Source organism: Mugil cephalus, chromosome 12, assembly GCF_022458985.1.
Source record: "Mugil cephalus isolate CIBA_MC_2020 chromosome 12, CIBA_Mcephalus_1.1, whole genome shotgun sequence".
NCBI lineage: Eukaryota > Metazoa > Chordata > Actinopteri > Mugiliformes > Mugilidae > Mugil > Mugil cephalus.
Genome location: NC_061781.1, coordinates 19588443 through 19645111, shown reverse-complemented (window position 1 = coordinate 19645111; position 56669 = coordinate 19588443). Strand labels below are relative to the sequence as shown.

Genomic DNA, 56669 nt, shown 5'->3' with positions numbered 1-56669 from the left:
CTGCAGTGTCTCGGAAATCTGCACCACAAGAACTTAAAATTGTTCAAACTTACGGTTTGTTTGCTTAGGACTGGAAGAATCATTAGTTGTACGCTGACAATTTAAATGTAGACAGAAGATGTGATATTCTTTCCAGTTCAGCTTCTGTGGTGCCATCTTTTTATTTTGGATGAGCACGTTCCAGATATAGTGGCTGATGAGAGAAAGCCCAAAGGGATAACTGGGATGAACGCATATATTTTTTAATATTTAAACAAATTTCCCTCATTTCCAACAGACAAAGAAAGGCCTAAGTGAGTTTTTTTTTTTCCAAAAGTCTAAAAGAGGAAGCAAGGATGACTTTTTTTTCTCACTTTAATTAGCAAAATCTGATTACAAAAGAAAATTTGAATTATTTTGCAGAATATTACCATACAAATAAGTTATTTTAGTACAGAAATTAGGCCTAATCTATAACAGTATTGTAAGACCTATGTTACATTGTTGGATTATTGTTGCTCATCTACTGCTCATCTATAAACAAGTGCTTTAGTGTTAAATATAGATGCCATTTGGCAATTTAATCTGTAACAGCGATTTGTCTTTTATCAGGTGATTAGAGGTTTATCATTTAAATTTTTTGCACTCAAAAAGTTATTATGGCTGTCACATATAATGGAGTAAGATGCATTTGTAATACAGCAGTATTGACTCATTGTCAACATTGTCCTGAACTGTAAATGCTTGAGCGATTGCTTTTAAAATGTTCATTCACCAGCATTTTGCCGCGTCCGGTACTGCAGTTTCCTCTTGTCGCCGCTTGATGGCGCTGCGGTAAAGACATTTCGTTAAAAAAATAAAGAGCCCAACTCTGAAACAGTGAAGTTTGCCTGGAGGCTCAAACTTTTTGACATCTTTGCAGAAAGGAGTCCAGCAGTCCGCAGACTTCTCAACTCTAATTTAATGTCTGGAGGAAATGGAGTGTTTCGTTGCTTGATCAGACAGTGAATCACACTATTTACACGATTTACTGCTCTGGGAGCCGAGACACCTGCGAGCCTACTTTTGCGATAACAGCGAAGTCAAGCTTGTGTTCACCTGGAAGCCGCACTAAGACCCGTGGGCAGTCCCCGGACCTCACTTTGGAGACCCTTTTGGAGGCAAACAGTGAGTCTCCTACCAGACGAGGGGAGCGCCTGTCGACTTTAAAGAGTCGATTGAGCGCTGCGCAAAGGTGGAGTGTGAAAAACACCGAAAAGAAAGCAACCGCAGGTGTGTCGGATGAAAGAACAGGTAAGCAGCAGCAAGGTGAAGCGAAGGGAATGCGTTGCTGTTCCACCTTGCATTCATTCACTGATGATCTGATGGAAAAGAACAATGGGAGGCTAATGTGATGCATGAGATTGCACAGACACCTGTAAGCTCTGCCTGTTCGCCTGACGAGTTTTAAATGCCTCCGTTGTGTTTGCTTCTTTGAACCGGACTTTATGTGGGTTCCCATACAGGCCGGCAACTAGGAACCGACTTGGCTCGCCAGTGAAGCTCGGATAATCACGTTTTTGTGATGGAGTGGCGTGAGCAATCCTCAGTCAGCTGCGATGAAGCGTACTTGGAGGCGCAGAGATGGATCGAGGTGAGTAGAAAGCTATTTCTTTACAGCTTGCTGACACCGCTTGCGCGTCGGGGGATGAGAGGCGAGTTGAAGGGGAAATAAAACTCGGCAATTTATGGAGAAATGTTTTGTGGGGATTGCAGACAATTTTAGTGAAACCTGAGCAGCTCATATGCTCCCAATTTCCAGATTATAGTTGCCTCAATTCACCAAAGTATGGAGGCATGTGTCACCTTTTGACCTCGCCTCTCAGGTAACAGATGAGCTCAATCTTTTCTTTGAGAAACTAGAAACGAGGTGGCTTCTCCCAGCGTTACCCATGCCCTTTAACTTATCTCTTCAGAATTCAGGCACAAGGCTTCAACCCCGTTCATCCTTACTGCTGCGTGTTTTCTCAGATCTTGCCTAGACCTGCTCATCAGTTTGTTTTTCTAATGTTCCTGAGGCTTTGAGGATCAAGTTGCAAGCAGGTAGAGAGTAAATTCAACAAAGCATTTTCAGATTAGTGCTCTGAGATGTTGCGAAATACACCTGCTACAAGCACAGATCATCTCGGGATCATGAAATAAAGCGCAGGCAAATAGTGTGGCATGTGTTTGTGACAAGTTATGGAAAAGTTAATTCCGAACATTTCCTTTTTTATTTGAAAAAAATGTATTTTTGAAACTTGTAACGTTTCCCATTCTTATGGAAGTCATCAAAATTTTGAAATGGCTGCCAGCGCACGCACAAACCGTCCGCCAAAACCTTCGACGGCTGTCCTACTTCATGTCTGAAATGTCATATTATCTGAATTTTCCACCCAACCTGAGGCCAAACTCTGCTACGCCTTTCTCTTCTCCTAACAAGCGGCTGCCATTATGTTTCCTCATCTCGCGAATTCTCTTCCCAGCAGGGTGTCCTGGAGCTGCCACAGGGCTTAACTAAACAAATATTGTTCTAATTTCATGAGGGGTGAATCTGAATGCTTTCGATGTGACATCAGTCTCTCACACTTGCACACTGGTCCATTGTGGTGGCTTGGGCTGAGGCAGGGGCCAGGAAGTTTAGGTGGAGGGAGTGCAAAGCAAATAGGTGAAGTGCCTCAGAGCTGTTGTGTTAACAGAACATGCATACGGAGGGGTTGTGAAACAAAAGAGTGATCAGGGACCAATTTCTGGCGGGGGGGTAACGAGCTTCCCTTCAAAGAGGACGTTTTTGTGACTGTTGGATTGTGCTACTGAATGATTAACAAACTGCTTGGCTTCGCGGCGCTTTAAACGGAGGCATGTGCGCATGGCGAGGTTGGTGGTGTTGTTACAAAAACTAGACTAAATGGTCTGGACCTTGTCACATGGACACATTCTTGCATTAGCTGCCATGGCTGTGAACATAGCCCCCTCAGAGCTGGCTGGCTGTCAGCACACGGCACTGTGTCCTACAACCACAGGACCCACTGGAATAATAGAGGTCCTTGTTAATTGAACAGAAGGGCTTCTAGGGGGACTGTCATCAAGAATAAGTGACAGTTTCTTGCAGGTTGCCGCTCAGGAGATCGTGCACGCGGCTGTCTGCAAAGACAACTCGTCCGTTATGGATATTAACTTAGTGGTTAGTCATGTAATAAGGGTTGAGTAGACTTTGATGAGTCAGGTTGGGTTCACGGTTTTAATAATGGTGTTTTCGGAAACACATGATGCCATATAAATAAATTCTAAGCGCAGCAGCAGTTTTTCCATTTTCGGTTTCTGTTTTTTTGGATCGCGATGGAGTTTCTGCAAAGAGACTGCCCTCTTGCACGGAATATTTAGAATTCCTCTTCAAACAGGTTTGAGGGAGAGTTTCACTGCAGCCACCGGTCTGCGTGAAGGTCGCGTAACAAAGCCAGCCGCTGTAATCTGTATAAGGTTTCAGCTGTTGTGATTTCGCTGCTCCGTGTTTGTTTGTGTCTGGCTGAAAAGCATCATATTGTGTTCCCTTGCCTGGAACAAAGCGGACTTTCAAAGGTAACACAATACTGTGGATCTCTTGAAGTTTTGTTACTTTTTCCCCGTTGTTGCAGTCATGCAACAGCGAACCAAATCCAAGCGTCTTCATGGTTTTGGTGTGTGTTGGGGGAAACAGTGTAATGTGATTCTTTTTGGCAATTGATTTTGTTCGTGGTTGGTTTTAGGCCTGCCACTAACAGTTCCTTACTGCGGAGGCAATAGCAAACATTTCACTCCTTGTTTATTTGGGAGTGAAAAGTGGCTGAACGCTATAGGTCACTGAGTTATGAGTGCAAGTTATGAAAGCAAACTACTGTCATTTTATCATGACTTTGTGAACTCATGTTGCGTGGAAGGAGCTGGTTACCTGACCAGTATTTCCCCTCTGTTAGCTGTTCTTCGGAGGGTTGGAGGCATAATAATTAAATATAATGACATAATAACACAAGGCTGTTAAGTTTGTTAAATAAAAGAACAAGGTGTAGACCGGTTCTATAGGAAAATTAACCCCAAATAATTTGTGTTGGGGCCTGGAACTATTTACCATATGAAATGAAATAAAATTAACTTGATCGCTTCTCAATCACGTTAGAAACGTGCCCGGCCCCCTGCAGCTCTTATTCGTTTTCTCTAACCAACCCACCGTTTTCTTCCTTTACACTTTCGTAGACCTTTGACAAAACTCAGCTTGTGTTTTTTTTACAGCTACAACTTTTTAATGTAAACACTCTCACAGTCTTCACTTTGTTGGTGTCATCAGACCAAGCGTCCGTAAGCTAAAAACAGGAAACAAAGAAACAGAGAAACACTGACGCTGATTCATCGGCTCGCTGTTCCTGACGGTTAACAACTCTTATTGACATATTTCTAAAGGGTTAGTTCTCCTGAATTAGAAACAAAAACATCTCACTTCAAGTGTTTTAACTTCATGGGCATGTTTGCCACGCCACCCTTTCAGAATGGGCGTTTCATGATCAGGGTGCTGAAAACATCTTTTCTTCTCAAAGCTGTGCAGTAACCAACAGATGATGAAGGCTTTTCTTAAGGACTTACTTTGTCTGATATTATTCCCAATTGTGCTTTACAAAGGGGTTTAGAGCAAGAGTAAAAGAGTTTCACTGTACCCAATAACATTGTACTGTGGAGTGATTACCTCATCTAGACATGCATACTGTTGGCGTTGCTTTTGAAGATGATAATAAGAGTTTTTAATCCTGCAGTTCCATCCGGTCTCCTTTTTTTTTCCTTGCCAAGCTGACGGCCTGCAGTCTTTAATTGCCCTCTTTGCCTTTTTGTTATCCCTAACACCAAAATCTGTGTTGGAGGGCCAATCATTAGTTACCTCATTGTAGCGCCACAGTTTTTTTTTAGACTGTTTTGATAGAAAGCAATTAGAACCAAAGCCACGCATTCAGATGTGCTCAAGTGAAACGGGCCCTCTCAAAAGAAGGTGAATGGCTCCTTGTTACATGTTGATCATGTTGATCCAGCTCTGTTATTCTAATATTTTGGTGGTGTCAAAATAAATGGCTTCCACAGTGGTATTGTTTTTTCTTTTTTTTTTTTGATTCCTTAGTCAGAAATATTTGGATAACGTCCCAACCCCGTCCGCTGTAGAACGTACAAAGAATTTTAGGAACAATTCGTGGCGAGGGGGCTGCTTCCGCACCAGACCTTGAATGCAGATTTGCCTCAGTGCCCCGCATGAATAAACAATAGCTGCACCCAGAGACAACCTCTGATCGTTTGTGCTCCACCAAGACACCCGCAGCTGTAATAATAATTAATTTTAACGCGAGTTTCAGAACTCTTTCACGACCCCTCATAGACTCAGGCGACCACATTACTGTGATCTGGCGGAACACATTCTGCGGCGCATTCTTGAGGGGAGCGAAGGTGGGTTTGCAGGAAGCCAAGCTGTTTTTTGGAAATCTCTGCTCCTTCCTCAAGTCTCCTTGTTAAACCAGAGTACCCGTATGTTGTTGCACATCTGAGATGTTATCACATGGCAGGTTCTAATACCTCTAAGGATGACGAAGGAAGAGAAAAATATTCTGTCACACCCAGTGCCAGGGCCGGGGTGGGTCCCACACTGCGCCAAGAAGATGATAACATAATTATACCATTCATTCTGATTGGCTGCAAAGTTGATACGAAAATGTAGGAAGGAAGCGTGAGTTACACCTTTGGGAAGGACTGTTCTGTTTTCCACCAGCATTGTTTGTTCCCATGCACGTGACTCTCGGCTGCTGCTTCCTGCATCTATAGAACAGTAGGGGTCAGGGTTTCATATGCCAACTGCAGCGCCTGGGCTGGTTGCACTGTACCTAAAGGTTTGTTTACTTTCTGTGCCAGAATGTGCGCTCGTCTGTGTGTTTTCACCGTTGCGTCTTGTTATGACTGTAACTTTGTCAATGGGAGTTGGCCAAACTCCTTGCATTTTTCTTGTGAACAAAGGTATTTTTCCAACAAAGGCTTGATCACACTGTTCAGATGCAGAAATACTGCAGACTGCCAGGGTGTGAGAACCTTAATCTTATTCATCTATTATAACATGGTGTAATTCTCCTGGAATGATGGGTATTTGGGCCCTCAGCCATCTTAAGTTACACTGGGTGTGCCCAGAGGTGTAGCATGACTTGTTGGAAAACAATAATAATAATAATAATACCGGTTCCCACTATTATTTGTATTATTTTCTTTAGTCGTTCTGCTTTCTCATGATGACCTGAACCCAGCTATGCTAGTAATTGTCCGAGCTTTATGTCCCTTTCAACAGAAGGTGGGAATGGGACAAAGGGCTTGAAATGATGCACATCTGACCGATCTGGTTGATGAGACCCGTCCAACTTGTTCTGCTTTGTTTGTGAATGTGTGCACACGTGTTTTTGTTCATTCCATATAACAGTTCACTATACGCCCTCATCCTCCAACTTGGTAACATAAACAGATAAAATACTATATGGTCAGTGATGCTTCTCCACCTTTTTGTCATACCTAGCATATTTAGGTACATACCTGCTTTACCTGCTGCACGCTCAATTGTAATATCATCTCCTAAAATAAAGCTATGCATATGATCGCACAGCAACGATTATAGAATTAATTCTGCAACAAATACAGTATATATAAAGCTGGCATGCCAGTAGAGGCATGACCAGTGCCAGAGTGGACAAGTTTTCCTCCCAGTTCAGGGATAACTTAATGGCATGTCTCAAAAAATGAGCTCAGTGAAACGTGTTGGAAAGCTCGGCCATTGGCCAAGAAATAAGTCATTAGTCTTTAGTGGGATTCCAGGTCCAGTATGGTTTAAAAAGTTGTCTAAACTTTGGAAAATAAGACTTTTTTTGTAATTGTAATTAATTACTAGAATCCTAACATTGCATTCAACCATGTATAATTGTCTAAATTGAGCTATTTTGGAGCACATCCAGATGTAGATTAAATAACCACTTAAGAGGAAAAAATGTTCATGTGACCAGTAGATGTATACTCTGTGTCCTCTAGCAGCTTTAGTTCCTGATTGGCCAAGCAGTTGATGGAGAAACATTCTAACAAAGCAGCGCAGGAAGCTGAGTTGAGGAGTGGCCATCGGCATGAAACTGATTTTCCAAAACAAGCCAACAATAGTTTCACAAGAAACCACAAAAATTAAATACAGATTATATTCATGAAAGTCTGGAATTATGGAAACAAATGTATGGACGAGAGCTATGTTTAAAATCGAGGACGTCTGTTTCTGCGCTGTATATATGTGCACGGGCCGAAGTGTATAAGTCTGCACGTCATGCATGCAGTGCGTGTGTTTGCCTACATAATGGCTCTCGGTGTTCCCTGCAGTAGTGGTTTGAGATCATGGGAAAGGCATGAGGCTATAACACGACGCTGTGTTCCTCCAGCGCTCCAGATGCTCCCGTAGCCTTGCGGCTTGGGCAGTCTGGCTCCAGAACAGTTTTAGCTCAGCTTCCCCGTTTGCCCGCAGCTTTTTTAGCATTAAAGTGAGAAGAGCAACACTGCCGAGGAATACCTGAAGAACCGCTCAACTCTGCCCTGCAGAGACACTGTAGGAACTCTGGAGGAAATACCTCCGACTTCCTCTGCTACTGTTGTCAACATCCTACCTTTCTTCTACAGCCTCCCACCCCACTTCTCACACGGTCCCCCCCACCCCCCTCCGCCTCCTCTCCTCACCCAACCCTCCTTGCTGTTTCGCTCACTGTTTTTGTATCGCTTTCTTTTCTCTTTTTTTTTTTCCAGGCAGTAACCAAGAAAAAATTTGGGAGCAACGACTTCCGATCAGCGCTGGAGAATGGCGTTCTGTTTTGTGAGTAAGTACTCCGCCGTTCCCAGGCACCTCTCTTAAGCCTCTCATTCATGAGGAATCCCTCAGCTCTCCTCCAGGTCTGCTGCGCTCCACACGTAAGTGTTACTGATATTTCCCCGACAGACCCCCTGCAGGGACTGTTTGTTTGCTAGCCACACAACTCGAGACAGTGTTTTTTTTTTATAGAGCACAATACAGAGTGTATTATATAATCGTTTGATGTCTTCCTAGTCAGATCTCCCTCCTGCAGGCTTACTTGAGGGTATCAAGACAGGAGTTGCGCTGTCTATTTGCCAGATGTTACGGATCGGTGGATCGGGCAGAGCGCCATCCTCGCTTTAATGAGAGCTGAGAGAAGCCGTGTAGTGACTGGAAAGCCTCCAGCTGAAGCCACAGCGGAGAGAGTCAGGGCATCCTTCTTTCTCATTAACTTGTGTGCATCCGGAGTTTTGATGAGTTAGAGGAACAAATTTATCTGTGCAGAATTGGCTTATGCATTGATTCACATCTAAGAGTTGTGGAATTGTGGCTTTCCTCAGATCTTGGATGTGTGTTTGTGTGTGTGTGTGCATGTGTGTGTGTGTGTGTCACATCCCTTTACGCATGTGTATGCGGGCAGCGCTGCTAGACGGACACAGTGTTGTGATTTGCGCGAATCAGCAGGACGCTGTAATTACCAGCAGGCCATGCAGAATCTTCCAAACCTCTATTGGCTCCGGCTCAGAGAAGAAGTCCTTCATTCTGCTGATTTGAGCCTGACTCCACTGTTTCCTTAATCTCAGGGAGCAGAATCTCAGACACTTCCATTCAGTGAGCTGTCCGTGTTTTCTCAGGGTGAGGAAGAGGAAGACAGATTAAATCACCATCACCTAGGAGCCCAGCCTCCCATTTCTATTGTTGCGGTTATCACCACTTCTGGTTTGGAAAAGAATGTTTAGTGTGGGCCACACTCATAATTATATCCTACTTAGCTTTAAGTGTGTGTTATCTTACCAAGCACTATTGTTTCACTGCTCAAATGACTAACATGAACCCCAGCGCCCTTTGAGTTCTATCTTTACATCTATTGTGAGCCCATGCTAATTCTTACACCCTCCCATCCGCCCCCAGTCTGAAGCTCGGACTAATTATTTTACCTCATGTTTGAACTTTTAAGTTTTTTTTTTTTTTCTACATAACTTGCTGCAGTTGTTCACTTTACACAACACATTAGAAGATGATCACCAAGAAAATACGATGTCAGCATTTCTACATCTGATCCATAGACTGTATTTAAATGGTCAGTGCGCCCTCACTTCTTTGCATTGGCCAAACTCACACTATTTTCAGCAGAGTCGCAAAATTGACCAGACTCACTTGCGTTTTTGTCTAATTAATACTACGCTCCTTTCTAACTCCACTATTTACAATTAACTGCTGGATTATACACTACACCTATTCATTTATTTTTTCCAATGCTGGTGTTCCTGTAGGATTTAATTCGGTCCATCCGCTATCATGGACGGGGTGGAGCTTATGACCTACACTGCAGCCAGTCACTCGCTTTGGCTTTACTTTTGAGGAGCTGTTCCACCACCGTCCATCTTTTACTACGGTTTGATCATTTGAGTTAGAGAATCTGCAATTAGATTTTTGTAAATCGAATATTTCTAAAAATCAAAAATTATTTTTAAATCGTTGAATCATTTTTCAAGGAAGAAAAAAGGGGGTGAATATCCTGCTTCTTCTTGTTATACGTAAGCAGCAGTTTAATTTCTCTGTAAATTCTTCTCTAATTTTTGCACTGTGGCTACTTAAGTGGAAGATCTGATCCCGTTTAATACTTCATTGCACCTTTTAAGGTCACTCTTGTTATTATAGGTCACACGGGACTATAAATCACTTTCAAAGCCCTTTGAATAGCTCCCTCTGTCTAGAACCATCACCGTTTCCCAGCTGATATGTGGTTATTCAAGGTTTGTTTGGGGCTCTTTCAGTAGTGGTGGGCACGGTTTCGGAGCAGAGGGCCCAGTCTGTTTACACCACGGTGCAGCCCTGGCGATTGACTAAACTCAAGCCAGGTGGATACCATTAAACAACGTCGTAAACACACAACACCAGAGATTTTGCAACACGTTTTGTTCATTCCATCGTCGTTAGAGCAGTCTAGCCAGTAGCCAAGTGCTTTCACTTACTTGTCTCCCTTCCCCTGATGTCCACCATCTCTTCCTTTTGTTCTCAGCCTGATCAACAAGATCAAGCCTGGCGTTATCAAGAGGGTTAACAGGCTGCCCACGCCTATTGCCGGACTGGTAAGTCTTCTTCTCTTTTTATTCAGCTGAAATGGGGTTGAAATTTAAAAAGAAAAAAATGAAATAGCATAACACATATTCTCAGCAGCTCATTAGATTTGCTTCAGTTTTTCCATGGTAGGGTAACATCTGTTGAAAGGAGGGAGCTTTAAAGTGTGAGAAGAAGCGGTACGGGTGACTGGTGACAGGTCCAAGGGTTGGCTGTCAATGTGAGGGAAGTGTTCAGTGCCTCAGTGAGTTGTCGCTCTTCATATCCATCCACACTAAGAATTTGAGCGAACGTGGAGCTGCTTCAAAGGCCGCCAGCCGCGTTTGAGCACATCCTAAATATGACATATGCTGCGCCTGAGGCTACGTTCAAGCCAATCATTTAAGACAAGAAATCTTTGTGTTGATATGATAATTAGGTTCCTGATTGAAAAGTCAGAAGGGGCAGAGGTCGGTTTATGTAAAAAACTCTTATCCTATCAGTGTTCCCAGTCTTTTCAATACTTTTTAGCCCCAGCAATGTTTTCACTTTTATTCTCACGGCTGCAGCGGCCGTGAGAATAGATGTTTTGGGAGTGTCTGCAAACAAGTTCATGGGAAGTAGAGGTTTGAAAGGCTACCTTAAACCCATCCCTTACAAAGCTCGCTCTTGTGGGAGTAATTGAGTCCAGCTGTCTGGAGGAATTACACAGAACCCCAGCCTTAACCCAAGTAGCCTGTATGTCTGTGTCAGTGGGCTCTGTAATGACCCGAGAAGTTTGGTAAGACAATGACAAGTTGCCAGTTAAATAAACAGACTGTAATCAGCAGACATAGCATTTACATTACCAAACGACATGCCATTATGTCTTATACCTTCGAGTAAAACTTCTCGCTGGTTTGTTTTGGACTGTTGTATAACCGGCTGAGCACCTGCTGAGGTAATGAGTATCTCTTGCATCAGTAGCACTGGTACGTTATTTCCAAGTCTTGGACTCGATTCCGAAACTGATCATAAATTCTCCAGCAAATGGGAAGGCTTCTGGTTGGCCCCGTTACTGGCAGCCACATGGAGAATAGCGGAAAGCTCACCAAATAAATGTGAGAATGGCATTTTTCCCAAATGATGTCTTCTGCGCCTCTCTATATATAAATAGATTGTTTTCTTAAGGTGTTTGGATTAAACCTCCTCTCAGTATTACATATGATTTGTCATCATGTGTGTTGTCTCTTTACTCTGCACATCGTAGGAGAAGAAAGCACTGGAAAATGCTGTTCTTCTAGAATTCAACATGGAAGAAAAATGCAGTGGAGAAAGAGTAATTGTGATTTTCTTTTGGTTTCTAATGTAGATACAGTTTGACCTTAATCACAGCTGAATGGAAAGGTCTTTTCCAACACGCCTCATTAGCACTCAAATGTGGACATTTTCTACTCTTACCCTCTTAAGTGTTGTTTTAATTTCGCTGTCCGAAAAGACTTTCAGCACCCTAAATCGATACCAGCCTCTAACTCTGGCAGAGCTAGAGGCCGGAGGGGGTGGTGGGGTGTTGGGACGGGAAGGGGAAGGGGGGGGTCTCTGGTTTTGTGGAATATTTAGCAACATTGGCTCCAGACCTGGTTCTATTCTTTGGTTTTTACTTGTGTCCAAGGGAATGTTTCCCATGTCAGTACACTTCTCTGCTCTGCTGCTGAGCACTCAGTGTGCTTGTGGGTTTGGGTCACGGCACCGTAGCTCAGGCTCAGTTCTACTTTTACCAGCGCTGGGCAGGAAAGGCGGCACTTGTGCGGTGGGGCCAGCTACATGAGCTGGGGCTTGGATTTTTTTGGCTCAGTGGGGCAAAGCCGGAGTGGAGGAGTTAAAGCTGATTCCCCCGGCCCCACCGTAAATACATCATAACAGGCATGGCGTTGGATGTCTCTGCATACACCAACTCCTTAGTGAGTTGAGGTAACGTGGGGAGGGGGGGATAAACACACAGTTGGCCCAGAGGACGTCTTTACTCATCTAAATATCTGTGTAATCATCTGTGCAGTGACAGGCATTTCACCATGTTTTGTTACTGTGTTTGTGTTGTACGGGTGCATGTTATGACTGGATATGACTTTCAGGATGGGAGGGCCCTCCATCGAGCTCCTTTGAGGAGAGGTAGCATTTCAAGTATATTCCATCTCCTCTCGGTTTATTGTCCCAGGACTTGAAATTGCGTAGCCTGATATTTTAACCATAGCTTTGCTGCGCTCGCTGTCTGAAGCACTGCCAGGGGTCAGTTGAGGATAATTGTAGAGTGTGCCCATCTCAGACAAAGAATGCAGTGAAAGAAATAGTGAAAGGGAGGCAACAGTGTGACCAGTCGGGATGAAGATATGCAATATTAGATTAGACACCTTAGGAGTCTAATCCTTCCTTCTTTGTCTTTTTTTCTTTCTTTTTTTTGTCTGAAGTGCTTACATCAGGGGGTGCATGAACGAATTAGCAGCTGCTTGATGGGAACAGCATATTTAGCAGGATTATGTGCAGGCACAAGTCAGTGCAACATTCCTCCAGCATCATTATCACTGCATGTCCTGCGACCAACTGCTAGGGGGGAGGGCTTTCAGTAAAATTGGAAGGCTCTTTGTAGTTAAATGACATCTGTGCCTGATGATATTAGCATTAACACATACAGACTCCATAAAGTTAATAATTTTTGTATTGTCTTGTCTAAATAAGAAAGAAGTCATGTGTATTTTTTGACCGTGGGCACTCTGTACCCACCGGATTACGTGGTCATAGTGTACATGTGACCCTTGTTATGTGGCAGTATGTGTGTAATTAACTGAATTGTTAAGTCCTGTTTTCTGTCAGTGCGGACAAACCCATTTTCATGTCTAACACTGAGACTCACGGAAGAGAAACACATCTCAGCTGTGTCGTAATGCACACGGAGCGACACCAGTGCTGTCATGCAGGAGGTGGGGGTTGATTCATGGCCTGCAGGGACTCACGTTGACCTATAGAGCTCAGCAAAGTGCCGCTAAGGGACAAGCAAGGCTGTTAGCAAGTGTTTTATACATTGAGAGGTCAGCCCTCTCCTACAATTTGCTAATAGCATGTTTGACGTTTAAATATAGAAACAGCTACCCCTTTAATTATTCCAGCCCATGCTGAAACCATGTGTGATTACACGAGCAGCGCCGTCCCAATGGGCAGTGCAGACCCACAAACAAGCTAGTTGGGATTACAACTGTAAAAGTCATAACACCAGGAAGGAATGGCGCTTTTGCCGGTCGAGCATTTGTTTGAGCCGTGTGACATGTGTGTGCATTTATAGAGCGAAGCGCATTTTGCACTGCGCTCTCGCACATCTGCGCGAATCATGCTCGCGTGTGTAAACTCAGCGCAATGTGAAAATGAGTGACACAGTGGAGGAGAAGGAGGAGGAGGAGGAAGAGGAGGAAGAGGAGAAACCATCCCTCCACTCCCGAAATCCTCTTGAGTTGCTTCGGGGAAATACTTGTTGGTTTCTGTCACCCGACCTCATGTTTCATAGCAACCAAGTGTCTTCAAAATACTCCACCGCCCCGCGGATTCCACAGGTATTCTCGAGTAGGGCTTGGCACTGAGGGGAGGGGACAGTTTCAGGGTGTGAAAAGAGCATGGCGACAGCAGACAGTGCGTCAGTTTTGCACTCGCATGGCCGGTTGGGTGGGACTTGTGCAAAGCTCTGATGTCATCCTTCCTGGTTTGGCTCTGTCCCCACCCTAACCCGGCCCACAGGTAGCTTTGCCGCTGTCACTCAACTCCTGTCAGGCAGCCTTTCCACCTCCCCACCCCCCAGCTACATGTGTGTTTGTGTGTGTTTTGCACTAGCGCTTTTCTTATTTGCTACACACACGCTCCTCCCTGTCCACTTGTATTCTCTGGCGATATGAACTTTGGAAGCAATCAGTTGAAGGCTGTGTCCGTGCCAGAGAATTCTTCAGTGATTATTCTTTGCCTCTGAAGGTGGACAGCCCTCATCCCTGCTTTGTTCTTTATCCAGGACAACCTAAACGTCTTCCTCAAAGCCTGCGGGAAGCTCGGACTAAAGGAAGCACAGCTCTTTCACCCCGGAGATCTGCAAGACCTGTCCACCAGAGTTACAGTCAAGTAAGTGTCGATCTCGTAAAGCGGTCTCATACACATCCTTCACATTCAAAAACATGAGATCATGTTTTAAACTGAGACAGGCGGGTGTTGTTCCCTTCACCCTTCGCTTCCTCTCAGCGTGTTCGCGCTTGGATTGAGAAGCTGGGAAAAGGATGAAGGTTTAAAAGTAACTTCCACACATCAGAGAGCACATGTCCCCTCATGTGAGGCATGATTCAAGCCGCTGTTTAAAAAAGGTCGGAGCTATTTTCAGTTTGCACGTCTAGTTCAGTTGGTGCACACCTGCTGATGTGATGTGTTCCTTTAAACCGTGACAGTGGGAACGTCCGATGAAAACACACACGCCACCAGAATAAAGAATGTGTAGCTTGTCTGTATAAAAAAAATGTGTGTATATATATATATATATATAATTCAATAATATAATTCAATTTAATTCAATTTAGCTACAAATATGAGTCGTGAACGTGACTGATTGCAGTTTCCCGTCAATGTTTGAGGTTATAGTTTAAAAGAAATATCCGTCTTGACAGTTTTATTAGAAAGAAGTCTTGGTTTATCGCATGTCACTTCAATAGTGTTGATTATGTGAAGTCGTTAACTGTTGTGTCAGTTGCACGCCTGACAGAAATATGTCGTGGTATGTCGAACAACCTGTTCATTTTTTGTACACAGGTGAGCGCGAGACAGAGCCCACTGCATCCTCTGTGACACTTTCTCTGTGCTGTGCAAGCATAAAAAAATGCTTTCACAGCAGTACTTGCAGGTTGTTAAACTTAGTAAATTGGCTTTTAATAATAAACTTTCAGTTGCTAAATGAGTCCATGGAGATATAACAGAGGCGTGAGCAACAAAGCTGAGGCCTGCCTTTTTTCTTTTTTTTTACAAACTGTTGCTTCAGTTCTTTCTCTCAACCGTATCTCACATAATGTTGTCGCATAGTTCCGCAGCTAGACTTATTATTGCTTTGAGATCTTGCCACAACCCCTAAGAGCAATTTTCCCATGATCCACCCAAGCCTGTCAGTCATTCTTTTCACGAACAATGGTATCGAAACCGCACTCGTCACAAAGGCAGAGGCAGATGCGCTGCACATAAACTGGAATATGGACTCTAAACAAATCTGCCTGCCTTTTTTATCAAGACACGCCCTCTTTCACCGCAGCAGGAGATATGCGGAATAAGTTCACTGAGCGGCTGATTCAGTATCGTAAATATAAAGTTAATTGCCTGATCTGCCTTATGCCCTTTTGTATCACAAGCGTTTCCCCTGTTGCGTAACTTTATTGCCGTGAGAGTACATTTCAATATAACATGGAAAATCATGGTCACGTTTCAGCCTTTATGATTAGGCAACATTTTTTGGAGCATATAGTGTAGTCCCACAAGTCCATCTGCAAGTGTCGGGGGTTTGGTTTGCTCACACTGGTCTTGCCGTCCTATTTTTAGCATTTTGGGGTCACTTTGACAAGCGGAGTTGATTGGAATGGGATCAGGACTCACAGTGGAGAGCTTTTAATAGCCACCTCCCCCCCCTCCCCTGCATGCGGCCTCCAGAGTACACCTGTGTGTTTATATGCTTCATGTGAAAGTTTGAGTCTGGCAGTCAGTCATGTTATTGTTGCTAAAGCTTACGCAGGGTGTTCACGGTGGAGAAATAAATCTTATCGCACACAGACGCGGTTCATGTCTTTGTGGTTCAGTCTTGGCTCTGTCGAACACTCAGTCATTTGTTTTCTTAACTTATTCCGAGATTTTACTCAAGACGAGACACGCTCAGCCGCTTGGATCGGTGGGCACAGTTATTTGCAGAAGTCAAACTGAGAGGGATGGCACACAAAGGGCGGCGAGAGGAGCAAATCCCAAATAAGGCTGCAAACAAGCAGGCAATGGCTTTATTGCCGTCGCCACTTATCAGGGCCTAGGCAAATGAGCCACAGAGAGCACAAAGAGAGAGAAAGTTGTCTCTATCAGCTGTCTTTGCCCCTGGTGTTTGTCCAACCTCCACTCCCTTAAACCCAGTCTGACAGGTGCTTCGCTCAGCTTCGCTAGTTGTCTGTTTCAGCAGCGACATGTCGGTGTTTCTGCTGGCGGTTGGCGTTTGTGCATCGCTATCTGGAAGGAATACAGACCCTCATGTGTAGAGCAACAACCTGCCATTTATGTTTAATCCCGTTCTTGTCTTCCAGCTTTGATGTTGTGTTTTTATCACTGTTGTGTGTGCGTTGGGATTGTTTTGTAGCCGCACTGAGCTGTACACCATTAAATGTGTGACTCAGTGTTGTTTGAATTAGGGCTGGAGCTATTATTTGTCAGACAGACAGAGAACATTTTTAAACACTGTCTGATGTTTTGTCATCCAAACAAATTAATTAACCTATTAACCAATAGTGCATGTTTTTAAAAGCAGATTGACTGGTCCTGGGCTTGAAATGTAGTTGTTAACAAGGTGTCTCTCAACATGAAATTGGAGTCAGATATTGACTGAAGCTACATGTGCTGAGAACAGAGTTTAATTCATGCCAGACTCTGTTACGACCGCCATAAAAGCTTATTGAATGTCTGCTCTGACCTTTGAGCTCTGTCATTTTTGTAGTATTGAACTCGCCGCCCCTCACCTCTCTGTATATTGCCTTGCCTTGTGAAACCTTTATCCAGATAAAAGCCTTTATCTGCAACCAACGCATCCAATATCAAAACTGTATTATGGCACAGCAAACTGTTGTGACAGAGATATAGACTGATAAGAAGGTGCCGTGTGCTGCTACGTGATGTCTTATGTAAGATTTCCACACATCGCGCACGTGTTGAATCTCAGCCGAGACCATAACCACCATTACAACACACATGGAACACAGACCGGACTGCATCTGATTCATTGGTGGAGACTGATGAATACATATCCTATTTTAGATTAGCTTTGTTAGTTTCTAGCAGCTGCCTAGGAAATGATGAATGCAGATGAATCATTTTGGGTGGAGTAGGAGTCACAACTACCACTTGGCATGAAGTCTTCGACCTAGGCTGAAATGTACCAGGCTTTCCCAAATAATACTTAATGTCAGTTGATTACGCTTGACCTGTATTAATGATCTTACAAGTGCCATTAATCACAGAGCTGAATTCTAAACAGGACATCTGGTGAAGTATGTCAGGATGCACCTTTCACTGTATTACAATGCACCGTGCTTTTGTATTATAGCTGTGAAAGAATGAGTGTGAACGCTACATTAACCCCAGTCCCACCTTGCTCATACCTTTCTGTCTAACACAGTTTAAGGAGAATGATGCAAATCTGATCTAGCAGTGTAGAGTTTATGTACTTTAGATCAGGAGTCGTCAATGTTTTATCAGGCCAAGGACCCCAAACCGATGAAGAGATTAAGTAGGGACCCCCTACCTACTATATGTGTTCTATATTAAACTCGACCTAGTGCTATTTATAAATATACATTATTATTATCATCGTTTTGCTTTTAATATTAAGCTATCCTTTATCCCGTTACTAAAATATGTTGGTTTCATGTTAATGTGTATTAATTTGTGGAGGAAATATAGAAAAAATATATATATATAAAATGTCTAATCAACCAAAGATTTTGCGACCCCCTTGCAGTACTTCTGCCGATCCCCTGTTGAAGACCTATGCTTTAGATGTAGATGCTCGACGAGCAACGTCATTTACTGCACTTAAGGAAAACTCAATTACACTTAACATGATTATGTTCTATCCTCTCATTGCCCTGCAAAGAACTATCATCTGAATCTGCAGCTCATCTTCTCCTTTTAAATTTGAACTATAGCAGATTTAGCTCTTTATTTAGCCCTCAACTTTCCCACTTTGATTTACTCTCACTGCCTCTCAGAGTCATCTGATCACTACCATGTGACTGATTCACACAATTAAAAGGCTAACCAGTAGAAACAGTGAAGCTTCTCACAGCTAAAACAATGTTGGGAGTGGGTGGAAACCACATAGCTAAAAAAAAAAAAAAACAAACGTGTGCGTTATATTCATTATGTGAATGACAACGTTGCTTTTTAATTTTGTGAACAAATGAACAAGATATATCACAGCTTCGTCTCACTACCTCCTACCTCCTTCAGTTGCAGGATCTTTACCAGACATATGTTGCTTTCCTTTAAATTGCGAGGTGTGGGGCTAGTAGTCCAGCTATTTTTTGCTCTGTGACCTTCAGTAGCTGACAGAACAGATCCCCCACAGAGAGAGGGTCCAAAGTCTGAATCATTTCCGCTGTTTGATAAAGCAAATTATTGACAAGGTCTGACTGCTCTGCAAACCCAAGAAAAGTAAACTACACAAGATTGGCAGGTACATCAAAATTCATTGTTGTTCAAGGAATGTGAATTGTTCCTTTTAAACAATAGATAAGAGGAGCGGCCTTGTGGTGTGATTACAGGATTGGAATTATGCAATGGCATCCTTGGCTACCTATCAAACCAAATGTTTGAACTAGCTGAAAGAATTTGTCGTTTCTCAGCCAAATTTGTTGTCTGCTTAGGTTGTTATCAGAACTGATTCAGCACCAGTTTCCTACTATTCAGGTCATTTAAGATCAACTATGAAAAGTCTTAATGTTCAGAAGGGAGGGAGAAGGAAACAAATGCGGTTCTGTGTGTTAGTATTTCGGGTGTGGTTCACTGGGCTGGCACTGCACGCTCCGGTTTCATAGTTTCAATATATGGCACTGCCATCACTTCTTGTCCCAGTGTTGTGTGAGTTGTGGGGCCGATTGTGAAATCAAATGATGCTGAGCGTCCAATAAAGTTTCTTCATCGTGGACGCGGCTGTAAAAGGGGCAACACAAGGGTTATATTTATGCTCCGTAGTTGACTTGGAGAGAGAAATGCCAGCCTCACCCTGTTTCCTCCGCTCACAGAGGCTGCAGTGTCTCTGACACGTACAACACAATGATGTCCAACCCTGTCTCAGCCACAGCTGATTCCTCTATCCAAACCCCGCTTGTGTCTGAGCTTTTCATTACCGCTGGGATTGTCCGGGTGCTTGTTTAAACCCAAAGATTCTCGCCATAATTAAAGAACGTAGATGAAGGATGTTACATTATGGATTGTGGCGGAGCAAGTGATCTTCGTTGCAGAGGTACGCTTCTGATTGCATACCCATTCATTTACGGCTTTGGTGGTTGTTGCTGATGTCATTGTCTCAAAAGGAACTGAGCTCCTTTCATGTTGTTATTGCCTGTGTGTAGGCTGAGAACACAGTCCGTTTAAGGTCAGTCCATGTGCAGTGTATCTTGCTCACCTGTGGATTTTCTTCATCTTGCTGTACGCCTTAACATACCATTCTGCCTGAATGAGACAGAAGTGATTGAATTAGTCTCTGTTAGCAAGCTATTTGTCTACAATTTGAATAGTGGCTGATGTTTCTTCAGTTCGTGAATATTTCTTTCTGCCTGTTTGCTTCTGGTTTGTGTTGGCAGAACACACTATTCATCTCCTTCAAGCCAAATCAAATCCATTTAAAGTTTGGCAAGCAGGGGTCACGCAATGCGAAACCATTTAGGTGAAACTCACTAGAGCAGATTTGGTTGTGTTGTCCCTGGGTATGTTGATCATCTCTGACTCTGTGACTGAAGAGTATAGGTCTGTGCATGCATGCGTAAGTAATGTAATGGCTAGTGGAAACGATAAGATGAATTTGTCAAGCTGGACGATTTCCTGCAACAGCTCTGTTTACCTGGTGTATATCACATGCACCATATTGCATAATCGGTCATTTTATGAGCCCTGAGATATCCCATTGTACTTCCTTCTCTTTTTTTTTCTAACATGTGAAATAAGGAAACATCAAACTAAGAAGGACATGCAACTACATATTACAAAAGACATTACACATGGGGAAATACATAAAACAGTCACACTGGTTATTTAAACTTAGAATACTACTTCAGAGAATTCGTTCCTAGCTTCCGATCATATGAGTGCTCAGCTGATTCTGAGAGGCTACAGCAAAGTCCCGAGGCTGTGAAAGCCTTAAAACACCCCGTTTTATCTTCTCCTCTGTTCAGCCATTAACGCCAGCCATAAATGAGCATTATGAGAAGTAGCACGCTAGTAGTTGGTATAGAACTCCCTTTTTCTCTGTAGCTGACTAACGTTATATAATGTTAGGCCTTGTGACTGTGTTCCAAGCCACACAAGGGAGTGCATTTGTTTTCTCCCGCCTCTTTTATTGGACCCATAAATTCGTACAGTGCCAAACTGGTAAATGTCCATTTGAGTTTTCAGCTTTGATGAGTTATCGCGTTGGACACCCCTGGTGTGCGATGACGCATCCGGGTGGGAAAGCTGATCTGCTTCCCATCCACTTAATCGGCTGTGGAAGAAGTGTTTACATCTTTTGCATAGGTATGCTATAAATATCAGTATTTTTGTTTTATAATACAGTATATCAGATCAGTTCATTATTTAGCCGTCGTGTGCGTTGCGGTTTTGGTTCGCTCTTGCTGTTCTTACAGCATGTTTCCAGCCACAGCAGCCAGTGATTTTCTACCAACAAAGCTCTGAAAAGCCACTGAACAGTATCTACTTAGGACCAAACAGTTACACGTGCCAAGGCAGCACAGGGAGAATACTGGATTATGTTTACCAGATGGCCACAAAACATGACTCTAAATGAGTTATGTTACTCGTCCGCTGCTGTGTGTGTTAAGCAAAATGTACTGATTTACAAGTTTTCTCCTTTTATTCCCAGACAGAAAAAACAGCTTTAGTTCTGCTATACACGGTTCAATTGAATTCAGTCTTTAATTTTATGGCTCACTGAACCATTTCTTTGGTCCTCACACTGTTATTTTAATGAAAATCTCTCAAATCTCATACCTTTAGAAGAAAAGTAACTCTCATAGATGTGAGACATATGTTATAACCTACATAGGAGGCCCGAGAATTTACGTTTGTGTCCCTGTTGTGTGGCGGCGTCGTTCTGTAGCTGCAGCCCATGTTGGCGCTGGAGCTAATAAATGCTCCACTGAAATCCCTGCCACTGTAGATGATGCATGTCCGTCGAACTGACCACGGCAGAGGGAATTTCTTGTGTTTTTCCAGCCACTCAAGAGACATAAACAAGAAAATACTTTTATGACCACTTCACCGTGATGTGTAGTTATGTGGGGAAGTGCATGTCCGGACCGTGATGTACAGTGTGTCCAATGCAGTAAATCTAGCTTTAATCTTATAAACAATCACAGTGCTCAGATAAATCTATTAAACACAATAAACTCTCTCTGAAATGTAGCAGACTAGTAACATAAAATTGTCCCAAGCATCGACCCTGTTCTTAAAGAGGTACAATTGTGCTTTCCTTGCTTTGTTTCCACCCCCAAAACACTTGAACATGTCTGACTGATAGGAAGTCATCTGAGGCGCCTCGGCATACATGCACCACAGTCCCAGCAGGTTTATTGCTTACATTGCTCGCAGAGAACGAGCCTGTTGGTAAACCAAGAAGTGCTCGTGGGCATGAGGCGAGAGAAAGGCATGTGTGGCTATTGTGTTACCACACGATAGCAGGAATGTGTAGCATGCTCAGGGGATGTAAAGCGGACTGTAAATCTTCCCTCCGTCACCATTAAGGTTACTCAATGCACTGTGTCGCTGTTTACTGACATCTATAGATAGGCATTAGGGCCCTCTGAGGTGACGAGAACACAATGTACATATCAAAAAAAAAACGATAACATTACCCTCGCAGGTCGACTCAGGAGGTTCACAGGAGCTGACATTTTCCTGGAAAAGTGATTTAACGACCGTCAGGTCAGCTTTCAACTCCCAGAAACATGACTGTAATTCTCCGCGACCTTTGGTAGCTGTGTGGAGCTTTGTTTCTGCCACAGCAGAGCCTTGTCCGCTGCTAAATTAGCAGTTATTACATGTATCGTTATTTTAAATCAAAGAATAAGAACCACTTTGTGTCCTTAAAGTGGCTCAAAATGTTCTCGCATTTGAGCTCTTTCTTGATTGTGGGATTTGTTCAAAATTAGGCACGCAGATGTGTTTAAAATCACAGCACTTTTCTTTATGGCTTTCAGTTTGTTTTCCTCTTTTGTGTTGTTGTTTGAGAGTGAGTGAAGGGCTGGCAGTAGTCTGGATTGTGCTCTCAGTTTCCAGCTCTTTCACTGCCCAACGCGCAGACCCAACAGCGATGCCCTCTGTTCTTTTATTGTTATTTTTCTCTCATACACACACACCTCTGTTCTCTGCTCCTTTTCGCGCAGGCATCAAGAGACCAACAGGAGGCTGAAAAATGTGAGTGTCCTCTGAAAGATAAGATTTGTTGGCCTGTGATTCAGTAATAATTTTAAAAGCATGGGTAATAAAGTTAATCAGTAAATTAGCAATGCTTTTATTTTGCTTTAGTCTTGCTAAACTTTTTGCGTATCACATGGTAGCTAATGTGACGTGAAATGATATTCACCTTTATTCCAGGTATTTTATTCATTTTGTGGAAATGTGTTTCTAAATTAAATGTGCTGGTAAAAGAGTACAGTGCAGAAATGGAGACACAGGTTCACACTGTGAAACGTAGTCAACATTTTAAGTCCCAGACTGATCTAATAGTTCACATAAAAGTGCTGCAATGTATTTGCATCTGCAAAAAAAATAATACTAACACAATGTCTTAGTCATTTTAGTGACTGCTTTTGTCACATTTTTCATAAATTGGTTTTAGTTAAACAAATACTTTTTAAATACAGTCACATTAAAGTAGGTATTGATGGTGCAATCCTGGTAGATTCCCGGCTGGGTGCACGCTATCACACATAGAACAGTTAAAATTCTTTTCTGCCATAAAACCAAAGCGCTGGCATGTAGGAATTTGATGTTGTGATGTTTAGTGCGTTATCTTTATCTGTGCAAGCTAATAATGCACACACACACCTCTAAAGAGGGGAGTATTCTGGATGAGCCTGGAAACAAGAGCATGGCACTGGATGATAAGAGCCAGTCAGAGCAGGGCTACAACTATCACCTGCTGTAACACTGCTCAGAACATTTATCACTGGGGGTAAAGGTAGAGAGATAACCTGATGTATTGTGTCTAGTTTTAATGCCTTTTACAGGCAGGTACGGGATGTGTATACTGTAGTTACGTTTCTTCTTTTTTTTTTCTTCTCTCCAGGTGTTGATCACCATTTTTTGGCTGGGTAGAAGAGCTCAGTGTGAACGTTTCTATGATGGACCTTACTTAAATTTCAAAGCATTTGAAGGATTATTGGGCACAGCGCTATACAAGGTAAATTCCTGCGACTGGGTAATCATCCCATTAGGCCGTCTTACTCGTGCTGTCGTGAAACAAATTTTCTTGAAGGAGCCGAGAAAAGGCCCGACCGAAATCCTCTTTTACAGCCAATGCACAGCACATTTCTGTATCCTCCCCGGTATGTAGACTATGTGGCGAAGAATGACTGCGATAGGCCGAGGGGCCGGCCACTAAAACCAAAGCTACGTTAAGTCATAAATGACCTGATCCCTCGACTCAGCTATTTTAATCTTGTTTACAGCGCTATGCATAGTTTGTACGTGAAAATAGCTTCTTCCTTCCCTGAAGAAACTTTGATTTATAGGTGGTGTGCAAGGCCTCTATAGTTCTGAAACTGGCTACACAGATCTTCTGCATTACGTTTTGAACGTTAAGCCATAATAATCTGAGCTCAGTGATGCAGGGTTAGTGTTTGCGGACTGGTATTGTCTGGAGGGATTCAGAAGATTACAGATGTGAAAATCATCTTCTTTTTTTAAAGTGGCTGGCAAGTTTTCTCTTGTTTACAGCCAGTTTGGTTGAAGTGGGTTTTTCTCGTGTGCTTTTAAAGCCGTTGTTTTCACGCGCTACACACGGTCATCGAGCGTGTGTGGATCATGGCAGTTTGACAAAGAAGAAAGCAGAGAGAATGAGGCTATTCCTTTTAAATTACGCCAATGCGTCAGCACTTACAGATGCTATAGGAGCGTAATGTTTACAGTAAGTCTACGGTGAATGGGAGACCCGATGACTTCACAATCTACCTGGGAGATCTCACCGCACACGCACAGCCGAGATAAATGTTGTAATCAGTGCCCTATTATCTCAATGTGTTACTCTGCGTGTTTGTGTGTGAAAAGACTCTCCAGGAATCATCCAGCCAGAGAGGTAGCAACGTCAGAGACAGCGGTTTCGGAGATAGCTGGTACTCGGAGCGAGAGGACTTCTACCATCTGAGCGGCGGCGGAGGAGGAGAAGAAGGAGGAGGACACAGGAGGGACGACTCCTTGGACAGCTTGGACTCTTTGGGCTCCCGACCCCACAGCATCTCATCTGAAGCCACACTCAAAGGCAGCAGCGAGGGTGAACTCTACTTTCACATACGCTCTCACGCCATTTCTACACCATTTGAGATCCCACAGCGTATTAATTCACGTTGTGAATATTTTGTATGTTATTTCAGGAGGCCTCTCACACTTATGAGTATGGTATCGTTGGTTTGTGTAGACTTTCTCAAATTGTGTCTGTGCATAAATATTTATAATCCACATCATCTCTTCAGAACTTCAAATATTTAAGGAGGGATTGCACGTTGCTTTGGAGCCTGATAGTTAACTCCCATGTGTGAAAACAAACACTTGTTGCCATCTAGTGGCGTTCTTTTGAAGGTGAATATTTTCAGTAAAAACACTCCGAGAAAGGAGAGACGTATCAGTGTTACAGCCCATCTCTGGTTGTGTAGTATTAGAGGGGGAGAAGTGTTGGCCAGTGATGTCTTGCCAGTTCTTCCCTCCAACACGGCGGTCAGTGTTACATTCCTCAGCCGTCCGCACCAGCTTGTAAATGAGGAGGCCTTCTTTTCCCATCCTGCAGCCCTCTGTTTTTTCCTCTACAGAACAAAAGACACACTTACTCTCTTCTCCGTTGTCACTTGCCTCCATCGTTTTCGTCCTTTAAACCTTCACGCTCTCCCCTGTGCTCTTTCACCGTCCAGGTTGTTCCAGTGACACCGAGGCCGACTCCGTCTTCAGGATGTCTGACAACAAGGATTCTCTCTCTTACCGCCGGTCGGCAGTCATCACTCCCAAATCCAGCACCCAGTTTAACCAGTTCCTGCCCACTAAAGACAAACCTTCAGGGTATGTGCCTGCTCCGCTGAGGAAGAAACGGGCCGAGCGCAACGAGGACGGCCGGCGCAGCTGGGCCAACCCCACCTACGAGGACGAAAGCGTACTCACCAGGTACCGTAACACGTGAGTTTGAATGTGCTGTGTCTCGTCTCAGCTACTTGTTGAAGAGGATTATTCCTCTTATATGATGTAGAAGTGCACGGTTTAGTACCTAAATTCCCGGGTTTGTGCAGCAAGTGACGTTTACGTGGTGGCTGTTTTTGCATTTCTCCCCTCTCATCACTGTGTTTGTCTGCGACTGGTCAACGGTGTTGTGTCTCATTTTTGCCACGGATTGACAACCTCAGTGAAACAAGGATTTCCCCCGACTGCTACGGCATCAGTCAAGTTTCCCAGAGTGCCTTGCCTGCTGCGGCCTCTCAACAGTGGGCCTATGAGTATGAAAGCGGCAGCGACTCTGACGCAGACAGACCTGACCCAGATCTGGTTCTGGACGACCTGGCCAGCAGACGCTTCCACAGCCCCTCTCCAGCTCCTCCCACCAATTTCGCTGTACCCATTAGCCCCGTGGCGGGGGGACGGGAGGCTGGGGGAGGAGGAGGCGGCTCTTGGCCTAAGATCCCTATGACTGCCAATGTTGCCCCTCGGCAAAACGTGACCTGCCACAGGTCAGATAACACGAAGCTACAGTGTGCTACTTTGATGTGCCTGCCTGATGAGAGCAAACGAGAATGCTTCTTTTTTACCCTGAGTTTGCATGGTTGGTCGTAACCACGAGCAATATCTTTTGTCGACGTCCGCTGCCTCTAACACTGCTTCAGGCTCTTCAGTTGGTTGATTCTTGTTTGAGTTGCTTTGAGATATCCTTTGCAGCACGTCTTCATTTGCTCGTTTTGAATTCTGTGTGATTTGAGTTGCCAATACAACTCTTCAGGTCATTTTTTTATACAGTTTGGTTTTGGGTTTGCGTTGGTTTGCTAATCCTTGTGTGGTCTTGTTTGAGGTTGTTGTGGAATATGGAATATGCTCGTTTCCGTGCGTGACTGGTGTGCTTCACTGCTGCTGGAAAACAAAAAAAGTCCTTTTGACACGTGTGGTTGGCTGTCTTCCTTGAGCAGCAGCGACGTCGTCAGCGCGGCGATGCTGCCTGCGCAGCAGAGCTCCACGAGGGCCGACCACCGCCCGCTCGTGTCCACTGGCAGCCTGTTCAGGGAGACGTATGACGACTCCGAGGACGAGGACGATGAGGTGGGCTATGCCGACCCCGTCCAAGACGATCTCTATGCCCGCAAGATGGGCCTCAAACCCCAGCCTGCAAGTAACGTAGCTTACAACAAGTTCTTACCCAAGTTCTGGACGCCGGAGGAAGACGTTCACATACAGAAAATCAAACTGGGTTCTCAAAGGAGACCCTGGTACAAGAAGATGCAAGGCTTCAGGTTTGTGAGGACAACGCTTGAGATCAAACACATACACATGTCCCTCTACAAAGCCCTTCCACACATTTGTTTCACCTTGACTCTGCTATCCTTATACAACTGCATGCCAATCTAACCTAAAGTTCGATGAATTGTCTGTATATTTCAAATTCCTCCCACTTATATTTCTTTCTCTTTTCCTGCCACTGCTTCCTTTTCCCTCTCGCCTTCCTGTCTCCCTCCACCCATCCTGCTGCGTTCGGCTGTAGCCACAAGAAGTCGGGCTCTTCGTCAGATGACTCAGACTGTGACATCAGTCCTTGGCTCTCCTCTGCCCCCTCTCCCTCCGGCCCGTCTCCCTCTCACTCCCGCACACACGAGGCCTCGGCTCATGCTACCCTTGTTGTGGGGAAAAGGTCGATACAGCTGCACGATTGTGACGATGCAGGATTGTTTTAAAGCTTACGGGTCGAGTGGGGGAAATTATAATTGGCTCCTCTTGGGGCTTCTTATAAGCTGCTTTCTAATATATTCACGATTAAATACGTCGTCGAGCTGCTGGAGCTGCCCTAACGTGGACCATAAAGCAGTTTGCTTGCATTGACCTTAGTGGGAAATAGGCTGTGTCAGTGTTATCCTAATTTTATTACAGCCTATTCAAGGCTTTGCTTTACCCTTTTATAACAACTAGCATCCCAGTTTCATTTCACTGTAGCAGAGTGATTAAGAAATCCACATTTGATCGACATCTGTCTGCATCCAATGTCACCCCACGGCTGTCTGTTGTATCTTTTCCTCCTTTCTTGCTCTTTCAACCAGTTCGCATGCATGCACTCATCACTTCTCTGTCCTTTTCTCTCCCTTTGCCCACCCTGCAGTCCTCATGTCCTACCACACTCACCTCCCCCACAGCTTCCCAAGATACAGCTCCCTCTGTTTGAGACCCCCCCACTGGTGTTTGCCCCCGTGGACCCCGCCTCAGGTCCCAGACTGGTCAAATGTGAGAAGTGGCCACTCCTGGGGCGCCAAGACCCCCGGGAGCCCCCAGATCCTTTTGATTATGAAAGCATGTTGCCTGACTTGGAGAACGATGACATGTTCGCCAGACGAACCCTGGCCTTCCAGTCTAACGTAGACCTCGCCATGATGAAGAGTCAGCTTCCCGCTAAGCGTCGACTCTATACGTCTGAGCCGCAGCTCAACATCGTCACCCAGCAGCATGGCCGCGACGACTCAGAGGAAACTGAATACCCCGACATAGAGGAGGACGATGTGGTGTATCGGAGGGAGAAAACCCTTCAGGCTCAGCAGCGACGGCCGCTTTCAGGAGCCCCCGACAACTACTCTCCCATGCCCATCCCGGAACCATGGGCTCTGCCTCCCGACCTCAAAGCCAGACTCCTCTGCCCCCCATGTCCCCTGACTCCGGCCTCAGCAACAGCTAACCAGAATCAAGTTGAGAAGGAGCCGCACCCTAAAACGGATGACATGCTAATTCGGAAAATCGGAATTTGTCCTGATAAGAGTCGGAGCCCGTCGGCCAGTCAGATGACTCCCTCTGTGCCTTCTTCATGTAGCGAAAAGGACCTGCAGAGGTGGCAGGCGATCAGGGAAGCTAGTCAGTTAAGACACAAGAAGAAGCTTCTGGTGGAGAGGCTCGTCGCGATGAAGTTGTAGAAATAGATTTATCAGTGCCTGTCTCTTGACACTTTTGACTTTTTCTTCCATTTTTGTCTTGTTATTATGAGCCTACTGTTCCTTTACAATTTCCTTTAAATATTTTCTGCTTGTGACTTGACCGACTTAGGATTTGTAGGATTCGAGGGCCTTCACAGTCACAGTTGACATTTTCTGAAACTAACTGGTGCCTTCTCTATTCAGCATTTCCACCTGAGCCACAGTGAAGGGACTGTGCTGAAGAAAAACTCTGAACATTTTCTTGTTTTGAACGTTTGCTGTTACCTCAGAATTGAAAAAGAGTGTTTCAAGTCAAGATATTTAGTACTGCATGGTTTTCTGTGCAACAAAGATATGCTGTATTTTTCGTTGACATACACACGGTATTTGAAATGCAGAGTGGATGCCTAGACTGCACAATAAACCAGTTGCTTTTGTGTATTTTGAAGTGTGATTCACGAACAAATCTGCATAGATTCAAAATTATTTGATAAAGCATTTGCAAAACAGATCCATTATTTCATCATTGGTTTTGTTTTTGCCTGTGAATGGATTAAAAAAAATATTCATGCTCAATAAAGAGAGAGAAAAAAAGATCACAGTGTTGTGATGGACTGGGTTGAATGTGGATATTTGCTGACCTCGCGTAATATTTACAGCAACACGGACCAGACCCGACAGACCTTTTTCCCTCCAGCAAAAGGAATTTTGCACCGACGTGTAAAACTCAGAGCACAGCCGGACGAGAGCGCGGAAAGGTTCAAGCCTGAGAAACATCCAAACATAACATTCTGACCACGCCGGCTGCTCTGAGCAGTGTGATTAAATGTAGTCCAGTCTGCTGTGCCGACATGAAAGACTATAGAAATTCCCCTCTGCCTTGAAAGAAGATGTGGCTTGTGGGCTCCATAGTAACTTGAACACAAATCTGCACTTCAGTGTTTGCACATGGCCAGACGCACAAAGGCACACACAAAGCAACCATTTAACCTGAGTCAGGCCCATCTGGATTTACTTGACTCCCATATGTAAAGTCATGTTTCCAGTGACATCACGTTGGAGTCTCCAGAAAGGCAGCATTGTTTAGGGAAAGATACACGTCTGCACGCCTCCCCAGTCAAATGTCACAGTAAAGAAATGCGATCCGCTACCTCGCCTTTAATAACCTCAGAGAATCTAGTGAAGACGAGCAGAGTTGCGTTCTGTTGCTTTCATGCACATTCAAGGCCCATCACCTGTGGATTAACTGGTGCGAAAGTTGAGTCAGTGTCAAAGGACAGTCTGCAGAAATGTGACTTTGTTGTTTGTGGTTCTCTCCGGTCTCCTAGACAGCAACCCACGCAAGAGAGTATCGACGGGTGAGTTGATATGGGCTCCCAAGAATGCGGCACGTTTGCATTTGTTCTGCCCTCTTACAGTCACACCCTGCTACCCCCCCTCCCTGCTTTTGTGCTGCTGTTTTCACTCTCTAGCTGCTAAATGCTGACACACAACATTGAGTATTGTATGGCGCAGGGCCAAGTTCAGGGTGAGGTGGGGTCGGTGGGTCGCTCTGCTTCACAAAGCTCTATTGACAAAGCATCAGAGTGAAAGTCTTTATATAACAGCAATATGCTGGGTCATCTACCTCAGCAAAACCTCAGTGTGTCCCAGCGAGAGTTATGAACGGGCAGTTGTCTAAGCGAGCAGACGCATGTGCTAACCAGGTAAGTGAAAAAAGATAGACTGTGAGCTTCGCTTTTTTTTTTGCATGAACTGGTGAAAGTGTGTTTTACTAACCCGCTGAGCTGGTTCACATCACAGTTTTTTGTGGTCGACCTGTGTGCTGTGTGCAAACTAACTCTTCTCAGCAACGATGTAACGGCGTTTATTTTCAGCGTCAACGCCAGTTACATGTGGATAGGTGGTGTAGAGTGGAGTTTACTTGAGTTTTCACTGATGTTTTGTTTCCTTTAATCTTCTGCGCTTTCCGCATTTTTCCTTCACAGGAGTAAATCAACGGGAGATATCAACGTCGACCCCGCCATCGCCCGGAAGATTCGCTATGAGGAGCTGCAGAAGTTTCGCGAGCAGGTTAAGGAAAGTGAGGATAAGTGGCAGGATGTGAGTATATCTGATGTCTACCTACCTCCCACTGTTTTTCATTTATTTTATTTATTTATTTATTTCGGTTCATAAATCAAGACGTGGAGAGTAGGGAAGAGGAGAGACGTCTGGTTCCCGGACAGATAAGGTCGAAGTGAAAGCACATGATCTATCTATCGCAGGTGTTGCGGGGTGGCGGACGACCACGGGGCGAAAAAAGAGCTGCTTAGATTGAAGACGGGAGACAGAGGCAGGCTCTGATTGGAGCAGCACTGCCCTCTGGCTACGAGCTGTCCTCATTTCAAAGTGACAGAGTTGGCAAGAATCACCACAAGCTGTAAATCCTAATAATAGAATTAAAAGGAAATTATGTAATCTAGATGGATGATGTCAGGTTGAGATCATAGGGTGAAAATAAGAGGGTGTAATCTATATGAAATAGTCTGAAAATAGTTTTGCAGTAAAATCAATCATATTTAGTACACACGCTGGGTTTAAGCTATAGAAATCAAATACTAGTATAAAGTTATTCTCTTATTAATAACTGGCTAATAACGGTTTGATTGTCCGATTAGTGTAATAGCATCAGAATAGAATCTTAAAGCAGCATTTAGGTCACACAGTCCCCAATACACAGGGGAAGTGAGCCGGGAGGAGCCTAAAGCACACAAATAGAACACCTTCAAATGTAGCGCTTTCTCTTTTTTTTCCTTTTTTTTTTTGTCCGTCTCTCTCCTTCTCAACTTCACCCCCTTCAGTTGTGCACGTATTCTAGGCAACGCAGCCGGTCTGTGTTTTTTTTTTAAGCTGAATTGTTAGGACAGGATATGGTGCATGAGGTGATGCGGGTTGGCTTTCGCTGCAGGACCTTAACAAATGGAAAAACCGGCGCCGGAGTGTCAACTCTGACATAGTGAAGAAGAAAGAGGAAAGGGAGAAGATAGAGGAGATTACGTACGGCGGCAACAGAAAGTCCAAGACCTTCAGGGAGATCCAGGAGGACAGGTAAGGAAAACCACGCCTGGTTCTTCGCATTGTGTCAGTGGTAGATTTAAGTCTGAAAAAAAAAATTTAAAAAAGGAACACACGCACTCACTTTATTCCTCTTGTGCGCCCTTTTAACACTCCGAAGGGGATCCTTCGCTAAGGTAATAAAAAAAAAAAAGTGTATGATACAGGAGTGAATGAGGAGCCTTCGTTCAGTGTGAAAGTGTAATTTAATCACGGCTTACAGAACTGCCTCCGTTTGTTTGCCCCACATCTCACTGCCCCCATCTTTTCAACCTGTGTTCTGCTTTCCACCCCTCTCCTTGTCACCCATTACCCCCTCCATTCATCTTCATTTCTATTTGTATCAATAACCTTCCTTCTCATTCTCATCAAACATCTCCTCCTGTTTTTGGTCCTCAGAGAAAATAAGGGAAGGAACAGCATTGGGAGTCGCCTTTCATCTCTCTCTTACTCTGACGACACCGAGGACGTATTTGAGAGACCTGTTGTTACCCCGCGTACCAGGACCCTCCAGCCCAGAGCCTACACTATTGACACTCCTTCCCTCTCCTTGGAGTCCTCTAAGCCCTCTTCTAAAGAGGAAGAACCTCTCGCTGCTCCTGAGGCTCCTGGAAGGGCCGCTTCGCCCCCCACCACACGGAGACTTGACGTCGCAGACGGTCCCAAATCTCCATCCGCCATCACTCCAGCCAGCCGTGGCGCTCCCAACAGCTCTCCAGCACCCGAACCTTTGAAGAGGACTTCGTTCTTAGATCTCACCAGCACAGCCAAGAAAGACGAGCCCACGACTCTCGTCTCCACTCCGAGCTTCGTACAAAAGGTGCCCGAGCCGCAGCGCCCATTGTGGGGCGCACAGACGAAGGTGGAGGCCCCCTCCCTTAGCTCCCTGCACAAACAACAACCACAGCTCAGCTCAATGGAACCCAAGCCTCCCGGGGTGTCTCAGGTTTCCGCCTCCCTCCCCAGGAGCTACCAGAGATCGGATAGCCTGCGTCTAACCTCAGTTGTCACGCCAAGGCCCTTCGTGGCCCAAACCTCCCGTATCACCTCTCTTCCTCGACCCTTTTCAGTGAGTATTATGTAGTTTGAAACACAAACTAACAGTGTGACACAATGGCAGGATAAGACAGCGGGTGTTTACCACTGGCTAAACGAGTAAATAATAAGTAAATACTGTTGATCATGGGGGAACAATTAATCAACAGCCCTGTGTTATAAAAGTGCACTTAAATTCCCTCAGTGACAATGTTGCATTCACCCCCGAAACAGATGGACAACACCCAGAATCGCGTCAACGGCAACGTTGAGGTTTCTAAGAAGACATCGGTGCCGAGCCGATACCACCAGTTCATGACCTCTGAGGACGAAGCTCACTCTAGCTCAGCACACAGCAGCGAAGAAGAAGAAGAGGAGGAGGAGGAGGAAGAGACTCCAGCAAAGAGCATCACCCCTGTCCAGAGCGTCTCACCTGTCCCTCCTCACGTCAAGAGTGCAGCTCCCATCAGCCCCGTTCCAGCCAAAGAAACCAGCCAGGTACTCAAATTTCTTGATTCTGTGTTTCTAATGTGAACTTTTTTTAGTTTTCTGTAAATAATCTGCGAAACCTAAATCATAATTACAGCAAATGTGAGTTTTAGCCTATTTTGTCATGTAGAAAATAATTGTAATGGAGAAACTACAGTATAGCAACAGGTTGGCATTTAATCACCAGGTTTAAATAATTTATACGAGGCTTTCTTGCCAAAGCAGGCCTGTGTATACTATACACAAGTCAGCCCACATTTGTGCATGGGATCTTCACTCACCTGTGTTGTTGTTGTTGTTTGGTTTGTAGGAGAACAGCTGTGAGATGAGGATCAGCCTGAACCAGAAGCCAAACAGCAGCAGAGACTTTGGCTTCCAGGCAGATTGGGATTCAACAGGAGCTCGCGTCACATCCATCCAGCCAGGTAAAGACGTTAGGAGAGAATCAGCCTCAAAACAAAGGCGGTCGCGCTGGCAGAGCTTTATTCGACATAATGTGTGCAAATCCGCCAGACTTTAACTTTCCAGTTCTCGGCATCTCACTCTAACTAAACCTGACTGCTCAGGTTTTCGGTTATACGGGAAACCAGTGCTCTGGTTTTTACTGTCAGGTCCTGCTGGTTAGTTGTCAGCAGGTTTTTGGGTCCAATGCAGTGGTGATGCCAGACCTATGTAGGGCAGCTTCTATGTGGGTCATATCTGCAGGGCCTGGGCCTGGGCCTCTCTTTCTACTGAGATTCCCCACCTGCACATCACAGTATGTCACGTATTTTAGTAATGTACAAGTCGTAATCCATTATCCTGATACTGAATTAGTCATCTGAGCCGGTTACTTGCCAGGTTTAATTAAATTTGTCCTTTTCTTCATATGGGTAACGCTTGTTAATGTTTATAAATGCGTCAAACAATCCCAGTCTTAAAAAGAGGCATCGCTCTTAATCATCTGCTGTAAACTCTCCTCTTTTAACAACCCCGATCCCTGTCTCCTGCAGGCAGCCAGGCCGAGATGTGCAAGCTCCAGACTGGAGACGAGGTGCTGACGGTGAACGGGCACCAGGTGGCAAAAATGAGCTACACAGAGTGGAAGACCCGCATGGAGGAGGCTCTGCAAGAGGGCGGCCTGGTTATGGATGTGCGCCGTCATGGCCAGAACAGTGAGTCGCCTGAACGCTGCGTGCGCCTTGTTGTTTTGTTGAGAGTGAGAGAGACGGCGGCGATTGAAACACTTTAAGGGTTACACATTCCTGAACTGACAGCGCTGCTCATGCCGCTCGCGCTGCTAAACAGTTTTGACACTTTAAATTGGTCCGTAACTATTGTGAAGCCATCCGTGAATGATCTCATGACAGCTAAATGATAAAGCATCTGTAATTTATTTATATATATATATATATATTTTAATCTCCTGGTGAATGATGACTGTTTTTGGTTTATATATTTATATATTATTACTATTATTATTTGTTTCTACTGTGTATTTCTTCTTTTTCTTCTCCATGTATTCTCACTCTATATTTACAGTATTTTTCTTCAGGAGTACTAACTCAGCTCCACAGTCCAACTAATGTGGTGTGCAACTTAGAAGCTCACTCTTTCCAGCAATATCAGTGTCAACTTAGAACAACTCACAGATCACTTGAACTAACACACACTGAAGCCCAGTGGTTTTAGCCGGTTAGAAAAAACTCTTTGGGTTTATTGAGGCTTTAATGGGCTGCATGGCTGGGGAAGGAGGTTTCTCTGTCACTCCCTGCTGCTCTCTATTATAATACCATAACAACACCCTTGTCCCCTGCTTCACGGTGTCGTCTATATAAATCCTTTTGTACACATTCCATTTATTGCCGTTGCATTGTCTGCATGCAGACTGGGACAGAGATCAACCTTCCCTGCCATTTAAAATCCATAAGACCATCAATCTGACCAGTACGGATCATCCGATACTTCTAGGTTCACCTGAAACAAACAATGTCAAGTCCAGCCTGGATTTCACTTCACTCACCTCCACCGAAACGCTGTCACCCAAAGAGACCCCGGCTCGCCCGGCTTTCGTAAGTGACCCAGAATCACCCAGCTTGACTCGGGTTTGATAAGTTTTTATTCCTGTATTGTTGCCCCGCCCAGGGCCTTTTTTTTTTTAATGAGTGTACACCCTGTCGCGTCTCCCTGCAGGAAGTGGCTGCAAACGGAGTTAATGGAGGTTTCCGAGAGGAGCCGGTGACCATGAGGAACAAAGGTAGGAGCAGAGCAAACAGTGAGAAAGGTCACGAAGCCGATTCCAGTGATTGTTTCTGCACTGAATAGAAAAACACATCAGTGGGGAGTGTCAGGTTGTTGATTTAGTTTGGGGGGGAGGAGGAACAAATCTACTTAAGATACTTTAATGAGGTGATGTAAGCAGCATATACTATACATGTGTTATTAATGAACAAAATGTAAGGGTTTCACTCTCCTGCTGTGCCTCACTGTGTTCTGTTTCTCATCTCCCATGTAGAGTCAGAGCCCTTGTCTTTGAAAAACTTAAAACGGAGGTCAGAGTTTTTTGAACAAGGTAAAGACATAAAAGAACTGAAGCGATGCTCAATAATAATGACGACTTCTGTGTAATCTGGTGGCTGGTTTCTCTGCGCTTCTCTCTCTCTCTCTCTGAATTCCTCAACTCTGCATGTTTTCATGTTGAACCTCGTGTTCAGTTGATAAATGTTTGTCAATTCATACCGAGCTGTCAGGATTAAAATGGATTCCTTCATGGCGCTCTTTTTTTTTTGTTTGTTTTTCTTGTGGGGCTTTCTCCTGTCTGGTGCCGATGCTTAACCCTCGTGCTGTGCCACTTCCCTCCTTCAGGTGGCTCAGCGTCCAGTGTCAGTGCGCTGGTCTTCCTCTGTGGTAAACAGGGTCGAGTGTGCAATGCCATATTCACCTTCCTTGGTGCAAATTCGGGAGGCAGACATGCTGTCCAAACCAAGAAAGTTTGGCAAAAACTTTGTTGAACGTTAAGGGAGGCTCTCGCTACAAACCTCCCGAGCCACTTTTCTTAGCACAACCTCAAAAAATAAGAAAAGTGAAAAGAGAATGTTAAAATAATTTTTGCATATTCAGCTCAAATATCTGGGCAGCATGTCAGAAGCTATCCCGGCGTACCCACCACGAATATAAATCCTTGAATCCCATTGTGTTTGTGGTGTTTTTGAGTGGTGTCCAGGCTTCGACACATGGTTGCACTTTTCACTTGGCCGCATGTGAAGCTAAAAGAATTCCTAGCATGCACGTTTTGAGGCCTGCCGCTCCTGCTCCTCCGCGCTTGTGTTGTGCTTCAGTGCGTGCTGCTGCTGACGTGTGTGGCTGTTTGATCATGCGCTCGCAGTCAGTTTATTGGTTTTCCCCCGTTCATGACTATTGGCCCGGCATCCGATGTAAATGTCAACAAGTGGCCGATCTTGAAATGAGAGAATCAATAAGCCAGAGTTGGTGAATTTTGACCTGTGCTTGCTCCGAGGCTTGTTGAAAACATCAGTTACTGATGTGGTTTGAAATGTCACTTTCAATAGTGAAGTAGCGCTTGACTTAAAAATCAAGTTGAAGCTTAAATTAGTGTGTCAACCTTGCGTTGATGTGGTATGTGGCTTCGGGATTAACTCGTATGTTTACTCGTACATGCTTCATGGCTTTGTCTGTGCATGTTGGAAGAACTGACTGAATGATTTGTTTTTTTTTCTTTCCTAGGAGGACCAGAGTCTGCAATGCCAGATGTGAGTACCTGGTGGAAAGATAAGGAAATAACTTAAAATGAACCTCATATTAGTGTAGTTAATTAGAAGAAATGAGCCATAACATATGTATGTTTTCTGCAATTTGTCTGACTGTTTCCTCCATCTCCAGATACCTGTTCCTGCAATCACTCTGTCTACCAACCGCTGGTCTTTGGACATAGAGGAGGAGCGCAGAAGGCAAGAGCAATGGCAAAAGGAACAAGAACGCCTCCTACAGGTACTGAAAGGAAATGATCATTTATATTAGTAATGTTATTTTAAAATATACAGATACTAAATTGCTGCATTTTGTTGTTCTGTACATGTACATGTATAAAGACAATGAAGTTGAATCTAATCTAATTAGCTAAAACTAATATTTATTAACTTATAAAAGATTTTAACCCATAATCCAGGAGTTAAATAAGAAAATAGGATGAAAATAGAGAGAAGAAAAAGCTCATTTCCATCATCTTCAACGCCAATAGAGTATTTCTAATTCCACCATATTTTAATGTCTACTGAACATACACAACTTGTGTAATATGTGGTGTACAACAAAGGAGGGAATAAACCAGAAAATACACAACAACCTGCCATCCAATCTGTTTCGTGTCTTGTCTGACAACGAGAGCAGCTGCGGAGCGCTGACAGGCCAGGAAGTCCTCAGTGGCGCCTGCTCCTCAAAACTGAACATTTTAGACGGCTGCTGAAAATAAAGTATCTGTCGAGTATCCAACTTAAATGTAAAACATTCTTCCGGGGGCCTATTTCTGGATGGAGATCAAAGGTGGCTGAGCAGCGCACTGATCTCGCCGGGAAGGCTTGTTAACTCCTCCAGTCTTGTTCCCTGTTGGATAAACAGCCTGGTTTCGCTGCCAGGGAGACTTCCTGCCCTGGGCAAGCTTACCTAGGATTTTCAGAATGGTTAGATAACATGTAGGTGAGCTCATAATGATCTGAAGCAAAATATTACAGCAAGTGAGTCTATTCAGTGTATCACTTATTATTTACCTCTGCATGGTCCAATACGGTGTACATTTAATTAGCAACGCCTCAAAGAGACGTGTGTTGTATATGTTTGTTTTTAGAGCATTTAATGATGTTTTTTTGTTTTACATCTCCCTTCTTTTTTCCAGGAGAAATATAAGCGCGATCAGGAGAAACTGAAGGAAGAGTGGCTCAAGGACCAGCAGGAGATTGTCACCGGGAACCAAGACCAGGTGACACACATACTTTCATTTGTATAAATTATGCCCTGAAACATCAGGTGGAAAGCATTAAAAGGTAGCAATAGGTCATGACTCACAGTGCTGATCTATCCAAATGTGTCACAAGAGCTTTAATAATACTGTTGATCTGAATTTCTTTAATTATGCAACATTCATGTGGGCATGCACTCTTAACTTTTTGAACTTTTAAAACGCAGATCAGCTTTATTTAAAGGTCATAATGAAAGCGAAAGCAGAGCAGTCTTTAGTCAGGACTGGACATGTACGTGTGACTAGATTTAAATTTCCTGAAATGGTAAAAACATTCCCAGCTCCAAGTTTTGCAACAAAAACTCCCCTCTGATTATTCTTTCAAAACAGTTAGTTTTTTTGTTGTTAGCTCAGAGGATATGACGAGTTTCTTCACAGTTTCTCCTGGATGTCAGTGAAGATTAAAATTACTCAACGTCTTCATGCGTTCGAACGCTTCCTCTTTTCTGTCACTTGTTCTCGCTGGCAGCCTCAGAACCTGCAGGTGTACAACCACAGCGTCAGCCCACGCTCACCCCTGTCTCCGGTGAGCCTGCCCGTGACCTTTCAGTGGGAAGAGGAGGAGAGAAAGAGGAAGGTGGAGCAGGAGCGCCAAAGGCAGGCGGAGGAGAAGAGGAAGAGGGAAGAGGAGGAGAGAGACCTGCAGCGTCTCCAGGAGGAGAGGAAGCGGAGAGAACGGCAGGAGGAAGAGGAGAGGAGGAAGCGGCTGGCGGAGGAGCTGAAATTGCAAAAGAAGAGGGAGGACGAGTGGGAGGAGGAGAGGAGGAAGAAGGAAGCTGCAGAGCAGCAGCTCAGAGAGGAGAGAGCCTCCATGCAGGCGCAGCCGCAGTGGTCAGTAGAGCCACAGCTCTCCTTGTCCTATCTGACTACTAACACTATAACTCACATGGCTTCTGTATTCCAAGTCTCACCACTGTGCTGATAGTACATCATTTAATCCGCTTTACTGCCTGTGCATTAATATAAGTGCAACTAACTTGTTTGCATGTGCTTTGTCCTCCTTTGTGCCGTAACCATCGCTCCACCTCTCTGTACACACAACCCATCATCACAAAAGGCCTGGTGGCTCCCATGGCTTTGCCAATTTCCAGCCTTCACTGTCCTTTACAGACAGGTTAGTACAACAGAGAGCGTGCATGCGTGTGTCCGTCAAAATGCGCCAGCAGCCGCTCTACTGAGCTGCAGCCACTCACATTAATAACCTGTTCTTACATCGCTTACTCTTTATGCTACTTACTCATACTTCTTATATTTCTCAATTTCCCCATTGTGGGACAAATAAAGGTTTTCTATTCTATTCTGAACAAAATGTAACACCAATGCCTTACGTTTTAATATGGAGTTTCAGATTGCATTTCAAGTCCCCTTATTTAGCTGTATATTGAATCTGTATGCACATAAATTGTTATACACTATTTTTTGTTTTTGTGGGAAACGATAAGTGTAGACTTTGGTATAAAAAGACAGCACATACCATGGCTGTCTATAACTACATTAAAGCGTACCAATTATTACAAATACTCAATAGGAGGACTCAAAGTCTTGATGATTGCATCAGCTCCTGTATTACTAAGAGCTTTTCAGTCTAGCCGTTCTGTATTCTCATCTGTAAATTTCTCTATGTTCTTCATGCAGTCTTCATTTCTGCACCAGTAAACGTCTTGGCAAGACAGTTTGTTCTTACAGGAACTGTAGCGTACGTGCCAAACCGGCATCCCTGCATCTGCCAAAACACTAACAAACAAGCGTGTCTGAGTTTGAGTTACTATAGCCGGAAAGTGCTAACAACCACCCACCCCGCTCACCGCCACATTTTAGTACAAATCAAAAGTGGCGCATCTTTACTACAGACAGTAAATGGATCCTTTCTCTGGAACCATTCGAACCACGTCGTTCAAACCGTTTTTAAATAGGTCGTCTCAGGTCTCCAGCTGAGATGGGAACTACATGTGATTGCTCTGCAATCAGGCTTTCCCTTTATAACCTTTGGGCAAAATTGGGTTTTACTATGGGTTGTGACATGAAAATGCTTTTTTATGTGTTGTTTTTCATAGAAAAGGCAAATGATTCCCTGGAAAACCTTATGCAATTAAACAGGTTTTATAACCAAAGTTGTTCATACAACGTCAACGCATCATCTGTGCGCCGGCCGTCCTTATGTTCCGCTTACGTTGGAGTGTGTTACTGATCATTATTTGAATTGAATGCTTTGAATTAAGCTGTTATATGCTTTTTTATGACAGGGAAAAATCCAAATCATCCCCCCAGCTTGATGAAGAGGACAACCCTCAGCAGAAAGGTCAGCTTCTTTTTTATTTGTCTCAGCCGAGTGTGTGACCAGGACCCAGAACATTTCATTTGCTGCGGTTATGTCAGCAAAAGCCTGTGTTTCTCTTCACGCGGTTGCTTTGTAAATGTCTCCACACACACGTATATGTGGGTTGTACACCATTGTAGGTGTGTATGGGCAGCCGAGGGGCATGGCTCAGCGGCTGCTGGAAGAGCAGTTGAGGACTGCACATAACAGAGAACTCCAACTCCAGAGGGCTTCATCACTGCTGGAGCTGGAGCGAAGAGACATACTCCATGCAATGAGATACAGAGAACCAGAGAGAGGTGGGCTCTGCCCCCGAAACGTCGCCTCTCTGCGCGGATCAGTCTGCTCCTATAATGATCAGCCGATCAGTCACTCAAGACATTCCACTAAATCAAAACTTGCAGCTGTTTGATTTGCAGCCGACCATCCAAATGTCAAATCAATCATTCAGCTAACCAGAAAATTACACTCAGCAGAACAAATTACTCATTGATTAAAGTGTGATTTCTTTCACGTCAATAGACTTTTTCCTCCATAACTTAATTCCGGTTTGATGAATCACCTTGATCTCATTTGCTGCATCCCATTTTTCACCCACAATTTTTCCCACCGGTCGCGATCTGATTTTAACTTCACATGAAACTTTTACCAAACATTCGTTTATCTCCCCTCCCTTCCCCCGGGTGCAGTGACGGGAAGTGCAGTCGGCGACAAGAAGGGTCAGCAGTCCCCGACGCAGGCCGAACTTGAGCGGCAGCAGATCCTCAACGAGATGAAGAAGAAGACTCCACTGCTGACGGACGGAAGCTGGATCCGCCAGAACTCCACCAGCGCCACCACCAAGAAGGAGCTAGACATGCCGTCCATGCGCAGGTACAGTCGGCCCAGTTTAAAAGTGTCTCTTCTGGGATGGTGTTGGCAGCCCTTGTGTACTCACTAATATCCTGTTGACTTAATTCGTCTGGCTAACAAACTGGCTTAATAAATTTGATTGGGCCATGAATATTCCAACGTAAAGCCAGTTGGTAGCCAGACAGTTTTATTTGCCTCTACTAACCGGCTAACGGGGGTGTGGCTTGGGTTGGCTTTTCAGGGGTGAGTCTCTTGACAACTTGGACTTCAAGTCTCGGCGCTCATCATGGACTACCAGAAGCAACTCTTATGTCCAAAACTACTCTCGGCCTCAGTCTGCCTTAGCCGGTAGCGATTTCACTTACGGTGGAAAATCAGGATCGTGGCGGGCTGGGTCTTCCACTCTTCCATCCTCCTATTCCCTGACCTCCCTCCGAGGCAGGTCAGCGACCCCCTCGTCCCCTTGGTACCTGCAGTCGCCTTCCCCCTCATTTTCTTCACCTGCAACCTCTCCAGAGCCCATTCCTGAGACAGATACCCTTCAGCAGCGGAGCAGGTAAAATCTACTACGACGCTTTGCTTAAGGCTCCCAGCAAGCTACCTCTAATCACGGACTGGTATACTGGGTTTGAAACCCCTATTGAGGTGGTGCTAAAGGTGTTCAAACATATCTTGGGATGGGGAAGGGTGTGTGTGGAATCATAAAGTCCTTGGCCATAAATTTCTTTTCTTTTTGTCTCTAAACCATCATGAAGTGTCAAGAATGTCTTTAAAGGGCTGTCATTTCATGAGTGGTTGGTAAATACATGTTATCCCACATGCATTTGCAGAAATGCAACATTGATCTAACCCCAGTGTATACCAGCATAACCATTTTTTGTTTGTGTGTGTGTGTGTTTATTCATACATGCTTCATGTATGTGTGTGCTTGGCTATTAAACCACAGCTGTACGTTCTGTAATCTAGGTCAGTGAGTGGAAAGAAAATCTGTACGTTCTGTGACAACCCGCTGGGAAAGGGAGCAGCCATGATCATCGAGTCCCTCGGGCTCTGTTATCATTTGGGGTGTTTTAAGGTGAGAGTCGGGCTCCTGTCGGCCGCAGAGAGCGTCGGCCGCCAAAACCTTCTCCTCAGAAACTAACCCGATCTCTCCTGACCTTTTTCTTTGTTTTATTATAATAATTATTATTATTATGATTCTTGCACCTTTGCAGCTGAGCAAAGTAGATTTTCTGTGCCAAAATCTGCAAACTGAACTAATCATTTCATTTATTCAGTTTGTCTATGCCTTTTTACTTTGGTCTCCTACATTTAAATTTAGTTCCTCTGTGCCATCCTTTGGCTTTTCATTGTCATTCTTCTTCATTTGTTTTTTTTTTGTTGTTGTTATTGTTGACACAATTAAGGTCTTTGCTTTGTCTATCCTGGTCACCCCTCCTTTGCTCTAGCTTTTAAACCAGCTAAGTAGATCTTTACCTCTCCCTTCAGTGCATCGACTGTAAGTCTGACCTTGGAGGAACGGAAGCTGGTGCTGAAGTCAGGATACGAAACAAACAGCTCTACTGTAACTCCTGCTACATGCGATTCAAAAGTGAGTAGTTGATCGAGCCGATCGCCATGAGGATTGCTGTTGGATTTCGATAAAGCGTAACGTCGGCGTTCTTTTTCTTTTAGCCGGCCAGCCAACACATATGTGATGTGACTGTTCTCCAGCAGATTGATGAAGAGACTACTTGCGACAACAACCCATGAGCTTTAAAGAGAACATTGAAGCCATTAAAAATAACCTGGTTTGGACATAATGCCATTCATGACTCTAGGAAACACCGGGAAGCTCCGTAATGAGAATCATATGTGTTTTGACAGTGCGTGATTGAGGGGACAAGCTTGCAAACAAGTTAACTACTTTTGTGTTTATATCGTATTAAGTATTACAGCTGTACAAAGTGTAAGGGTTCTGCATGCATGAGTTTTTTTTTTTTTTTTAAACGTTTTAGTCATGAAACTAGTCAAGAAATAAAATGATTCCAGGAGAAAATCCTTCTTCTGACCTTCACTTATAAAGATTTTATAGATAATGAGAGAGAACCTGCAGTTTAATCTCCTCTTTATCATGCTTCTTTTTCCCACTGTATTTTGTGGTATTAACGTGTTTGTCGACCATGCTATTCTTATCATGTCTACGTGCCTTTTTCGTTTGTAATGGGGAGAAGTAATTAAAATTATTAGGCTTATATTTAAGAAAACAAATGTCTGCTTGGATAGCACTTGCTAAGTGATGAACGATGGAATGATGACATTGAGGATACAGTAATATTGTAAATAAAATGACTAAATGCTCGTCATGTGTGGTGATTTGTTTTTGTTTTGTTTTTCTGCAGGGAAATTTCATAATTCTGTGTAATGATATTCCAGTATATGATGCAAGGCTTTTCCTGCCCCTGTAATCAGAAATCATTATACTCATCTTTCTCTCCCTCTCATTCTCTGTTTCTCTGTAGTGCCACAGTCATAATGAAAGGAATTTCAATGAGCTTTTGTGCTAAGGTTCAGAGGACCTGCCTGCTCTGTGTTCTCCAAAGCCAATTTGTCATGCATATTTTATTCAGTCCGCATGCATTACATTTGATTATACTTTGATAGGCTATTTTCCTAATGTATTCTGTCATTCTGGCTGTTTCACGGAAATCATATCTGCATAAACATATACTGAATATTCATAAAAAGAAGGAACACTTCTGATTGTTCAGTCTACAGCTCCCGATTGCATTCAAACGACTAGCTAAGAAATTGTCCTTATTTCCCGTAAATGGATTCTTATAAATGGAAATGAGCTCAATTCAAGCTATATACTGTAGAAAAAGTTAGACCCGCCATAAATTGCCTCTGTATTCTTGAGTTGAAGCACAAGCAGACCCTGGAGGCAGACATCTCAAATTCCTTTTTCTTTTTTTTTTTTTAGATTTTACCCTGCGCTCTTGTGGGAGAGAGATTTTAATCCTGAATGTTGCAGAGCAGAGATGAGTGTCTGAGAAATATATGAGAAATATAAAACCTTCCAGAATAGGTATCACATCTTGTTCTTCCAGACTCAAGGCCAAAACACACCTTTATAGACAGCTCTGGCGTGGAGAATCAAGTGTGTGTGTGTGTGTGTGTGTGCTGGGGCATAAACAGAAACAGGAAGCTTGGCTGCTTGGAATAATACAGTCTGTTAAATATCTAAGAGCTAACGTGGGTCTGCTCTAACCTCCATCAAAAAGTGAATCATCAGTCAGCTCACTTTCTTTTCAGTGTATTTTTTCTTCTTCGAGACCGGACCATAGCATCTTTTTAGTAAATCCAATAATTGTGCTCCATTTCAATCTCACAGTCATTTTTTGTGGGTTTTATTTTTGGGGGGGATTTATGTATATCTTATACTGTCCTGTAGGGGGCACTGCAATCTAAGATTTTTTTTGCTCTTTCATCTGCATCTGGTTGAGAGCGGTTGTAACTATTGAGCATGTCATTTAACATTACATTACTCAGAAGAAGAGATGCTCTGCTTAGAATTTAATGCACTCAATGCCCCATGTAAAACTATTTTGTTGTTTGGTTTCCAAACTCTTAATGTTCTACCAACATTTGTGGATGGCTCTGAGTATTGGTGGCCTAGGTGGCTCCAGACCAGGATTATCTATTTCTATTTATCACTCAGTTTGACACACTTCTAACCTGCGATTACAGACAGTTTAAGGACACAAACGAGCAGCACCTCTTGCCATTTGCCATTTAGAAGGAGCGCTTTTCACACTTTAGCGAAACCATCAGGCACTTATTCACCTGCAGCTTGAACTGATGCTATAATTAGTCGTGTAATTGCAGACACTGTCTCAACAGACCTGTTGCCATGGCTTGCAGGCACCGTGCATATAGCGCAAAGTGCTGTCACACGTTGAATTAACTGCGAGGATTAAACGAAAAGGGTGCTTTAAGTAAAACTCCCAGCGCGTCAACATCTGAGGCTATTCTTCTTTCACGGTGGCGCGGCTTTAAATTCTCAGTGGAGAATCTTTAACCTGAAACAGGTGCGGGAAATTAATGAATTACAGAGAGGCAGCGGTCTCACAAACACAGATCACACGACAGTGAAAAGACAACCTTTACAGTAATTAACATTGATTATTGGAAGCTGTGGTTAAGTTGGCAATTATAGCTCTGTGGGTTAAATGATGACTGTGCTAGATTTGTTTAATTACAGGACTGTCTGCAACCAGTGGAAATAATTTGCAAATATTTGTCGGTGAAAGTGAATGTGGTATAAATGTAATTTACATTTTAAGTGTCCAATACCTTGAAGGTGCATTTCAGTTTTGAATGATTGTATAGATATTTTCTCAGTAGCATCTAATCCACAAACCTTATTTTAATTCTGTATCTTGAAACCACCCTTGCATTTTTTCTTCAATGCACAGCATTAACTCATGTGTGCATTAGGCTTATGTATATAGCCAGGCAAAGCATTATCGGGTACAGTATTGTTGCATTTCTGTGTCACCTCTAGTGAATATGACATATTAATGATATTATCCATACTTATCAGTTGAGTGTCCTTCATGCATGGCACAGGTGGCTGTTTTGCTGATTACCAACAGATTACCACCTCTGTTCCGCCGACATGAACACAGTTTCTAAACTTGAATAGGGATTATTGATCTGTGACCTTTTGTTCAGTGAGGAAATGATCAGCCTAGATCCCTACTTGTCTTCATTACAAATGCTGACTCTAATCCCTGACACACAAAAGGGCAAAGCTCATTTGAAAGAAACGCAACCTTATAGACAAGGGGGTCTTTTTTTTAAATCTTTTTTTTTTTTAATAAGACGGGATCTGTCTGATCACTACAGGTCTTAAAGTGGTCTTAAGAAAATACGACGCATTCACCAGGGTAGTTTTTTCCTATGTGATCATTAAACGTGACTCACTACGAGGATCCCTGTCCTTTCTTCTGCTCTACTGTTACTGTACTGACAAAGGAGGGTGTTTTTTTCCCCCTACGTTTTCTGAATAACAGTGTCTCTGTGTGGAAACGGTCCAACAACCAAGAGCATTACTCATCTAAGTGAGGAAAACAAAATACAGCTTTTCTTTATATTTCGTCCCCTGCACGCAAACCTGTGTGATTTCTCGCTGTGGCCCTAAAGAACACGGGGTTTATTTTTGCTACTTCCACATCGTGACTGTGGAAGGATAAAGTGTCATTTGAATTGCTTTTGAATTGAAGTTGGTGTGAAACAGAAAAAGGAGCGCAGAGAAAGTGTTACATGGCTCTAAAATGATAAGACTTCATGGTCACAGCTGGGGCACCCTGATATGCTTGAGACTGCATTATGCCTGGGGTGACAGGGGACCAAGTCTTCTGTCCCCATATTAATTCATCCTGTTTCAGTCCTATAGCTGCAGCATGAGCAGGAATACTGATCCTCAGTTAAGTGACTCTTTATCCAGTGTTTTTGTGTTCTTTGAGCAAGAGAAAAAGAATGAAGGAGGGCGATAATTTGGCAAACTATCATCTATTAAATTTATCCACACGTAAGAAATAATACTCAACTTGCACGTTCTGTTTGGAGCCGCCTGATGCTGCAGCAGTATTCATCTAAACAGCATTAACATTGCACTCTGCTGCATCTGTTCAGCCGTTATCCCGAAAAGGAAGACAGGCGTGTGACTGAAGCCTGGCGCAGTACATTTCGTTGCCTGTCACCTTGCCACATTCACCCCGTCTCTGTCCCCTCACTTGTCCTCCCTCGCCTGTCACCCGGGACTGAAGTTAATTAGAAATTTATCAGAAGAAAACTTGAAAGAAACGATGGCGCAGTCACAAATCTACCCTTTATTTGATGTCAGGTGATTCATTTTGAGGTTCGGACTCCGCACACTGCTACAAGGACAGACAGGGGAGGTTGTGTTTGTGCCGGCCAACCCCCGCAACATCCCGCCCACCGTAATGCTGACATTAGCTGGTGAAACTTAAAGGTCATTTTCACGTTTGCTGATTATGATACAGTTGCAAATGGGGAAAATATCACCTGTTGAATAAAAGTGATATTTCTAAAATTTCGGTGCTTTGTACATGGTTTCTATTGAAAGGTGTTTTGTGAATGAGCTGTCACATATTGTAATATCCCATAATTCTCTTGAATTCTCGTCACTGGAGACTTCACTTTGAGGAAAATGAACTTCAAAAGGACTGGTCACATGACCCCCTGAGTCATTAACCTCAAGCCACAGCTGATAAAGTTTGCCATTGAGGTTTTTTTCTACAGTCTGTCTTAAAAACATCTGTTTTAAAATACTACTTTGACTTTTTGTGCGAGTTGAATGACACAATTGATGCTGCTTTGAACCTTTGCTGCCTTCAAATGCAACTCACAGGCTTGTGATCATGACATGGACAGTGAAGTATGCATGAAATCTGCTACAAGATGTGAGGATGCCCTGTGATGCAACCACTGGCTTCTAGCAACAGGCTAACGACCAGCTAACATTTTCCTCAAACATTCCCTTAGACAGAAGAAAACTATTCAATTCAGTTACAATACATTTACACATGTTCCTCCTCTGGCTATTTCTTGTCATGCAAACATGCAAAATGCAACAGGTGTCTAGGTAGCAACAACGTGCAGCCGTTTAGCTTAGCTTAGCATAGACACTGGAAAAAAAAATATCTGAACCTCTCGTTTGTTTAAGTTACCCAAAGACACTTGTTGGTACGCTCAGACTTTTCTCCACACGAATCACATAAAAAATAAAGTGTTGATGGCTTGATTTTATTACCTTGGCATAAACCTAGACGAGCTTTCTCGCTGTTTCATCTTGCTAAGATAAGCTACTTTGCTTGGTGTGAAATGGACAGACTGGTCAAGACAATGAATATAAATGGCAAACCGTTGCTCTAAAGGTCCTCTCCAATCACAGATATGTTGACAATTAGTCTCGCTGTTTACTGTAATGTATTCAACCAATTTTCAGGTTGAAGCTTTTAAGAAGTAAGTGAAAACACATGTGCGGGAGTTGGACATTTTACTATTCAAATGTGAAGCTGCTGGTGTCATTTTATGACTCATCATAATCGCAAAGGAACTGAAATAGTGTGTTTGTTATTCCAAACCTTAATGAAGCATGAGAAGGAAATTGGATTCTCAGTGAGCAAATGAGAAAGAGGCCTTGAGTGAGACCTCAAACTTTAGTGAATGAAACAGTTTAAGAATAACAACGACAGTACAGCCAGAAGAACATGATGCATGACTGGTGAACACAGGAAGAAGGAAATCTAATTATCTGTAAGGGTGCAGGCTTAATTTGTTTATATTGCCCCGTCGAGGGTGTACATACCTTTTAAAACTCTTACAGAGAGACCACTTGCTTGTCGCATGCATAGTTAGATTAGAGATATAAAATATGTTTTGTCCTTCAGAAAGTCCGCCTTTAAAAACCCATTAAACATCTGCTTCATAGGACGATTGCAAGGACGGTTTATGTCAAAATTTGTGTGTGGTTATGCACACACAAATGGGGCACGACCGACAAAAGAGAGCCTGTTAAATTCATCTCAGGACAGCGTTACACTCTACAAACCTTGGGGAGATGTGGCGAGTGTCTGTGACTGTGCATGAGTGCCGCTCATTCACCGGTGGACGTAGCAGCTTTGTTCCCCTCTCTCTTTCATTCTCTGAGTAGCCATATGGGCAACTCGGTAAATCCTCTGGATAGCCTGAAGCCGACCTGAGGCTGGAACGGCCTGATTAACACACACAGACAGGAAAACATTTAATGTCAGTGTCTTTCCTTTTTAGTTCAAACGAGGAGAATAAATCCTTTACACACTTCGCATTGTGCAGGTTTCGTGAATTTCCAACACGATTCATGTTGTGTTTGCAAAACCCGTTCGTGTGTTTTGAATAACAAGGCTTTTAAAATATAATATCTTAACCGCTCATCTGTGCTTTGTTTTAATCCTTTCCTTTATTTGGACTAAAATAGGAACTTTTGTGGAACTCCAACCACTTTAGACAGAACAGTCTGTTATGCAGGTTATGTAATGGCATATACTGTGTTCAGACAATTTGGTTGCCAGGTTTTGACAGCCCAGATAATAATGCAGCAGGTCATGTTTTATAACTCTGATTACTAAACTGAATTAAAAATTTGGATAAAGAGCCACGGACATGGCTGGCACAGAGACCGAGAGAGTCGGGCCAAACCTTAAAACGACTGTAATTAATAATCTTTTATCATCAAATGCCACAGGGACAATGTGAAGTGCATCTCTGGTAGAGATCGACCGGAAGAGAATTATCACCAGCATCTGCTGCTTTAATGGCAATTTTCAGGTCGTTGTTTGATGCCTGGCTTGTAGCTTTACCCTTTTGATTCTTTTTGCTGTCATAGCATAATATCTGACTGTTTTTTTTTTTTTCATTTCCATGGAGGATTTACAAAGTATTCTGACTCACTGATTTCAGTGAAAAAAACTCCAGAAACCTACTGCACACTATTCACTCAGTGCCAAGCAACAGGCTGACGCGACTAATAGGGGAAAGTAACGCAGCATTTAACAGCTAAACACTGAGATATTTCCCTCAGGTGTTGATAGAGGCCAAAAACAAACAAAGCAGAGTGAAAATTAGACACAACTCAGAGGGAATGATAATGTTGCTCCGTAGCTGGATGTCTAAAACTCAGACAATAACAATTATTGACTTAGCAAAAATTAACCACTTGCATTGAAGCACATTTAAAAACAGTTAAAGTTAACCAGAGTGATGTATAATCACATCCTCTAAATAAAGACACACTGTCAACACAAAGACAAATAAGGGGAAGTCATTAAAAACAGATGGTGTGCAAGTGACGTCACTGACAGTGAATGGTTATGGCAAAAAGTGACAGTTGAGCATTAGTTTGAATCATAGGCTTTAATACAGTCTAAATTGTAAAATTAATTTTTAAAAATGTGCGGCTGACTGCACCAACAGATTTAAAAAGCAGTCCGAGATATATTTTTATGGATATCTCCAGCTGCCAAAGAAAAGAGAAGTAAATGGATCACTGCATTATAAAAAAACAGCGTTTTGGTTCATATTTATTCATATTCATATTAATTTATGCTGTTGTCATAAGTTACTTCTTAAGTTAGAGGGCTGTCAGATAAGTTTGTCTGTGTAGTTGTTTTGGCGTATTTACGACCGACAGTAACTATTTCAGTTCCAACAATAAATAATAAAACAATAAATGGAATATTTGTGATCGCTCCTCGTCATCCTTTAACGTCTGATATTATATCACACCACACTCGTGGTAGTAACATCAACCCAAAAAAAAAACACTGAACTCCCACAGTGCATTGCAGCTCATTTACTAGTTGCTGTCGAGTATTTATTTCAAATGTATTTTTATTTTAGTGCATTATTTTTTTTTAAAATATAAATCTAAATTTGAATTGATGATGATCTTGTAACATTAAAATAAAATATATTTAATTTTTTGTCGCTCAAAATATACGTCACAAATGCCGACACCCGCCGGCAGGTGCAGCGCGCTATTTTCGACCTCAGGTAAGACAACCGTGGATTAATCCCTGTTATGTATGCATAAATGCAATTTCTTTTTCTCTGTAACAGTTATTTCATTTCCTAAATGCAACACACTATAGGCCTAGCATAGAGGTGAAAACGATATATGCAGTGTTATCTTCATTTTAGGTGTCAAAGGGGTTTTTTTTTTTGGCTCCCAGTGTTTTCTTTTCTGTGGGAAACGGATCCAAATGGCTCTTTGAGTGTTGAGGGTTGCTGATCCCTGAAAACTAACTTAAACTGAAACTGAGGTTAATCCACTTTTCCAATTCCATACTAGTTCGTATGGATCATTGTCGAGTCCAACTGTCCTTAATTTGATCTGATAACCCACATTTTTCCCAGTCTCACTGTATTTGCTGATACATTTCACTGTGTCTTTGCCACTCCACGAGGCGAGAGTGACGTCAATGCATAGCCTCTATGAAAAAGCAGCTTTCAATGTAAATCAAATAGCAAAAAAATAGATTAGGTAATGTCTGGGCCTTTTAGGACTTCAGAGCTGCCAAAAGTTTTGATATCGCATTTGCAAATTTGCAGATGGTCAGTAGATGATGGTGTGAAGGCTCCTAAGCAAGAACAACACAACCCCTCCACTGTTTTTACTCTGTTTTTACTTTCTTTCTTCTTTTTTACTTAAAAAGTCTCAGTCCTGTTTCAACTAGACCTGCTCGTAGGGATATCCCTACAGCTGTGCTCAGATAATGTGGTGAAATAATATGACTAAAATATCTTTCTTTAATTTATCATTGAATAAAGAGACAGATAAGATCGTATTTCTTTCCTTTCTCTGATCCAAGGAATCTCTTCCACCAGAGTTTGATCGAGTTTGTCCGTGTCAGAATGTGAAGGCAGTTTTATTTTTTATTTTTTTTTTCAAAGCCTTGACTTTGTGTGGAACATTTCTTTGATGGCTTCTAAAAATCAGACTGATGACACATCAGTTTGAAGCATATTTTTATCGGCGTGTCTTTTCAGAGCTGCAGACGTCCGTCACACACAAAAGCGGCATTTTGCGTGACTCTGCCGCCTGACACGGATGAGTTGTCTACAGCATGTGATTTTAGACACACATGTTGTTCCCTCCTACACTAGCATGTTGACTGTGGTTGATTTCTTTTTATCTCAGACTACGGTAACTCATACTGATGCTTTCGAGGTGTATTTTTTTTTGACCTATGACTGGTTTCGCTTCATGTCATTTTTTTTATTTTCAGGATCTATATATGTTTCTGCCCTCCTGAGGCTAAGAGCTTCCTTGCACTGACCAAAATAAACCTCTTTTATGCTAGCACTTTATCTTGCAGAAAGATCCAACCACGGAAAGAAGCAACACAGAACGCTAGAATGTTGTAAATGAAAACTATGATTTCCTATGTTGATACATGCAAGTGATGTTTAATCTTGTGTGAAAAATGGTTATGAACTAGCTTCAGTGAATTTACAGTAAAATCCACTGAGCTATGATGGGTTGGATTCAGAAAAAACGTCACCGCACGCAGATAAAAGCAAACATACATCCTCGCCTTTTGCTTAATTGTGCAGGCAATCTCCTGGCTCGATGAAATCGCCTCTCGCTGCAGTTTCGCGTTGTCTCTTTTCGTGAAGATGCACATGACTGCTGAGCAAATAAAATCCTGAAAAGACGACAGGCCAGTTGAGATGGGGCTTTATTGTTGCCACTGCAGCAAGCGGGCGATATTTTATCTGAAAAGCACCACTAGAACGTGAAGCTGTCAGTCCAGTCTTTTGTTTGTGCTCCATTCAACATCATTATCTCCCTTGCAGAGCTGTAATTACTGTATGGTGAATAGCTTTCGGGAACCCATCATTTCCTGCACTGTAAGCTCCTTGTTTTGTTCGGGCTACAACTGAGGAGCTAAGCCATTGTCAATATATTGATATTAACAACGCCAAGACTGAAGGAGGTTTTGTGCATGTGCCATGTACATACAAAGAAAGAAAATGGACATCAATGGGAAATTTAGGGGTGAAATATTACTGACAGCCACTGACATGTCGAAGAATTGACCTCGGGAGGAGCCAGAAGAAAAGTGTGCTGCGTATCCATGGAGGCTGAAGACTTAACACTGGCTTGATTCTTTAGATTTTCTTCTATCTTACTTTGACTAATTTAATATGAACTCTGCAAATGGGTGAGTTCAACTTTCTCAGGCTTAAGCCCCGAAGTCCCAGGCGTACGGGTCGTTGATACGCCAGCTGCTATCTTCTTCATACTTGACTGCCGGCCCCCGAGGGAATGAAGCTGGAGCTGGAGCTGGAACAGGACGCCCTTTAGGGATTCCTCCGGAGCCCTGGCTTCTAAATCACCATTTGACAATTTGTTTGTTTTGGATGAATGCTTGTCATTCATATTCACATTCGGTAGGCTCTCTGCACAGATAGGAAATGACATTCCAGTGGCTGTTCTTCTCATATCCTTAGTTCTTCAATATAAATACAAAACGTTTGCTATGGCTCCAGTGCGCGCAGAGCTTAATGAGAGACCTCTCACCTTCGGGGCAAAGGTGATTCCTGCGCTGTCTTTTATATTATATGAGCCGACATACCTTGTCTCACATTAGTCTCCGTGAAAGTCTGGCTTTGCATAAGCAAATTGTACTCTGGAAGGAATTCATGACCCCACGTTTGCCCTGTCTTGATTACACAGTGGTGCAAATATTAATTAATGTAAATAGAAATCCCAGTGCCAAGCTCTTGCAGAATGCTTTCATCATGATAGACGTGACCACAAATTCCACAGTTGGGAAACAACATGCTCAGACCACCGGTTCCCCTCGGTTATTTCCTCCTTCTCCTTTATTGTCTGTTTGCAGTCTGGCCATTACCCCTGTTCATCATTAAACCCTGTGAGGCCTCCGGAGTCGTACATAAAGCAAAGAGAAAAGCTGAACTTATAAGTCAGTGTTTGGCTTGTTAAGGTGCTAATGGCCTGGGTGTTTGCTCTAGGTTATCATGAAAACATCACTTATGTCCATTTGTCTCTAAACTCAATTTCATGCTCTCCTGAGCTGATACTTTATGTCCTCAGGAAGAGAAGATATGAGGAGTCTGAGCTGAGTGGATCATCCCTGTGCCACGCATGCTACGTGTGGATATACTCTCAGTGAAAAACACTTTTAGGAAAGACTGATGAATATGTCTCTGTTGGAGTTTTAAAGCTTTTAGATAGTCGCTGTGGCTGTGGTACACATTTCATATCAGCCTCTTGTATCCTTAACTGTTTGAATATAGCCGGCCACTTGAAGGCTATTTTTAGAAATGATGGAAGGGTTGTGTACAAGATGTACTGTACTTACTGTCCCTAGCCCGCTTAAATAAATCCAACTATAAGAGGAGATCAGTTGAAGTTTGTTCAGTGGTATGTACGGTGTTGTGCTGAGGAGGAAAACCGGAACTTTATTTTATTATTTTTTTTTTTTTATTTTAGATTTTGTTTAATTAAACACTTTTTAAATAGTTTTACTGAGTGGTCTAAAGATTAGGGTTTCCTGCTCATCAACTATATACAGTACTATGCAAAGCTTTTAAGCAGGTGAATGAACAGAAGGGAAAGTTAAATCAAATCAATATTTGGTGTGATCATCCTTTGCCTTCAAGACAGCATCAGTTCTTCTACTTGCACAAAGCTTTTGAAGGAAATCCGCTGGTAGGTTGTTCCAAACATTCTTGGAGAACTAACCACAGATTTTAATGGATGTAGGCTTCCTCAAATCCTTCTGTCTCTTCATCCAATCCCAGACACACTCCATGATGTTGAGATCAGGGCTCTGTGGGGGCCATGCCATCACTTCCAGGACTTCTTGTTCTTCTTTAAGCTAAAGATAGTTCTTAATGACCTTGGCTGTATGTTTGGGGTCTTTGTCCTGCTGCAGAATAAATTTGGCGCCAAGCATACGCCTCCCTGATGGCATTACATGATGGATAAGTATCTGCATGTATTTCTCAGCATTGAGGACCATTAATCCAGACCAAAATCCCAACTTCATTTGCAGAAATGCAGCAACAAAATTGCAAGGAACCTCCACCATGCTTCACTGTTACCTGCAGACACTCATTACTGTAGCGCTCCCCAGACCTTCAGTGAGCAAACTGCCTTCTGCTACAGCCAAATATTTCAAATTTTGACTTAAAAGCTCAGAGAACCTGCTCCCATTATTCTGCAAACCAATTCTAGGTTTTGTGCATAGTTGTGCAGAGTCTCTTGGCCTTGTTTGCATGTCAGAGGGATGGATTCTGCAACTCTTCCACGAAGGTCACTTCCTGCCAGATTTCTTCAGACAGTAGATGGGTGTACCTGGGTCCCACTGGTTTCTGCCCGTTCTGATGATTTCGAAGGGCGATCACTGCATCTACAACCCTACAAAATCTCTGACTTTGTGCAAGTGTACCTGTAAGGATTGATGCTGGTTTGATGGCAAAGAGTAGTAACACCAAATATTGATGTGACTTAGATTTTTCTAAGAGTAGAGTAGAGTACACCCACACTTTGGTTTAATTTTCAATCTTTAGTCAGATATTAACAGGTTTCTGTGCAAGGTCCCCACACAATAGCTACAATACTCACAACGTGTGCTGTCTAACAATCAGCATGCAACAAAACGTCCCCCAGCAATTTATGAATTCTCTTTCTGTGATATTAGTGTCTGTGATGAGACAGTCTCGTAGCTCCGTTCAAGTTATTTTGGAGAATAATCCCTTTCCTTAATTAACAACGCCACTAAGCCGGGCAGTTTTTGATAAACATCCGCTTCTCATTGTAATTCAAGCCACTTGAGGATGTTAGACTGAGCATGTTTCTCTAAACCGCTGATTGGTTTCCAAGGGCTTTGACTCTTTATGGCTTCATATGAATCACACTGGCTATTTCCAGCCTTCAGATCTCACTAGTAGTGGACATGATTAAAGTTAAATTCGCTCCAAGCGTGCTTCTCTCCTCTTTTAAAAGACTAAAGGAAAAGCGTTTGTCGGCTTTAGTTAAGTTACTTTTGGATAACGTTAAAGCATTTGTCCAATTTAAAAGGTGTTTGTGGGGAATTTAGTGCAAAATGACTGCTCCAGATATAGAGGCAAACAAACATGGCAGAAGATGCCTGAAGCTGTGGAAGCTCTAGGTATATCTTTTAGTAATGGAAATGAAACGGATCTGAATTTCAGGCCATTTCTATGGGCGACTGGGCGATTTCCTGCATTGACCTTGCAGTGGTTTCAATCCAACGTTCAGGGTTAGAAATGGTCCAGTCAACATCAAAAACAAAAATTTACACCATAATAAAGCGTTACCTAATGAGTCATCCTCATATTTTGTTACCTCCTGGCAACAGGTCAACAAGCCTTTTCTCTACTCTATGCAAAGCTAAACTAACTGGCTGCAGACTGAACCAACAGATATGAAACAATAGTATTTTCTTCTCTTCTGAACAATTATTTAACAATTCTCTAACAGAAATCATGTGATTTAAATTTTCGTAAAGCTATACAGTTCAAAGCAAGTGATGAAACATTTTCTTTATTAAAACTGTTGATTATCTGTATCAAAGCAGGGATAAATGCTGTTGTGTCTGTATCATACTTTGTTGTGCACATTAATCCTCCCATGGCCTTTATTAATCTCTGCCAGTCAACCTGGTTTCCTGACTGAGGAGGCAGCTGTTGACCCCAACTACAGAAATAGATTTAACTCTAACAGATTTAAGGGCTGATTTTATTATTTTTTTTTTAGCTGGTAGG

At 43.2% G+C, this 56669-nt stretch overlaps 2 protein-coding genes across 13 annotated transcripts; both read left to right on the top strand.

The window, feature by feature from the left end:
* The first annotated feature begins 936 nt into the window (after positions 1–936).
* Positions 937–43641, top strand: LOC125017403 (LIM domain only protein 7-like). 12 transcript variants are annotated; one of them, XM_047600473.1, is made up of 32 exons: positions 954–1272; positions 1485–1612; positions 7816–7886; positions 10104–10173; positions 14166–14272; positions 22531–22561; positions 23436–23549; positions 24416–24638; positions 25270–25516; positions 29829–29858; positions 30489–30603; positions 31451–31590; positions 31996–32665; positions 32866–33129; positions 33431–33545; positions 34113–34274; positions 34987–35171; positions 35293–35356; positions 35615–35671; positions 35965–36006; positions 36844–36869; positions 37000–37107; positions 38009–38092; positions 38601–38962; positions 39189–39245; positions 40375–40430; positions 40589–40747; positions 41138–41321; positions 41542–41856; positions 42267–42375; positions 42789–42891; positions 42975–43641. In XM_047600473.1, the coding sequence occupies exons 2-32, from the start codon at positions 1544–1546 to the stop codon at positions 42995–42997; spliced, it is 4362 nt and encodes a 1453-aa protein (XP_047456429.1). In that variant the 5' UTR covers positions 954–1272; positions 1485–1543; the 3' UTR covers positions 42998–43641. The 12 variants fall into 12 exon arrangements, with proteins under 12 accessions (XP_047456438.1, XP_047456433.1, XP_047456434.1 ...); XM_047600479.1 differs by having other exon boundaries at positions 958–1272; positions 35071–35171; XM_047600482.1 differs by lacking the exon at positions 41542–41856 and having other exon boundaries at positions 937–1272.
* On the top strand, positions 26828–28941 carry LOC125017404 (LIM domain only protein 7-like). The gene is made up of 2 exons (XM_047600487.1): positions 26828–27239; positions 27702–28941. Exons 1-2 carry the CDS (start codon positions 26971–26973, stop codon positions 28498–28500), a joined length of 1068 nt encoding a protein of 355 aa, XP_047456443.1. The 5' UTR covers positions 26828–26970; the 3' UTR covers positions 28501–28941.
* Positions 43642–56669: the final 13028 nt, after the last annotated feature.

Coding starts and splice junctions, on each gene's coding strand:
- LOC125017404 (XM_047600487.1), top strand. CDS start 26,971: ATGAATTGTCTGTATATTTCAAATTCCTCCCACTTATATTTCTTTCTC. Junction 27,240..27,701: donor ACCCTTGTTGTGGGGAAAAG/GTCGATACAGCT, acceptor CCCACCCTGCAG/TCCTCATGTCCTACCACACT.
- LOC125017403 (XM_047600473.1), top strand. CDS start 1,544: ATGGAGTGGCGTGAGCAATCCTCAGTCAGCTGCGATGAAGCGTACTTG. Junction 1,613..7,815: donor AGGCGCAGAGATGGATCGAG/GTGAGTAGAAAG, acceptor TTTTTTTTCCAG/GCAGTAACCAAGAAAAAATT. Junction 10,174..14,165: donor CCACGCCTATTGCCGGACTG/GTAAGTCTTCTT, acceptor TTCTTTATCCAG/GACAACCTAAACGTCTTCCT.